At 30.9% G+C, this 72089-nt stretch overlaps 4 protein-coding genes across 8 annotated transcripts in view; 2 read left to right on the plus strand and 2 right to left on the minus strand.

The window, feature by feature from the left end:
- Positions 1-12468: 12468 nt before the first annotated feature.
- LOC107449964 (heat shock 70 kDa protein 14) lies at positions 12469-45338 on the plus strand. The gene is made up of 14 exons (XM_043041974.3): positions 12469-12715; positions 16407-16490; positions 16673-16801; positions 17039-17135; positions 24899-24992; positions 27065-27169; positions 28338-28499; positions 31580-31735; positions 33740-33842; positions 34915-35043; positions 37553-37627; positions 38403-38561; positions 39831-39886; positions 45189-45338. Exons 1-14 carry the CDS (start codon positions 12656-12658, stop codon positions 45280-45282), a joined length of 1503 nt encoding a protein of 500 aa, XP_042897908.2. The 5' UTR covers positions 12469-12655; the 3' UTR covers positions 45283-45338.
- Positions 45339-55716: 10378 nt separating this feature from the next.
- LOC107449959 (innexin shaking-B) lies at positions 55717-57082 on the minus strand. Its single transcript, XM_016065652.4, has one exon. The coding sequence runs from the start codon at positions 56885-56887 to the stop codon at positions 55760-55762; it is 1128 nt and encodes a 375-aa protein (XP_015921138.3). The 5' UTR covers positions 56888-57082; the 3' UTR covers positions 55717-55759.
- A 5497-nt stretch (positions 57083-62579) lies between these two features.
- On the plus strand, positions 62580-64110 carry LOC107455485 (innexin inx2). The gene has a single exon (XM_016073070.5). It carries the CDS (start codon positions 62747-62749, stop codon positions 63860-63862), a length of 1116 nt encoding a protein of 371 aa, XP_015928556.2. The 5' UTR covers positions 62580-62746; the 3' UTR covers positions 63863-64110.
- Positions 64111-66784: 2674 nt separating this feature from the next.
- Positions 66785-72089, minus strand: part of LOC107455484 (uncharacterized) — a 180828-nt gene continuing 175523 nt past the window's right edge. For all 5 annotated transcript variants that reach the window (XM_087166357.1, XM_087166353.1, XM_087166355.1 and 2 more), the window contains exon 19: positions 66785-67450. In XM_087166357.1, the coding sequence (XP_087022483.1) occupies positions 67062-67450 (389 nt within the window). In that variant the 3' untranslated portion in view covers positions 66785-67061. The remainder of the gene's footprint in view (positions 67451-72089) is intronic.

Genomic DNA, 72089 nt, shown 5'->3' on the forward strand with positions numbered 1-72089 from the left:
ACTAATAAAGAAATCGTTATTAAAAAATAAATAAAAATTTTGAATTTTCATAATTTCTTTACAAAAATATTAATTCTCGTTTTTTATTTAATGGTTTTTAATTAACTTTATTTACGTCGCACTTCTCGTTTTTTATTAACTTTATTTACGTCGCGCTTAAGCTGCACAATGGGCTATTGGCGATGGTCTGAGAAACATCCCCGAGAATGATCCGAAGACATGCCATCGCAATTTTGATCCTCGGAAGAGAGGATGGCTCCCCTGATTTTGTAGTTAGACGACCTGCGTGCGAAGTCGAGCACTTTACGGTAGAGCAGTTTAACGTGGACTGATACCACGCACCCTCAGTTCTTAGACAGTCTGATCAAAGTGGTCACCCACCCGCTTGCTGACAGCAGTCAGTGATGCTTGACTTCGATATTCTGCAGGGAACCGCGTCTTTAGGATCAGTTCACTGAGGGATTTTTATTTAATAAAAAGTGCTTATATTTTTCGCTACGATTTTATAAGTCGCTTCGATTTTATATGTAATTGAAATTAAAAGAAAATTTGTTAAACAGTAGCAAATATGTGCCTGTGACCACGAGCTATATCATGGGCTAATCAATTAAACTAGGTTATATTTTCTTTTATCGTCATTAAGCAAAAGATGAATTAAAAAAAGATCAACCAAATATTTCCTAAAAATTTAAAACTGAATTATTATTTTCTTAAATTTTTTTTTAAATTCAATCCCTTATTTGACAGCGTTTTCAGACCTTTAAATATAAATTTAATAATATTTTCTAAGACTGTTGCATTGCTTGATGACCATTTGCCAGTTTTGGACATAAGGTAATCCTTAACATATTTTAGGCAATGTTCTTGAGCCTTTTAAAACTAGCATTCAAACAATCAAAAAAAATTCAACAAGAAAAAAAAATTTTTAAATCGTCATCATTTCATTAATTTTAGCAAAAACATTTTTGCACTATGTATATTAAAAGCTATCACAGTTTTTTCGACACAATTAATTAAAAACAAAATTTTACAAAAATTAACATCTTAATAAACAACATATTGGGGGACTAAATTATTGATAATATAGGAATAAGTTTCTGTGCATCTTTATGTGCTTACGTTTAACACGTTAATTTAAATTTTAAAAAATACATTAGTACCCATGTTTTTCAATTACTTTTAGGACTGAGTTTTATAATTAAGTATACTTTTATTGAATATCAGTTTTTCAATTAATTAACTGTTTCAACTAATCGGCTTCGTTTTTTTGTCTATTTTTGCATTTCAATTTGCCTGTTTTCTTGAAATAGTCGGAGAAACATTCAAAAACTGTTAAATTACAGAAAATTATCGTATTCTGCATACGCCATGTTTGTAAAAGATATGTTAGATAATTTGAATATTTTTTCACTTAGAACGACAAATTTAAACTAAATCAAAAGAACAATATCACTAAAAAAATTATGTTATTCATAAGTATGTTGTAAAACAATTTTTAAAGTAGTTTTTGTATTTAACTATAAATTATTTTCTTCCTAAAAAATATGCATTTAAAAACAGATTGCTATGTCGTTTGATTAAATTCTCTAGCAGCATTTTCAAGCTAAATAAAAAATAAAAATATTACTTCAAGCACATAAAAAAAAGAATTTTTAAAGTAATTTTTGCATATAGAATGTATAACATTTTATTCCACAAAATATAAGTTTGGAAGATTGATCTTAAGAATGAAGAGGCTTATCAGCACATTACAGGACCAAAATATACGATACATTTCAGGAAAGGATGATCATTTTCAACATATCAATCATTTTCTGCGAGCTTAAAGCAACTTTTTCTTCAACAAAAGCTCTTAAAAATAACATACCATCCCTCTCCTTAAAGAAATAAATACCGCTTCTTTACCGTATTAAACTTTTAACACTAGTTCGATTATTCACTGCAAACTTTGTCAAACGCAGTTTTCGAAATTCTAAGGCAAGGTAATTTTTCAAGAGAAAAAGCTATCAAAACAGAAAAAAAGAAAAGAAATTTGGAGCTCAATATGAGGCGTGTACTTAGTGGTATGAAAACACCCGAATAAAATGTATGAAAAGTGCTTTGAAGATGATGACGAAAATGGATCCGCTGAGATTGAATTTCCTGTTCTTTTTAGGTTGAAGATTGTGTATATAATGCATATCCTTCTTTTGGCATTCAATTTGGCTAGATTGCGGATGGCTTAAAGGTTTCTCTTTATAAGTCATATGCCGTAAATGACAAAATGTCGTGAAAGAGTTGAATTTAAAAAGAGCACCATCATAAAAGCACCAGTCTCCATCATTTCATTTTACGTTCTCAAAAATTGAATCTTACTTGTGAATAGAATGCGTCTTTGATCAAAGCTTTAATGGATTACTATAAATGAATACGATACAAGGAGGGATTTTTATTTTTAAAGATATGATTTAGAAGATACGTTCGAAAATTGCTTTGTTTCTTTCTCCCTGGGAGATGATATGAGCGATATTATTAAAATTCTTTGATTTATCTTTCAATGGGTGATACTGACTGTTAATTATCCGAATTCTTACATTTAATTTTCACTTTGTAAGAATCAATTAAGTTTGAACTATGTATTCCAAAATTCCTTTATTTTCCACTGAATTATAATCTGAACCACGGGTTTTAAAAATGTTTAGACTGAAGACTACTCTTATTTCCCCTAATAAGTTCCAATATGAAACTTCGTGTCGTTTGTAGTTTGAGAACACCCCGAAGAAAATGACAAGTGCTGTGAAGATGAAAGTCGGTCCGCTGAAATTGAATTTTTTTTTAATAATTTAAAGAAAATATATATAATTTATTTACAGGAGTTGAATTTTAGAAAAGTTTGACACCTGGTCTGTTCACTAGTAACTAAAAGGTATTACTAGTCGGTACACATTTCCATTGGTCCGTTAATATATTTAGATTCTGTTAAATAAAGTGAATTTAAATGAAAAATCACAATACAGAGATTGCGTAATGTCATATTTTGTAACAGTAAGACAAATCAAAGCACGAAACTGAAAATCAAAAATCCTGAACATACCATCCCTTTAAATTGATAGCTCGACCGTGGAAACCCTGATGTTAGTTTTACGGTAGCCCGAGTCAAATTTTAGTAGTCCTGGCCAACGGGCCACAGTTAATTTCGAGCCTTTTTAGCCTTTTCTTTGGAATTCAATATGGCTAGGTAAAAAACGGTTTTAAAGTTTCAAGACATAAAAGAGAGGGTGGTGTTTTGGCGTCATCTGTCATTAAAGCTTTAATGGATAAATTAATACGGAATAAAATATGAGGTAAGCAAAAGAATGGTTTGGGCGATATATTCTAAAATTACTTTATTTATTTTTTACTAAGTGCGACGGTTTTGGGGATTCATATTTGAAATTCATTGATTTATCGGGTGTCCTAAACAAGACTGAAGATTTGGAGAGAAAAAAACACGGGAAGGGATAGAAATATTAAATTTGCTGCGTTCTGCTAAGGTAACAAGAAATTAGGGGACCCAAAAATTAGGGGGCTACTGAAAATTAGGGGACCCGATAAGTAATGTCGTTACTGCGCATTTCAATATTCGTTTGTCATTCAACTTTGTTTTGTAAGTCAGTGTAAAAAGTTGTAGACTTTACAATTAATAATTTTCTCGACAATGATTGAATAATTTAATAAAAACCAATAAATATTAAAAAAATATTTTTTTTACTTGGAATTATTTTTGGGTATACGAATTTTTTAATAACCTGAAAATTTTTTAGATTACCCAGATATAATTAAATGCTCAAAACGTAAAATTAACTTATGGGGCACGCAGTAACTTTTGGCTACCCTCCCCCCCTAATTTGAGGATCAAGAATCTAAACCCGGCGAGAGAAAAAAAAGTATTATTTAATTCAAAGAAAGAACGCATTTGAGTCTAACTTCGTAATTCAAAATATTATCTGCACTATTTATGGTTTGACTCCTGAACCATTAAAATTGTATGTGAGTGCGTGCACAAACTGCAAGTACATCGATTTCAAAAAATAAGTTAAAAATATAGAGACAGCAAGAAAAAATATTAAAAAAAAATTTGAAAAAAAAAATATTAAAAAAATACAAAAAAAAATTTAAATTCAAACAAAAAAAATTGGAAAATAAAATAAAATCAGGAAACGATATAATCTTATCATCAGCTCATACGATTATATCCGGGGGAAAATAGTTGCCAATAGCCCATTTTGCAGCTCTAGTAGCTCTATTTAAAATCGTTGAGTAGAGCGCATATTATAATTAAAAATTTGTTTGTTAACTAAATTTATATGTTTACCATGTGTAAATCTGACTCGAGCAAATCCGTGGCTAAAAATATTCTAATATTTACTAACGAATTTTTTTCATTAAATGTCAATAATTTCTCTAAATTCAACCTTATTAATATTAAAAGTTTATAATTAAAACTCAATCATACTAATTTTATTTTTATTCTATTTTATTACCGTCATTGAACAGACGACCCACTTTTTGGGTTTACGACTACTAATGCCGTAGCCTTGTAATTTTGAACCCAATCTAGAAGACAAGGGAACTCCTCGATCAAGTGTTAGGAGAAATTTGCCTTCGTTTAGGACTTTTGATGGAACTAACCCGCATTTGCGTTACATGGTGAGGAAAACCATGAGAATTTGCATCAACCTACCATCGCTGGGATTCAAATCCGGTTCATCTCCTTGCAAGGCGAACGCTTTATCCTCTGAGCCATCACGGCTCAACCTTACTAATTATGAACTTTTAATTGTGCAGTATAATATTATTACCTTGCGCTCATCCAGATTCAACAAGTCCCGCAGTGGACTGATCGTTAAGACACGGTTCCCAGCAGATCACCGAAATCACGCATCACTGTCTGCGGTCAGTGTGCGGGTGGGTGACCACTTGGATCAGTCTGAGTAGGTACCGAGGGTGTGCGGTATTGGTTCTCGTTAAACTGTGCTACTGTAAAGTGCTCGACTTCGCGCGCAGGTCGTCGGGCTACCGACGCGGGGGTGCCATCCCCTCCGCAGAGGATCAAAATTGTGATGGCATGTCTTCGGATCATCCTCCGGGATGTTTCCCAGACCGTCGCCAATAGCCTATTGTGCAGCTCTAGTGCGACGTAAATTAACAACAACAACCAGATTCAACAAATCAAATGCCACTTCTGTACTTCAGTAAGAACTCGCAATTATAGTTTGTCTAAAATAAGAACTCCCCCAAACATTCGTCTGGACCTGTGGCGGTGAGTATGGTAACGAGGTATGACTATTTCAAGTAGGGGTGCTGTTTTGGAGTGGTTTCGGCTCGGGTCGGCGAGACAAAGGGAATCACTTTTTTCGGTCTATTATGTTAGTCCTAGAGTAAAGCTACCCTCCTTAAAATGCGCCATTCTTGTTTCCTTAGCACCAGACGGCCTCAGATTTTGTGGCGGGAGGAGTTCTTAGCTTAGACAAACTATAGGTGATTCAATTCATCCTCTATTTATGCTTCTATGTATTTTCCTATTTAGTAATCTTGCAAACTTGCTACGACGACTGTGAATACACAGCCAATTATCATCTAAAAAGACCCAGTGTAGAGCACTACGAAACCTTTGGTGACTCACTCCAACATAACAAACAATTAAAAAACAACATTGGTCACATGATCGACATTATCAAAACAATGAACAACATAGCATCGCTATAAGAATAAGTCTAAAAATTAGTCAGACAGCATTAACTTAGCAATCAAGCTCTAAATCCTAACTACAACAACCAATCTAATTTTGACAGCTTTTTAACAATCATAATTGTTTCCTTATCCCCAACAACCAAACACAATATACACAACACTAACAAAAACATGCACACCCCTCAATCAACTACGGACTGGCTCACAATGGCAGCCAACGTGGTTGATCACCACACACGCTTCACCACTGGACCTGCTCCTAGTCATTAGGGGTAGGCAGTGCGCCAGGCAGCTCTTCAACTGTCCGTGAGGTCATAGATGTTAGATGTTATATAAAAAAAAATTCTTAAAAAATGCGATGTGACTAGCTATTTGATATTGTAATGTGTTTGATGTTATTTGTATTTGTGAAGTAATGCCGCTAGTCTATATATGTATACCAAAGGGTGCTGAGACAGTCAATAATTCATAACTAAGTTAACTTTCACAATAATACCCCTCTAATGAAACAAATTTCATAAATGCTTCAATTAACCTTAAAACTCTTTGACCGTGGCCCAGGTGATAGAAATCGATTTGATAGGGACTAATAAAATTTTTAATTTATTTAGTGAACACCTCCAAATTTCCGAGTATGAGTAGGAAGGCTCAACATCAGTTGAACCTTCCTGGAGAAGGTGGGCCAGTTTTCAGATAGGGAGTGAAGAGGGTGCGTTGGACAAATGGTAGCACAACGGAGGACAGTAAGTTGCCCCAGGGCACATAGGACACCCCTCCAAAGTGCTATCAACGCTTCAACACTCTCTTCAGAACAACCTAACTTTTCTTTTTTTTTTAAATAATTTTTAGTGTCACAACAACAAGCTGGCACACAAAACGTGTCGTGATCACCAAATCTCCAAGTAAGAGTAGGATGAAACATCGTACCAGTTACAATGCCACCCCGGAGATGATAGGACCAATTCTATTTATCCGGTCGTCGGTACTGTGGGAGGACGAAAGCAAAACGCTGTTTTGCTTTTCCGGAGACCACGTTTCTTAGATAAGAGGATTTTCTTTTAGACCAAAATCACCTAGGGTTCAACATTATCATATGCAATTGGGTATACTATAGCCTACGTCGTAGACACAGATCGTGTTATTCCTACCAAATTTAACTAGTAAACAGCATTTTCTGCGAACCTGATTTCTAGCAACAAGTAAAAGCATCAAACGAAGTGTCTTGTTTATAAGTCGCTACTCGCCAGGTTGGAATTGTATTAGTCTAGTTCCTTTGGAAATAATTTATATTGTTGTTTTACCGAAGTTTATGAATTTAGTAAACATATTTAAAACTCAGTTTATTAATTAAACTAAAAGGTAAATGTTATTCCTAGTAAGTGGAAGTAGTTGTGCTTTTTTAATATTATACCCAATTAACTATTGTCATCAATAGTCTCAACCTGCTATATTTAAGTTAATTTGCTAATATTAATAGTAATCAGTAATCTGTTAGTATTCTTGAAATACAATTAACAGTATTTAACTTAACTGTATATAAACATACCAATTGACTGTCTCAAATTTCTTCCAACTGATACTGATAACAGGCTGCACAATCTAAGTAAAACCTACTCTACACAATTCAAATATATCCCCAACAACCAAACACAAAATACACAAGACAAACAAAAACATGCACACCCCTCAATGAACCACGGACTGGCTGACAATGGCAGCCGACGTGGTTGATCACCACACGCTCCTCACCACTGGACCTGCTCCTAGTCACTAGGGGTAGGCAGTGCGACAGGCAGCTCTTCAGCTGTCCGTGAGGTTATAGATGTTAGATGGTTAAAAAAATCTGATGTGACTAGTTATTAAATATTGTAATGTGTTTGATGTTATTTGTATTTATAAAGTAATGCCGCTAATCTATATAGGGCAGAAGCAACGCACTGGTCGCAAAAAGTCGACTGGGTGCCCAAACTTGCTACGAAAACGAAACCATTTTTGAAAAATTGTCTGTAAGTATAATTAGCTAACAGTAAGTTGAATTAGCTATTCGCTTTACATATTGCATTTTCAGTTTCATTCTGTATTTTCTTGATTTTTTTATTTTCTATTTTAGCTTGATTGTTTTATTTTACATTTTTTGCTTGATAAATTCTATTTTCGTTTTATTCTATTTCTTCTATATTCTGATAAATTCTATTTCTTATTTTCGTTAATTTTTTTTTTTTTTAATGGTGCCCCTCACACTATTATATTTATATGTTTTGATTTGGCTATGTTAATACAATATTAGAAAGCACTATTTTTTTGCATAAAATCATGGAAATTGATGACAAGATTATATCTTTTTCTCATTTTATTTCAAATTTTTTTTCGAATTTTAAAAGTTTTCAAATTTGTGAATATTTCTTTAAAACATTTTTTAATAATTTTTTTCTTCTCCTTAAAAATTTCTTTACATATTTTTCTTTGTTTTCTCTATATTTTTAATATATATATATATATATATATATATATATATATATATATATATATATATATATATATATATATATATATATATATATATATATATATATATATATATATATATATATATATATATATATATATATATATATATATATATATATATATATATATATATATATATATATACACCGAAGAGCCATTACATTATGACCACCCTCCATCTATAACAATGGGCTCGCTCAGGTTTTCATGGTTTCTCGCCCAGGAACAATGTTTTCATGGGGCACATTAGGACCCATAATCCTCATAGAACAATCCCTGACGTCTGTAAGCTACTTGAACATAGTTGCAGACCAAGTTCTCCCATTGTTTTTCCTGCGGGGGTTGGTGTTTACCAACAGGATAATGCACCGTGTCATAAGGGTCGAATCGTCATGGATTGGTTGGAGGAACATTCCAGTGACTTTCAAGTCATGTCTTGGCCCCCAAATTCCCCTGACCTTAATCCAATAGAGCATTTGCTGTCCTACTTGTAAAACCAAATTCGTGCTGCCACTCTACCCCCTCGCAATGTGAGTGAATTGCAGGACCAGTTGGTGAGCGCTTGATACCAGATACGTCAGACTACCTATCAGCACCTTGTGGAGTCAATGCCACGGCGGGTGCTAGCAGTTTTGAGGGCTAAAGATGGTCCTACATGTTATTAGCAGGGTGGTCATAATGCAATGGCTCTTCGGTGTTTATAAAACATCTTAGCCCCCTCCAAGCTGGAGATGGGGGGAGACCCCTATCCCGTCTAAGCTGACGGATTTTATTTAAGCATGATAAACAACAAAAAGCACACGCAAAAACATTGCTCCTGCATTTTATAGGATGATTAAAAGTTGTGAAGAGGCCAGTCACTATTGCCTTTTTCTGTATTCTTACGCCTCATCAAAATTATTTATTACTCATAGCTAACCTTTTAATCTTTCCTTATATGGAAGTGAAAGATCTTAAAATAACTTCTCTTTTGAAATATAAATCTAATTATTATTCATTGGCATGTTTTTAGCCTTGAAGTCCCAAAATAGAATTTCTACACTTATCCTTTACCAAAGATATATGAAAACGAATGAAGTTTTAATGCTTTTATTAATACAAAAGAATTTAATTTTTGTATTGCATATATATATATATATATGTATATACTAGGGGGCTAATCCTCCTGTTCTCTGCCGCTCACCAACTCCGATGATGACTTTGCAATAATTGTCATTTCTTGGCAGAAAACAGTTTTTCTACTAAAGTTAAAATTATGCATTTAACATATATGTACTAAAAGGAATTCTGTTTGCTTAAGCTTGTGTCTCCTCTACCCACGTCAAAATATTATTATCTATTAGTATTATCAATTAGTATTATAAATAATTAGATCTATTGGTGTCAAACAAATTTGATGAGTTCACAACCGTAATTTAATATTTTCGCTCTCCAAACTGGCCGTAAATACTATTTTTGTTTGCATCTTATTGTGCATGAAGCTGATCATTAACCTCCAAATCATTTCACAGATCTCTTTAATTGTAATTTATAATGATATATTAAAGTTATCTACGCAAAAATTATAATTGTAAAACGATAAATAAGGTTAGACCACCTTTCTAAATAGCTTAATCTTAAAATGTAGCACAGAATTACATTATAATAATAAAATAAAATAAAAAACAATTTTCTTTGTTTTTAACTTTTGAATTAAAAACGTAATAATAGCTGTACAGAAAAGAAACTTTAAATTGGGTATACTATAGCCTACGTCACAGATCGTGTTATTCCTACTAAATTTAACTAGTAAACAGCATTTTCTGCGAACCTGATTTCTAGCAACAAGTAAAAGCATCAAACGAAGTGTCTTGTTTATAAGTCGCTACTCGCCAGGTTGAAATTGTATTAGTCTAGTTCCTTTGGAAATAATTTATATTGTTGTTTTACCAAAGTTTATGAATTTAGTAAACATATTTAAAACTCAGTTCATTAATTAAACTAAAAGGTAAATGTTATTCCTAGTAAGTGGAAGTAATTGTGCTTTTTTCATATTATACCCAATTAGGGATACAAGGATATTTATAGAGAAACAATACCTTACGACTTTTATTAATTTTATGCTGATGACAACCAAAACAATGTAGAAATGAATGAGGAAAAAATGGATCCTACCACGTGGTTTTCCGACCAATTCTTCTGTGATTAGCTATGTGTTATCATTTCACTCTCTTCTTAATAAACTCGAACAAAGCACTAGAATTCGTAGGTTCATCTGTTATTTCAAAGTGGGTAGAAAATGTATGCTTAAACCAAGAGGATATTTCCTTCTGTTTCCAACTGGTGCTAAAAAAAAGTTATTTTTCTATTTTTCCTTGACTTCAGTTTGGGCGCCTATGAATTTTGGACCACCTACTTTTGACTTCAGATGTAAACAGTTTTATTGTATCATGGTAGACAAAAACCTTTCAATAACCACTTTAAAAAAATGTACCTTTTGCCAAACACAACAGGTTACTTTTTCTTTTATCTAAACTTCGGCATTCTTCTTAATAAATTCAGGGCATCTCTTGAATGTAATGTTATTAAATAAAATTACATTAAATAATTACACCGAACCTAAGATGTTAAACATAAAATAATTTTAATAAAATTTTATTTATAAAACAAACATTTATGAAATATTTAAACTTTATCTTTATGCAATAAATTTTATAGGCTTGAAAATTTAGAATATTAAATTGTAGCAATTAATATTTTAGTTGTTTCACTTTGAATTAAATTTTTTTAATTAAATTTATTCTGTTATTGTAGTTTTTCTGAGAAAAGATTTTCTTTCTCCTTTTTAGAAGAGGATGGGGATTGATCAGGGTCGGATTAACCTATAGGCACACTAGGCCTAGGCACGTGCCTAGGGCCTACGAAATTCAAGGGCCTACGAAAAACTTGGGAGAAAAAAATCTGTTGACAAAAATAATTTAGCTTTAAAAACAACAAGTGTATTTTGCACAAAATTATGAAGATACAAATAAAAATATAATATTTTTTCGGTAATAAATTATTTTGCAGAATCTTATGATCAAATATATTACTTTTTTGGATTCAACGAAATCTTGTATTATGCTGTCGAATTCCCAACTACGCAAAATGTCATTCGGTATTGCAGATAAAGTTCGATAAACAAATTTGTAAACTAAAATCCATATTAATAAAAATGTTAAAAAAAATATGCAGGAAAATTTTAGCATATATTTTGAAAAGAGGGGAGGACCCAAAAACGGCTATGCCTAGGGCCTACGAAAGGTATAATCCAGCTCTGGGATTGATTACTAAGCCACATATTTTATGTGACGATAAATGATATACGTTAACATAAACGTGAAAAATTAACTCGAAAATTGAGTGTTGATAAAAGATAATGCAACTCCACGCCGAAAATTATAATGCCAACAAAAGAGCGATAGTGTTCAAATTGCAGGTACCCTGTATTCCCGGTAAACCCCGTTCTTCTTTAACAACGGGTACACGCGTGTACAGTTGGATCAGCAATCCATTTACATTAGAGTTATGCATTCTGTTCTTGTTTCCACGTCAAAAATATGAAATATTATTAAAATAAATTTTATATCACAAAATGTACCTTTAAAAATGTTTATTGAAAGATATTATTCAAAATGTCAATCTCCTTTCCCAGCTTTACTGAGCTGCCACAAGGTTAAAATGTGAAATGGATGGTTGATCATGTAAAGCTAAGCACAAATGGTGCTAGGGTTAAAATTCATCATAAGGCTTCGGGGTTGCTACTTTCAATTTATTTTTATGCCTAAGCATGAAAATATTATTATATTTGCAGTGTTTACAAAATAACGTGTTCTTTCGATTTAAATTTCAGCGAAACAAACAAAAATTGTATTCTGAAAACTCCACAAGCATACTATGATGCAACCCAAAAAATTACAAACTGTGATATTTCGCTCAACTATAGCCAAATATGGATTAACACATAAAATATGGCAAACCTTACACTTAATTTATGTTTTGATATAATTTTTTTAAATTTGTTTTATGCTCACGGCCAGTTAAAATGTGTAAATTACAGGGAAATCTTACGCGTGGTAAAATTACGCTTAAATTTAAGCAGACGTCCTAGAATATAAAGCCCTGATCACGCATCGACTCGGCACCATACCTTAAGCAGAGTAATACACCGGAAGTCTTCTAAATTTTTTCCAGTTTCAGGAAGCTTCCACTAATTTTTTATCTCTCGGCTACCAATGATATTGCAGTTTGTTGTTGCGGTTATCGGTATGATCTAGTTTCGTCTTGTCAGATTCATAACATTCGTAAATTCATGGCGCTCCACATGAGTACGTGATTTATTATTTGAAATTAACTAATATTTTTGCCTAGATAATTTTCATTTTAGTGCATTCCGAGCAAACAAAATTCTAATGAAATGACGTGTTATTTTGGACTATACTTTGGTAATTCCAACATGTGCTTAGCTATGCATAAAGTAAGGACACTTTTTTATTGTTCAAATTCTATTCTAAATTTTCTCTTGTTTTAATGTTTCTTGAGTTTTAATTATCTGTTATATTGCCTTATCATTGGTCCTTTTTTTGTTACTATATTTAACATTTAATAAATGTGTTTATTTACTATGTTAAATGTTTTGTTGTTTTTAAGACATATCTAAATATTAAAGTATCTGTAGCATTAAATAGTGCATAAAAAAAGAGGTAAATGCTATTATTTCTACTAAATATTTTAAAATTAAATAACTTAATTTGTTTTAAAATTTTGTAACTTTATTGAAATCCAAAATTTGATTTAGTGGAAAAGGGTTTTTCATTTATGCTATGTTAAATGTTATTCTTTTTTTTTATTTATTTTAACCTTCAAAATATCTCATGTTCTATGTTTCACTTCATTTGTGTTGCACTAAATTGTCTTTTGATCTTTTAAAATTAAAACTGAAGGAATGAGAGGACACCGAGAGATGTGAGGCAAGAACATTCTTGGAGATTTAAAATGTTCTCTTGAGCTTGAATTCTAAAAAATACTTAGGAATATTCTTTTTTTTTTTGGTAAAATACAAAAAAAAAATATATATATATATATATATGCAAACTTGTATATGATGTGTTGTCGTTTTATAATTCTATACGAGATCACAAACAATGTTATACTCATCATATGATAGATAATTGGTAGTTTCTATTTCAAGAAGTTTCTCTGAAGTGTAATGTAATAGATTTTTTTTTCACTGAACAAATTATTAAGATTATGGGGAGATTGTGATCTGTGGCAGAATTATCGCCAAGTTTTAGAAACTTCTGGGCAGTTGCCTGCGAAAAATTTAAAAAAAAAAAACATCACAGAAGGGAACCAACTCGAAAGGTATAACTTGTAGCCACCCCCAAGCAAACATCTAAATGTTTTTTTTATTTTTAAATTGCAAGTTTAAAATCTATTTGGCAATTGTAGTTGGCACGACAGATCACGATACTGAAATATCCACTTGATTCTTTCTTTTTTTATAGAGGAAAAAGAAACAAATGAAATTCTTATTAATTAAAAATCTTTTAACATAAAATTTATAGAAATAGAAACATTAAACACAGGAAAATATTACTTTGTTGATAAAAAAGAAAACTTCTAGATTTAAGCTTTTTTAAAATTTTCAAAGAAAATATTTAAACATCCTTATGCACTGCACATAAACTTTCTTTTGTGCAATACACTTTTTCTCATATTCTTTAATTAATAGACTTACTTCTCTTAAGTACCTTTTTAGGAAGATTTCCACATTCGTACCTATTAAAAAAAGAAAGACAAATTTTGTTGTCTCAAGCAAGCTTTTTTTTTATTAATTTTTGCCAAGGAAAAAACCTTTTAGGATTTCGGCAATAATAGTTTGCACATGCAGGTAGGGATATATTAATGTTCTCAGTTACCTTCTGTGGTGTTTTTTTATTTTTATAAGTCTCTTACATGCCACTATTTAAGTTTCGCTATGATTTGGCAGCTTTTTCAATGCAGATACAGATGCATAAATCTATTCAAAACAATCATTCTTTTGTAAAAGGTGATTAACCTCATCGATAGACCAATATGAAAACGGGAAAGACTGTTAGTTGTCTGTAGTAAAATCTTCATACATGGTAGTGACAGGCACAGGGTGGAAGTTCCTCTCTGATAACAGTGGTTATGATAAACACTGTTACAAATTAATTCTGTTTGTCAGATGAATATTTGACAGGTGTATGTTTTTGATTTTTAACTCAATGCAAATTTTTAGAGATATTTGACCATTTTCATTCTTTTTGGTCGTCTTGTATATTGATATTGTCGTTTTATTTAGTTTTCTTATTTAAGTATTAAGTTTTCCTTTGTACTTGTGTATAAATTAATGTTTCTTTTATTTTCAACGATGATAATCCTTCTCTTTAGTACGATTTTTATCAAATTTCCATTATTATATGATCAAAAAATTTGGATATCATGAAAGCCAATTTTTGCGATTACGGTGTAACATATGTGTTTTAATTGTATCGAAATAACTGTGATGTGATTGATGTTTTGGATTGCTTGGAGAAAGTCTTAAGGCCTGTTTGCACGGTCCAAGTTCTTAAATCTGAGAAATTGAACGGAGCTCTCTATCCAAGATATTGGATGATTCGTCGACACTATCCAAGTTCTTGAATGTCACTGATTGGTCGAAAGAAATGTTAGCGTATGCGCATTGTTCATATTCAGAATTATAAAATAATACTTATATAAGTTTAATATTACTAAGTAAATTCAAATAAAATCATAATAACATAAAAAAACTGTAACAGATCAATTTATTTGGACTAAAATATATGAAAACAGCCAACAAAATGCCATAATCTGATGCCTGCTTGTTGACGTCACAAAACCCAAGACACTGATTGGTTAAGGGATAAAAAAACTTGGATGGAAGGTAGAACATGCTCTACTATCGTCCAAGTACTTGGATGATCGTTTACACATTACATTCCAAGCTTGAAGCAAAACAAGTTTCCATCAATGTCAATCAATCTTTGTCCAAGAACTTGGATTGTCTAAACAGGCCTTTAGTTCATGTTCTGTTCTGGTCTAGTGTGTTGCTGTCTAATTTATAATGCTTAATAAATATTTCTTTAATGAAACTTTGGGCTTTTCATTTCATAGAGTAAATAAAGAAACATAGATGGCATCGTGATGGTTAGAGCCCATCAAAGCACAATTTGAAATTTGCTGATTGTAATAGTATTGTATCAAAGAAGAAATCAAATTTTAAATACTGTATGGAAATCCATAGCAATAACTGTTAAAAATTGATCGCAAACCAAGTGTATCAAAAAGTGTTTCTTCAAATGCGTAATTCGAAATTTCCATTTCAAAACCATGTAGCTTTAAAAAAAGTCACGATTTTAAATACCATGAAAACGCCATCACTAAAACCTCAATGGTTTAAGAGTGAATCGTCAATTATCGAGTGCATATAGTATTCTTCAAATGTGCTATTCGAAGTTAGCCGAATGATATAATATGGTATTAAAGCATAGAGATTTTAAAAATCATGTTAAAATTTGTAACATTAACTACCGATAGGACAATTTATAACAGATGTAGATTCACTGTAGAATTGTCGTTAATCAAGTGAGGTTGAGTAGTGATTACTCAAATACATGACTCAGAATTCGTAGTACATCATAATAGCATGTTAAAATATTGAAAGTTTAAAAACTATGTTGAAATCTGTAGCTGTAGTTGGCGATTGGCAGACCACGTGGATTTCTGGTAGAATCTGCTCATTGGATAAGTCAAAATAGAATGAGATTTGTGGTTTGAAATTTGCAGTATGCTATAAAGTTGTATTAAATAATTTGGATTTTTAAAACTAAGTTTAAATAATGTGTAGTGGTAACTCCCAACAACGTTATTATCATAAAATAAAGAATTAATCACTAAATAATTTAAAATTAACTTAGCTCGTGCATTATGTTAAACGTTACCATAACATTTTTTTCACTAATTTAAAAAGAATAATGAGATTGTAAATTAACTTTTCCTCCATCGTTGATGATACCTAGATTATATTTTTTATTTTTTTAAATTGTATGTCTTTATACCTGTATTTTACATTTGACAAACAGAAAATGTTTCTAAAATTCCTGTTACATTTTATTTTATAGGATTCAAAAACAGAGGTATTGGCTAATGCAGCAGGTTATCGAGTAACGCCATCCGTGATAGCTTTTATTAATGAATCTGAAAAAGTAAGTAATTAGTAGAATTTTATATGGTTTAGCTTTAAAGATAATCAGAACACAAAAATCTATCCAACTTCATCTTATATTTCTATCTAAATTAGATATTAGTTCAATTATTTAATTTTAAAATTAATTGTTATATCTAATTTTAGTAACACCAAATAATTTATCTTTTTATGTCACTATAGGTTGTGGGTCTAGATGCCAAGCAAGCTATGAATAAAAATTCTACGAATGTCATTACTAACATAAAAGATTTAATATCCACTGATGCAAATGTAGATCTCTCAGATTATCTACCCAAAGCTCAATCTAAGGTAATACATGATATTTTATTGTAATTGTTTATTTGTGATTATATTTGTAATATACTAGTAATAAAATTCTAATAATTTGTAAAAAATGGTACTTTACAAACATACAGGTTGACTAACTCTTTAATTTTTTTACTTTTGGTAAAACTATTTTTTTATGTATGTATTTATCTTTTTTTTTAAAAAAAAATAATAATAACTTTTAACTGATTAAAATTGTCTTGCATTTTATTTAACCAGGTAAACAACAAAAATAAAGTTGATCAGGAAAAAAATGGAATCATTCCTGAAAATGCACTCTCTGATGTTTTGTCTATTCTGTTTGAAAATATGAAAGGTAATAAAAATGTTTTATTTCATATTCATTAAGATTTTACCTGGGAAAATTTTACTTATTTATGTTAAAAACTGAAGACCAATTTAAGTGTCTAAAATATATAGTTTATTTGATTTATCTACCATCGGGAAATAAGTTACCGCCTAAGACAATTCATACTTGGAAAAACACACACTATCTGCTATTCACTTTGGTTATTGTTGTCATCGGAAGTTAAGGCAGAGGGGTGCAATTGTTTTTGTTTTCCAGTGGCATCCACTGTCCAAGAATTCGACTTCCGCCACACCCATTCCTAAAGCAGACCCTTTCATTCATCCACAGATTGTAAATTTGACCTGAACCAGAGAACGATCAATCCCCTATTCAGTATCACCAGGGTATAATTTTTTCTGGGAACATGGAGGACTTTGTGACCAGACAGATTTTACGTGACTAGTCACCATTTTCCATCACATAGCAAGTTTTTGACTGCCCATTCACTTTGATGGTACAATGATGGTTGTTTTGAATATTATATACTGTTAGGAAAAAAATACTAAGTTTAGGTGTATTTTAAAGCCTCCAAAACTTAAATTTGTGCAAAAGAGTTAAAAAAAAAAAATAACATTACAGTAAAATTGTGTTGTGTTTTCATTTACGTATAGCTTTCTTTTGCAGTTGTAATAAAATATTTTTGAATATTATATGTAATTTTTTTATGTCATGGAAATACATTAAAATCATTTTAACTTTTAGTTTAAGGAACAAAAAATTTAATTGATAAAACAAGTAAGACATTGACAATAGTTTATTCTTAAATGTTATCATATAAAATTGTGAAGTCTAATTAAGAATTTGTTTCATTTGTTACTCTTATACAAGTCATGTAGAATTACAGCTTTTTTCAATTTTGGCCCATCTCATTTGGGCTATTCTCTGCAAACAGGCTAAAATAATATAAGTGAAAAATATTTCAATATCTTTTTTAATAGAGAAATGAGTAAGTTATTTGTTCAATATATAGTTTAAAAGTGTCTTTATTACATTATCACATACATTCAAAGTATTATTTGAAATAAAAATAAAAAAAAATTAGATTTTTTTTTTTTTTAACATGAGATCTAGTTTCCTCACTCGCAACTCAACAAAAACAAGCCTACAAGCACAAAAATATTATTTATCACTGTGATACCTATACATTTCTTGTTCAACTTTTATATTTTGAAATTAACGCTTGTGTTGTTCATTTGAATTAAGTTAATTTTTTGGTCTTTTTCTAAGTTTTTTTATTTTCTATTATTATTTATCACTCAGTGATTCAGAAATTTTCAAATGGATGACATTTGGGTTGTGACCTTGCACTTGTTGAACAAATGTTACATAGACTGTTAAACAAATTTCAGTAAATTGGGAGACACTTTATTATTTTTTAAGCAGTTAAGGACTGACTTGTGCTAAAATTCATTAAAATTATTATTTTAAACATGTTTATACTATACTATGACACCATTCCCTCACTTTAATCAAAAGTTATAATTTTAGTAATTTTTTTTTTAACTTTGTGTGTGGCTACTATGTTTTTATTGTATTATACATTATCATGTATCTTATCATAAGAAATTTCTCAAACAATGTTTTTTTAAAAATTTTTTTAAATACTGTGAATTCGCGATAACTCGAATCTGATAGGACTGACGAAAAACTTCGACATATCGGAAGTTCTACTTACCGTTAGTTTCGGTTTTGGACTTTCAAAATATTGTCGGATTATTTAATTAATGCTTATTAATTACAAACTTTCTAAATGCTTACGATATTTAAGATCATTTTTCTGACAAGCCATTTACGATAAGACTGTTTGAAGCACTTTATGATACCCTGGTCCATTGGCTGCAACTTTGCTGTTGTGTTTTTCGGGAGAAACTGCAAGTTTACTGCTTTCAAATTAAGTAGATCACTATGCGCTGTACATTTATCCATAAAGAGTATCACTTTTCTTTTTTTAGCGGAGAATTTACGATCCAATTTTCTTACATAGTCTTCAAATAAAACTGATGTCATCTGTGAGACATTTTGTCTCTTGGTTCGTTTTTAAAGACCTCCTCAATAAGGATGACCAAGGATTATTTCGATTATAGCTTATTTATTATTAAATTCTTGATTATAGAATTATTTACAGAAAAGTTACAAATAGCTACATGAGCTGTTGAGTATAATGTTTTTGGAGTGCAACTGCTCCCTTTCTTTTTGTTCATACTAAATCTATCATTGTTCAATTACAACTCTACTCTTCGGCGTTCAAAACGAATCTGATCTAAAAAATCCTCTCTCTCCTCAGAAACAGTCATTTGCTCCACCCCCAAGGTAGGGGACGACACCTCCAGTGTCCTTCACCCTCTGACCCTCAGGTCAAGGGGTCAATCCAATGCGTGGGAGAGGAATCAGGATCCTGTCACCTCCCCCCCCCCCCCCCGGTTTCATCTAGTTCAATCTTCTTTCCTGGTCGTACAAGTGAAACCTAAAAACAATGCAAGCCCATCCCTGCACCAAAAAACAATAACACGCACACATTCCCGTGCGCAAAAGAGATTGGCCGCATTATACCTTAATAAACATAAAATTACACTTAGGACACTTGACAAACTAATAAATACAAAATCAAAACATAGCATTAAAGAACCTAATATTTTTACAATCAAAACATTAAAATCACTTTTATCAGGCCAAAAATAAAATATCCATGCCAAAATCCATTTATAAAATTCCTTCAAAATAAAATCCTTAAAGTCATGTCCAAAGTTCCTGCCTAACAAATAATAATAATTAGCATACAAAATTAACCGTCCAAATTGCCCAAATGTCCACTCTTTCAAGTTCATTGACCTAATCCCCTGAAACATATATCTTTCTATACCACTTCCTCTTAAGTGACTAGCTAACCCTTTTGCTCTACTTTTTCTTTCCGACCCCCCTTTCTGAAAACAAATCCTTATTTTCACCTGCACCTTACGGGATTTAATTCTGATATCGGGAATGTTTGAATTCGCAGCTGTGTACAACTCCTTCTTAGGATACTTAAACAATTTTTCTCTCCCCTCAAACCACAGAAGTTTAGATTCCATCGCACCGTCGCTATCTCCTTTTCTTTTCTCACAGGACAAATCCATCCTCTTCAACGCGTTAATTGGACTTATAACCTTCACTCCAACCCCTCGCTGACCACAAACTTCTTTGCCTTTAAAATCCTCCCTCACTTCCTCTAACATTCCTTCAAATTCCGAGCCCTGCACCTGCTCCTCTTTAAGTCTTTGGACTTGAGAAAAGGGTGATTTCTTATCTTGACCCCCTACTTTCTCCCCACGATCGGGAGTCATTAAAATACATGGTGTATCTTCGTCCCCTCCCCCGTTTGACTCTATCTCCAACACCTCGAGACCCCCCGGGGTGATTCGCACTCCTCTCCCGTCCGAATTCTCGCAAGCAAGGTCAGTGTCCTTAGCCTCAATCCCCTTGTTCCCTTCTTGTTCCTTTCCCTCAGAACCGATCAGCTTTTTCTCCCACTCTTTTCCCCACCGTTCATCCCTTACACTTTCAAAAACCTGCTCCTTTAATTTAAACTCCCTATCCCTTATCACCGTCGTCTCGTTTTCACTTTTGACCACTACTTGAATTTTTTCACTAGGGTTTACAATTCTTTCCCCCATTTCTATTCCTTCGCTGACCGCCCCCGGGTTCACTGGGGTACTCCGCGCTTCTTCCCCCCCTTCTCTTGACTCTCGCCTCCGCTGTCCCTCAAACACTGCTCATTTAGTAACCGAAATACTTTTGGGGTAATCAGAGCAGCCGTTTCATTCAAATCCTCTACCACTGCTACAGGGATTTCGACATATGACTTTATCTCTTCTTCTCTCCCCCATCTCCTTATAGGCACAGTTACAAGCTTTGCTCTCACGGCTGGTCCCACAGCTGGTCTTAGAAAGAGCGTCCCCCCTGATTTTAAATATTTCTCAGGAATGAAGGACTGCTTCACTACACTGATTTCCGCCCCACTATCTATAACACCTGAAAAACAAACATTGTCAATTGTGAAATCTGCCCTTGGTAGATCTACCGTCGTCCTTGCATCCTCCAAATTTAATCCAGCCACTCCCAATGCCATTGAGTTTAATCCTCTCCTTTCCAATCTATCCATATTTTCTCGACAGATACTCATCCGATATATTTTCGGACAAGCCCTCCTTAAATGCCCTTCTTCGTTACAATTAAAACATTTTGGGGTCCATCCTCCTACGTTCCCACTATTTCTTGCTGGTATTTCTGGGACTCCCTTCCTAAACTGTTCCGTTAAATTGTTTTTATTTCTACTTATTGTTTCGGCTTGGAAAATCCTTCTACTTGTCTCGTGACCTCTGTATTCCGGAGCCCGCTTTTCACTCATTTTCCCTCCCCTATTTCGGAATCCTACGTCAAGGTTTTGGGGTCTTGCCGCCACTACATTATCTAACTCTTGCCCTAAATCTGACACCCCCAACCATCCATCTGATTCCTTCAAATATATGTGGGATTTCAGCTCCTGAGGTAAACTATCCTTTATCCTATCTGCCACTACCAATTCCTTCAATTGTTCTAATGTCGTGACCCCCCTCGACTCCATATAGATCTCTAAGGACTCCTTAATTTTAACGCCGAATTGAGTATAAGACTCGTTAATCCTTCTGTAGCAGTTATCAAAATTGTTTTTATGCTGAAGGGGAGTTATTCTAAATTCTTTCAGCGTGATTTCTTTAATTTTTTCAAAACTTTCCAAATCCTCTTCCGCTAGATTTGCGCTCAGCCCCCTTACTTTGCCCCTTAAAGCTACCACCATTATTCTCCCTCTATATTCCTCGGGCACCTTATAGAAATTCAGAAAATACTCCGCGTCTCTAAAATAAAAGCCCCATTCCTCCTCCTTTGTCGGAGGTTCCCCTAAAGCCTTAGTTTAAGTGTTTATGAAAAGTGTTGTCTTGGTTTGTACTATTGTCCTTCTCCTGAAGATCATTCTCCTCATTTGCACCCCTCACCTCTAATTCTTTCATTCTTAACTCATGCTCCCGTTTCCGCTCCTCTCTTTCCCGTTCCTCTCGTTCTAATCTTCCTTCTACAACCATACCCAAAACTTCTTTAGTAAGCTGTTCGTCGTAACCTGAATTCTCGGTGATCAATGCCCTTATCTCAATAAGCTTGGCGTTCTCGGGAACCGTTATCCCAAACTCCTCCTTAGCTAGCACTATCAGATCTTCCTTTTTTGCTCTTGCAAGAAAACTCATATTGACCGTATTAATTTAAGTTCTCAACTACTAAAAAAAATATTCCCATTTGAAATAAAATTAAAAAAAAAAACACTTAGCAACACCTTCCCCCCCTACTCATACACCGACATTCTATTATGAAATTTAACACTTCATATGGAAACAAAACATGTTCAACACAATTTGTATCATGCAATATTCAACATTACTTCTCAATACACATAAATACAAGTTACTCTTTTCAACTTTCATTGCAAAATAATACAATTTCGTACTCTTTTGGTACACCTAAAATACACACTTTTACTTTCCCCAAAATTAAAACTCTTAAATTTCATAGATTCTATAGTCATAATAATTAACCATTTTATCATTTAAACAAAAGCAAACCCCTTCCTTGACCTTTTTTTTCCGTCCAAAATTACTTTAACAGAATGCATTATAAATAATAATCACTCCTTACTAATAATAAACCAAGAGCCTTGTTTACTCAGCTCGCTATTGACATATAAAAACACAATCTTTAAATAATCCTACACTTTTTTACAAGTTATTAAATCAATACTCTTCTTCTTTCATATATACTCTTAATAAAGCAATAAAAAAAAATACACTCTTAACAAACCACCCACTAAGTTACTTAAAAAAAAACATCAAACCATTACTTATTATACTTATCAATAATAATCATACTGATTAATCACACAAGCAATACTATAGCTAACTGGCCAATCCCTTAAGCTCAAATAAAATAACACATCAGGTTGACTTTAAACCAAAACTATCAGATCTTCAGATAAACTTATCCCCTTAACTAACTACCCTTTTTGTTAAACTTCTACCCAGAAATGTGAGCGTGTAATTTATCTTTTCATGCATGGGATAAAGCTTACCTCCCTTTATCTTTTCAATTGTCCTCTTTGTCAGAGAGTCGATGTTGAAACCACACTCTATGGTCACCGGTCACGGGGGGTAGCGCTGGCTGCCTATCGCCTCTGGCGATAATATTCCCTTTCCAGTACTGTCTCTTAAACTCCCGTCGATGTTGTCAGTCCACCGTCACCCTTTCCTTCAGGCAATCTTTTTCACTAGGCATTTCCGTAGGCATCCTTCTATCAAGATTGACTCCATGAGGCAACACTCTTTACTGGGCATTTCTCATAGTGGGCATCGGCGATGATTTTTTTCACTAGCATAGCAGTTTTCCTTCCATCCTGGCGAGAATCCTATCAGGCTGCGACAATTTGTGAGACATTTTGTCTCTTGGTTCATTTTTAAAGACCTCCTCAATAAGGATGACCAAGGATTATTTCGATTATAGCTTATTTATTATTAAATTCTTGATTATAGAATTATTTACAGAAAAGTTACAAATAGCTACATGAGCTGTTGAGTATAATGTTTTTGGAGCGCAACTGCTCCCTTTCTTTTTGTTCATACTAAATCTATCGTCGTTCAATTACAACTCTACTCTTCGGCGTTCAAAACGAATCTGATCTAAAAAATCCTCTCTCTCCTCAGAAACAGTCATTTGCTCCACCCCCAAGGTAGGGGACGACACCTCCAGTGTCCTTCACCCTCTGACCCTCAGGTCAAGGGGTCAATCCAATGCGTGGGAGAGGAATCAGGATCCTGACATCATCCAAAACTTTTTGTTAGACTTGTAATCCAAGGGATACGTTTTTACATTCTTGAAACATCGGTATTTTCCGATAACAAGTAAGGGCAATTTTTCTGTCCCAGGCGCATTTCCTCCAACTACGACAGTCAAACGTTCCTTGCTCATTTTACCCCCTGAGCAGACATCATTTTAACTGTATCCTTGAAGTAAATTTGGTAATGTTTAATTTAACCACTGTTCACATACTTCAAGAAGGACAGCTTTAGCTTTTCCATGAAGAGTGCGAATGACATTGTGTGTGTGTGTTGCAAAGGAAGGGAGGATGTCAGCTGGTAAGTTTTTTTTTTCTTGCTTTAAGAGATCCAAAAAAAATCGAGTTAAAGGGAGTAAAATTCGAGTAATCGAGAATAATTAAATGAAATTGAAGATAAACGGGTCGGGACCTCATAAAAAAATCGAGTTATAGTAATATTCGAGTTATAGCGAATTGACTGTATAACTGTATAATAATAGTGGGAATTTCTGTTCCACATCCGTCATTAAAAACTCCTTTGTCTATTCTTTTCTATGAAGTATGTGGCATAAGTAATTGTTAAAATTAAATAATTTTTAAACACAAATAAAAATCCGAAGTTACTTAAATGAGCAGGGTTGGCAAATTTTCACATTGCTTATTTGGTAAAAATGTATTAAAATCAAATAATTTTGTTTGGGATGCTTTTCAACACAATTTTTTTTTTTAATGTTTAAAAAAAAAAAATTTTTTTTATTGATTTATTGTTTTTTTTATTGTTGATTTATTGTATAATACCATATAATTATAATGTTTATTTGAACAGTTTCAAATGTTCACATATTATTACATTTTTTAGATATTGCATGCAGTCATAGTCACGAAGAAGAAGAGTATCCCACCATTGTCACAGTTCCTTCTAATTTCACTTCCAATCACAGATTACTCGTAAAGTAAGCTCTGAAAATATAAACCAACTGTTGTACATAATATGAAAACTGTTATTGATTGGGTAGATCTTAATTCAAAATTTATGTGTGCAATTATTCTGAAAAAAGGCATGCTAAATTGTGTGATGGTACTGGTAGGGGAGCATTTTTTGAAATGAGTGTCTTCAAACGCAATTGCTGGCTTCTTATGCAGGAAGCAGTGTTTTAAAATATAAGAAAGATATGTAAATTATTAAGAGATAAATAGTGAAAAAATCTCCTTTGAACTAAAAAAAAAGGAGTCAAAAGATTTGGAGAAAAAAAGTGGTGCAGATTGTTTTTAAAGTGTGATTTTCGATTTTTTTTTTTTTTTTTTTTAAATAATAACATTAGTGTTATTATACCTGCCAACTCTTCCGGATTTTCCGGAAGATTTTATTTTCATATTTAAAGTGGTAGTAAATATATACTATTTTTTCTTTTTTAATTTTTAAATGATTTTGATCACCACTATTCTTACAAAAATTAAGCACATATATCAATATGCGTTACTGTCATGGTTGTCAACTTAAGTCTTCTCAAATACAACGTATTTGTTTGCTTAAAATTGAAGTTTTAATTCCATTTTAATACCACTGGGAAAAATTATAATGGAAAGGATTAAAAGTTGGCAGGTATGGTGTTATGGTTTTTCTGTAAGTACCCTTTATAAATTAACAACAAAAAAAAACAATCAGAAATTTTCTGTACATTTGTGATTTGTGTTGAAATTGCACTTAATTGGGGAAAATAGTATTAACCCTTTCGTTATGATGTGCCATGTTTTTTGCTCATATTCATGCAAGACCCTGTTTGTTTGAGTAATGTATTTAGCTGATGCTACTAAGCATATTTTTTTTGCCTAGTTTTAAAATCCAACATACTAAATTCAATTTCTAAAGAGTTTTTTTTTTTTCATTTTCCTAATTTGTATTTGTAATGCCTGCAAAATCTCCAAATATATTGTGTAGTACTTAAATAAAAAGATCCAAACATCAGCTTACTAACATGCAATATACAGGTGCGCAGCATGGTGCATTGCTTAGCTCAGCCACTTCAGTGGCATGGTGCATTGCCATGACAAAAGGGTTAAGAGCAAACCTAGGCCCTTTTAAAGTTGATCGCTTAGGAAACTGTGGAAGGGTTTTGTAATAAATTAACTTGTAAGCGTAGCAAAATAAATTTTAAAATGTTGTATTGTTTATTAAGAGCTGCCAATTTTCTATGCGTTTTGTAGAAATTTATTCTAGTGGTTCCTAAGTTTACATTTAACTTAGTTTTGTCATTACTAAGTTAAATGTTACTTTTTATTCATTTGAACATATTTTCCACACCACTACAGATAAATAATTTAAAAAGTTCATATGCAACACCACTTTTAAAATATTGGCAAAATTACCAAAAATCTGAAGCGTTTTTAAATGTCTGCCACTTTGTAAAATATTTTGCAAAAGGTGTAGTTGTTGGCATACTTTTTTATAACTTGACATGCATTACTAAAAAAATATCCATATTTCTTTTTTAAACATAATCGGCTTAAGATCAAATTGTGTAACTAATTAATATTCATTATTTAATTATAACTGAAATTTTAAAGTCATGTTAACAAAATATTTTGATTGATAATGTGTACAATTTGTTATGTGCATATAAGAACAACATGATATAAGAAATGACAGAAGAAAAACTTCTAAACTCCTTCAATAAGTTGACCACAAAAGCTATGTACTAAGAGTATTCACAGGTTTCACTGTATGTCTAAATTTAAGTCAAAAAGTAGCACTTCTTTTAAATTGCAAAATCAGTAGTACTCATTGACTTAGTCAATCAAACTAAATTATTAGAATTGTCTTTTATTATAGCATTATTATTGTACTGGCAAAAGTTCAAATTTCTTTACTTTATCAAAACGATTTACTTGGAAAAAAAGTTTGATAATTTAAGTTATTTAAAAATAAAATTTATTTATTGCACATAAACCCTGCTTAAACTTCCACTGTAGAATAATGTAAATTTTGAATACTGATCTAAAATATTTATTTTATTTTCCCCTACAGAAAAGCTGTTAATCGAGCTGGTTTTAAACTTCTGAGAATTATAAATGAGTCTGCAGCTGCTGCTTTAGCTTATGATATCGGTCAAGATTCTCAAGACGCAACCTGGTAACTTCAATTGTTTTAATTTGAAATAATTCATTTTTTTCCATTTAATTAATGATATAAATGTTTTATCTTGTTTAAAACATACTTTTCTACTCAACTTTAAATAGCATAAAAAATTTTGAAATTGAAGTTATTGTTAAGAAAGTCATCTTTTTATTTTTATTTGATAGTTTAAAGTCACTGCTGGACCAACTATTACGATTTATCCTTAATTATTATGATTTCATAGTCAAGATTAGTCTTTCACTTGAGTAATAAAAAATATGGTTTTTTTTTTGTTTTTTTTTTTAATTTTTCATGATCTGTTTAAAACAAGTTTTTTTTCCTCCTTAACTACCAAGAGGTATGGAATTTTGCTGTTTTGTCATCAACAAAAATGATGATGAAAACTAAAAATAAATTAGACCATCTTTCTCCTTTCCAACGAGCTATTCTGACTCTTCTCGTGATATAGGAAAGCAAAAGAACATAAACTCAAACTTGAAATGCTGGGAGCATAGATTTTTAGAGATTTAAATGCATTATGATAAAATAAAAAAGCATTGGGGGTTTTTTTGTAATTTATCTAAAAATTAGAACATTAGTTCTTAGCAATAAATTTAATTTTATCATTTTATAACGAAGTTTAAAATTTCAGTATTGTATAATTTTCAATTTAGTTCCTTTATCTAAGAATTACTTTTTTATAATATCACTTAGTAATAGTAAATTCATGCATAATTTTATTAATATTATACACCTATATAGAATTAAATCGTATGTACACCTTAAAATTGCACGAAGTTGAATTTTGTAAACTCTAACTGAATATATTTCTGTGATATTGTATTTCTGATTCCTGATAGCTAGTTGAAAAAGTTGGCACCTCTGATGTCATTGTTTAGTGAAATCTCGGTTTAGTTTTAAAGTCTTATCAGAAAAAATGTTAAATCTCGTAACTATCTATTAAAATAGCATACAAATTTCAATGTTTTATGGAACCATTAAAATGTATGTCTTTTTAAAAAAAAAAAAAACTATTTTAAGGCTACTGTTAGTTATAGCATTGCTCGTCATTCATTTTCTCTCAATATTTTACATTTCAATCAAATATATTTTATTTTTCAGACATGTAATTTTAGAAATAAGTAGCCAACTGGTTTCATTTTTTAAACTTTATCTTTTTTAGCAAGTGTTTGATATATCGCCTCGGGGGAACCTCACTTGATGTAACTGTGTTAGACGTAAACAATGGCATGTATAGTGTAATCTCATCTATATCAAGAAAAACACTTGGTGGTAATCTTATAACTAATGCCATTGTTGACTTCTGTGCCAATGAATTTAAAAGGTATGTTGATAATGTAGATTATCTTGAAAGTCATGTTGACACTTATTTTTCAAGCCTTTCACTGTAATCCTTAAACACCTTGAATAAATTTATGCAAAAATGTCCAAGTTTACCCGTAAAATAGCGTCTTAAACCAATCTATAGCCGACCGATCTGTGTAGGAATCGTGGAACTGGTCTTGCATCCAAAAGGTTCTTGGTTTGAATCCCAGGCAAGGCATGGATGTTCTTTCATTCTCTGTACTACTTGCTCTTACTGTGGGAGCAATGTTGGCCCACTTAAAATGGTGCCCCTGAAAGAGTGGCCAACATATCTGCCCTCTAAATACCTGAATTGAAATGTTAACACATGTGGGCATTGGAGAAAAAAAATCTATCGTGCAACACCAGATAGACATTTAATAAACATGGTGCGTAGCGTTTTTAAAAAGTGCTTATTTTCGATTTTCATTTCTTAAATGCCCTTAAAAGTGCTTTTTTTCATTGGGTGTTTTTAAAAAGTGCTTAATTTTCCCATTTTGAAAAGGAGATTTTTTTTCTTTATGTCGATTTTCGCCGCATATTGTTCTATTCAACATTTTCACAATTCATTCAACCACAATCTACTTTGGTGTCCCATTGGTCCATAGCATATGGCAGCACCAATCATTTACATGTTTGATAAAAAATACTTGCTAGTTCGCATGTGCGTCTACTAGTCTTTGTTCGGTAAGATTCTTGCACTCTCATGTGCAACTCTGCTGCATTTTGCCAGATATTTGTAATTTCGGGGTCCATTTTTCACCCCCTGAGATTGCACTGAAAAACTTCTTGATCTTTTTATAATGTCTAATACAGTAGACGCCGCTTAATGTGATCACGGTTAATGTTATCAATCGTTTAATGTTATCAAAATCGCTTAGTCCCGTCCGCTTATATCAAAATACATTGAAAAATCATCGTTTATTGTAATCAAATGTTCGTTTATTGTTATCAGTTTATAGGTAAATTTTATTTTCCTGAAATCAATAAAAACAAGAAGGAAAACTTTTTTGTGTTTTGTGAAGTGTTTCCTGAAACTTACCAAAAGTCCAAACGGGGCTGGTATATTATCTTTTAAACATGTGTTATTATGAGGGGGGGTATTTTGCCATTTTCGGTCAAGCATTGCAAAATTCCGCCGCACTGTACGATTTCAAATTCCCGGAAATCCTAAATAAAGAGAAAAGAAGACCTGCCAGTAACGAGTCAATGTTTGTCATGAGCACCTTTTCAGAAGAACTAAACAATGTGACAGATGATATGTTCCAGCCGCTGTGAGAAGGGGGTAAGGGGTGACCTTCAAAAGAGAACATTGTTTCGGGTATGCCACTTGATCTTGGCAGGTCCCTTACTGAATCGCTATTGGTCAAACAATAAAATGGGGAGGGGGATAGTGAAACTGCAACATCTAAGTGTTTAAAAGACGAAAAAAAATCATTTTTAGCTTAATTTTTTTTTCGTTTATTGTAATCAATCGGTTATTGTTATCAAATCAGGTTCGTCCCGGTGATCACATTAAGCGGCGTCTACTGTATAATCAAGAAAAGAACACTTTTTTCAGAAACTGATTATTTTATCATGATCCTGTAAAGTCTTTGAAAATTATTTGGTTAATGTATATAGTGCTTAAAAATATTTTTGAGTACTTTAAAAGGTGCTTAGTTTTTGTTGAAAAATTTGGCTATGCACGCTGAATAAGGTTGGGAAAATATTTTTCAATTGACTTTCAGTGTAGAACATTTATGTATTCATCCGCAATGTCATTTCATAATTACCATTAAAGTGTTCTCTGTGTGGCATAATTTTAACGTCTTGTGTGTTCGATATTGAGCATAATGGATGTGCATATTATGAGTGTCACTTTGACACGTAATATTGTAATCTTAGCTTTTTAATCATAATGCACTTTGAAACAGTTTATACAGGAATTTACCAGTCAAGTACTGTTTTCCAATAGAATAACATCAGAAACTAATTTGTTGTGGAAAGCCAGGTAGAGAATTAAGAAAATATGGCTGTCAGTATAAAAGAATTTGTCTATTCATCCAGTCATCAAATAATTTCAATAAAAACAAAGGTTTTTATTGTTTCTATTTGTAGAACTATAATAGAACTTGCATATTGATTTTGCAGTTTATTTATTGATTTTACATACATATTGATTTAACACATTTAAATTTCCACTCAATGGCTAAGATGAGACAGTTTTTATTAATTAAACTAAATTAAATGTGTATTACAAATTGGGGATTTAATATTTTAGCAACTTTTAAATGAGATTATTTTTTCTAACTTGTATTTTGTAAATTCCTTTGCCATATGCCTGATTGATTGTGTATAAATAATATGCATTTGTTTTGGGGGGAAATTAAGTTTTTTTTTAAACAAAAATTTTAATTATATTGCTTTTTTTATGTTTGAAGTTTCTTAAAAGATATTAATTTTTACATACAAGTATGATAAAAAATTTATTGTTATATTAAAACCTATACATCATGATGAGTATAATATAAGTGAATAAACTTAACATTTCAGTTATCACAAAAGTAAATTGTCAGTTTAATCTAAATTTTTTTTCCTATGCCATTTATCTTTATCACAATCAAGCTATTTGGTTTTTTTTTTTTTTTTTTTAAATTTTATTCCCCATTGCAATTTTCAGAAATTTATCAACTTGTTTTGTCAACAAAGCTGACATTTTTAGAAATTGAAATACTGACGCCGTCCATCAGACCTTTCACCATATTAGACCATTTTCAAAACATAAAATCAATTGATGCTTATCGATTTTAATTTATGCCTTTTATTGCCTTATTGTTTTAATCATACTTCATTAGTTTTCTGTGTGTAGCAAAACGTACTGAATTATGTGCTTCAAGAAATGTGCTAATTGCATATATCCTATGAGCACTTTTTTCTCATTGTCATGTGATATGCTAATTGATTTAAATTTATTTTGCTTCAAGAGGCGTAAAATACTAAAAAGTATTCAAATTTTAGCTTTGTCAAGTGTATCATTTTTACAGTACAATTATGTATTTCCTTTCATAATACTTTCAGGCAGTATAAAATAGACTTGAAGGAAAGCAAACGCTCAGTTATGAAAGTAAGAATGGCAGCTGAACACTACAAGCAGGTTGTATATAGCTCCATCAATGAAAGATGCCAAGCAGAATCAGTATACGATGGAATTGATCTAAATGTCAATATTAGCAAGTAATGATTTGTTTTTTATTTGCTTTTATTTTATTTTAATTTGTCACTTTAGTAAAAATTGTTTCGATTAATCGATTTATTCGATTAATTTTCGATTTTCGTTATTTAAAAGCCCTTTTAAGGTGCTTTTTTCAAAAAGGTGTAAAAGGTGCTTTTTGCTTATTTCTTTAATTTTCCCTTTTCAAAGGTGATATATTTTTTTTCTTTTCCGCGCCGATTTTCGCCACGGATTATGCAAACGCATGTTTTTTACATTGTTCTATTCAATGTTTTCAGAATTCATTTAACCACAATCTATTTCGGCTTACCGTCGGTCCGTAGCGTATGAAAGCGCCAATCATTTTACATATTTGATGAAATACTTGCGTCTACTGAGCTGAGTTCGGTGAGATTATTGCCTTCTCATGTGCAACTCTGCTGCATTTTTGCAACATATTCTCAATTTCAGACTTCATTTTCCACCCTCAGATATCGAACCAAAAAATCATTTTATAACAGCTAATATAATCAAGAAAAGAGCTCTTTATCAGAGACTTGTTATTTTCTCGTGATCATCTAAAGTCTTTGAAAATTATTTTGCATTTTGTCAATGTATATAGTGCTTAAAAATATTTTTTGAGTGCTTAAAAAGTACTTAAAAGGTGCTTATTTTTTGTTGAAAGATTTCGCTATGCACCCTGTTTTAGTATATTTTACATTCATGCCTATAACAGTTAAGTCAAGTAGTTAAATTTGTTTATTAAATAATGTAGCGAGCAGGATTTGTAGAAACCATAATTTTAAAAATCCAAAAGATTGGATTTAATTTTTTTATTGAAATGTTTTTACATTTATTATTTAATTTTCAGATAATAGATACTAACAATGCTTAATATCTAAAACACAATGTAATTAAAGTTATTAAAATTTTTAACTTGATAAGGTTAAGATTATTTTATTATTATTACGAACTAATCAAATAATAAATTAAATTGTAGCTGTTGTTATTCGGGCTCAATATTCTCATGGATTTATAAAGCTGGTGGCTCAATATGTTAGTTAGAAATCAAATGAAGATAAAATTGTATTGACCTGTACACATTTTTAAAAAAATATCAGATTTTCTAAATTATTCTTGATAATATGAAATATGAAATAAAAAAAAGCAAATTCTTGTATGTGCAACTTTTAAAGTTGAAATTTGTAGGTTTCACCTAATCTTTTAAAAAAAATTTTAGACATACCTACCCTCAGGCTTTTTCCTAAATAACTATGAATTGATAATCTATATAATGTTAACATTATAACGTTAATACCAGGAAAAGAAATGCCTGTAGTTAGCGAAGTTAATTCTGGTGGTGCATTTATGCTTTTTTATGTCTAGGCAAGCAACATTCAAAATTATATTCACATAATTAAAAATCACATAGCGATCAAGATTTACTCTTTAAATTTACTCATTGCAATTGACGTGTCACGTCGACATTTTTTATTAAAACTTTAATAAAGTTCAATGGATATATGAACGTTTATAGTTTTCTATTTTCAACTTTTTGGGTTTCTTACCAAATTCATCCCTGGTTATTAAGTTAGTTATTTAAAGCATCGTAAAATATCTTCATAATTTAAAAACAATTAGTGTTTATGCATTTAATTCATTTATTATTTTCCTGTGACACTGAAATTAGAATGACAATTTTCGAAAATTTGCAAACTTGCTGGGATAAAAAAATAATAATTCTTGCAGCAAAACCATGTGGCAGATCTTTAATTTTTCTTTTCACAGTTGATGGCTTCGAATCAAACATTCTATAACAAATGACGCTTTAGTTTTTCTTCACATAAAATTAGCATCTTAATCAAAACTATTAATTTAGGTTTAATTGTTAATATATGTTTCAAAAGGCATTTATTGGCAATGTTATTGAAAAAAATACTTACATTTTTCAAGTTTTTGAAAGGAGTATGTTACTTGTATATATTATTTTAAAAATTATGATTAATTTATTTCTTTTATTATTTTAGAGCCAGGTTTGATTCGCTTATTCACAGCACTTTACTGCAATGTTTAGAACCTATTCAAGAAGCTTTGATGGCAGCTGAACTAACTGCTAAAGATATAAACACAGTATGTCAAATTATTTCTTTCTGTCATTTAACTTTGAATTTATTGCTGAGTATTTTATTTGAATAGTTTTTTTTTTTTTATCTTTTATCGTTTTAAAAAAATATATATTTTCTGTGTTGAATTTTCAAGGATGTTAAAAGCTAACCATATTGATTAAGTTATATGTTGAGCCAAATTGATGTTCTATGGTTAGTTTTACTAACAAGGTCTTTCATATTTATATTTAATGGGCTTTATTTTTGCATGATAATTTTATTGAAATCTGATTCTTTCTATGTTTTCCAAATCTTAATGTATTCACACATCAAACTATTTAAGCAACTTTAAATTATATCTCTAAATAAATAATAATTTTAAAAAGAAAAATTTTAGAAAAATTTTTGTATTTTATATCATTATTTATATTTATTTAAAAAAAAAAAAGAGAGAAAGAATTGATAAATGCGTGATCAAATTCATGTTTGTGCATCTGGAGAGCTTTATTCTGTAATTCTATAACTTAAAAATGCAAAGGAATTTGCTCATTCAGTTTCAAAAAAGGCAAATTGTTTTAATTTTCTTATGTTGTTACAATTTAATCTAGTTGAAGCTGACTCAAATATCCATATCTTGATTAACAAGGTCTTTCTAAATAATTAAAGTATTCATTCAAAACTTGTAGTTTTCATTCTATATTGTGCATTTGCTTGTTTTTCTACATTTTTAGTTAGAACTATAAAATTCTAAATAGTCCTCGTGTCCTTATTTTTTTCTTTTAAACATAAATCCTTAACAATATCTGGCTTAATTAATTTTTTTTTTAAATTATTAGTATAAAATAATAGTATAATTTTACCATCGATGATAGAATATATATTTTATTTTTAATGTTGCATTGAAAAACAAAATTAGTATGTTAGGCTATTTCATTAACTCAACATAACTGTTCTTTCCAAAAATTGTTTTGTTTTCTGATTTTAAACTCCTCTTAATTGCTGCAGAACATTAATGTAGATTTAAAGATAATTTTATTTTTGAAAGCTTCATAATAGTCTAAAATAGTATTAACCCTATAAATGACTTCTTGTTTTAGGTTATTCTGTGTGGGGGCTCATGTAAACTACCAAAATTACAACAGCTTATTTCCAATCTTTTTCCATCTTCCAAAATATTGTCAAGTATTAGTCCTGATGAAGTAATTGCTGTTGGGGCAGCTAAGCAGGTATTTTATTCTATGTTCTGGATTTATGAATGTATGGTAAAGTGTTACGTGTGGTGGTAAAATTCTACATTGTAACTAGCCTTTTTCAAAAGAATTGCCTTAGTGTATCTTTTTTTGTTATGGCTGCAAACTTCTATAAATTTTTTAACTGCAAAGTAATTAAAATTTTCGATTTGTGCAAAATAGGATTCTCACTCTTTCCAACAGCCTTTATTTTTTGCTTGTGAGTTAACTTATTTAAATTAATTTTTTATAAAACTTAATTTTTAGGCAATGGTTCTCAAAAAACAATAACTTTTTTTAAAAAAAACAAATTTACTGAACATTATCAGATTTTTTTTTATATAATTTGGATGGGGTTTAAACTTTATCATTCCTAAGTAACTTTAAAAACATTAATTTCAAAAATATCTGCTTTGTAAATTAGTGAATAATTTTCATGGTTTATTAGCAGCAAAACATTATTAAATTGTCAACAAAATGGTTAACTTGTGTTTATCCCCCCACCAAACAAATCTCCTAAAATTTAGAATATTGTTAATAAAAATAATTCTAAGCAATAAATGAAATAATTTGAGGCAACATAAAATTGAATTATTTGTTTTAGAAGTTTTTAATTCATAAGTTAAGGTGTTAGTTACTTATTAATAAAATTTCGAGTTTCAATTTGAAACTGAAGAACCTACTGAGATTTTTATTAAAACTTATTCTGTTGAATAAAAAGAACGTACATCATTTTATGTCTATTTAGTTTTACTCAATGAATATTGGGTCAATATTACAAAAATAAAAGTGACAAATTGAAATTCTTTTGATTAGTCATTGTTTATTATAAAATTAATATTGAATTTTTATTTGTTTGAAATGCAAGCTTAAAAGTAATTTTGGTTTTAAAATTGATATGCAGGCTTAAAATCAAATACATATATTTTTTTACAAAATCTTAAGATGCATTTATTATTATTACTGTTAATACTGTTATAAAAGTACCTCTTATGTTATGAATATGCCTTAAAAAATGTTGAATATACTAGATCATAAATTGGTCTATTAATTAACTAAATCGAAAAATTTTTAGTTTTATTATTTACTGATAATTTAATCAGCTTTCAAAAAAAGGATTTAACTCCTGATTTTTTAAAAAATTTAGCACCTGAGGAGAAAAGATTTTCATAACAAAATTAAGATTAATTTTCTCCCTAAATTGCTTAAAAATGATTAGGGAAATTTTAAAAAAAAAAAGATTTGTTTTAAATTTTTAGTTTTAAAAAATTTGATTACAGTGGAGCGCCGATTATCCGAACTGCTCGGGACCAAACGTGGTTCTGATATTAATTATCTAACGAATTGCATGCATCTATATGGGAAGGTCCACTATCTTGAACTTGATCTCCTACTTCTTCCTCTTTGTCTATGGAGCTCCGATTTTCATTAAAAATTTCAGCGACAGTTTCATCGTCATTTAAAATTTGAAATCCTTCCTGGGTCGTTTCGTTGAAGTTGTAAATTAAATATGGTCTTCAGATGTAGTGGATATTATTTATGCTTCTAAATTTAGAAAAATTGTCGATAAGTTAAAAAGTATTCTAAACTTTCGGTCAGTTCGGATAATCGGCACTCTACTGTATTTTGTATGTGTTTGAATAAGATTTTTTGTGTTTCTCTTATCTTTAGATTAAAATAATAAATTTCTGTATGCTTTTTCCAACGTTTTATAAATAAATGTAAATTTCTGGTCATTGTGCATTTTTATATTGTGTTTTAATCTTGTATGCAACTAATAAGAAAATTGTCAGAAGGCTGTTTTAATTACCCATTCCATCATTGTGCTAATCACATAGCTGCCAACTGTTCTGAATTTTTTGGATTTGTTCCTAATTTTTAAATCAAATCTGATATTTTTATAAAAAAAATCTGAATTTTCATAAAATTGCAGTATATTTGCACTTAAACCAATCCCTTATTCTGATCGCCCCAACCGTGCTTCCTGTGTTTATTGTGCTGAAGTAATTTTTAGTAGCTTTTTATTAGAAAATACTATTCCAATAGCTGTTGCTGATCATTTCACCAAGATGAATCTTAACAACTATTATTATTTTTTTAAAAATTTATTGTACTATTTTAACACTTGCATCAGAAATATTTGTTTATGATGTAGATTATTATTTACCTGTGTTTTGTAATTTTGAGAGGAATTATATATTAATAGGTAACGGTTGTTTTTCAATTATTGTACCGGTATTCCTAATTATAAAATATTAATATTATTAATTTCCCACAAAAGATTGTGTTTCTAGTTTTGTTTTACTAATTTACATACGGTATTTAAATATATGTCTATTAATGTTATTATTTAATAGCTAAATTTTGGTCTTACTCTAGTAATTTTTGGGTATTATTTTGTCGCATATAGTGTTCCTAATTTTTGATTCCTTAGGTTGGCAGCTATGTAATCAGTGTATCTATATCCTTTTGGTTTTTATTTTATTTATGTTCAATTTTATTTTAGGCAACTTTTGTGACACAACATGTGAATGAAGAAGATTGTTTTGTAAATATGCTAACTAAAGATTTATTTTTAAAGGTACTTTTAATATTTTTAATTTAGAGCAAGCATAAGTTGAAATAATTTTGTGTGTGTATTCAGTTCTGGGTGTTAGAATCTGCATATAGTAATGTGTTATATTCTCAGAAGTATAGTGTAACAAGCACATTTTTACATAATAGAGCTCAAAGCAGATATTATTAAAAATGTCTTGAACTGTAGTTCAAGAATTTGATCAAGCTAAGCGTCATCTATATAGTTTGTTTTCCTGATCTTTCAAAATTGAGATTTTTTTTTTCCTTCAGACTGTATAATTATTTAAGAAGTTGTGTACAAGTTTAGAAATAAATTTAAATAACTCACATTGTATTTTCTGTTGATTGAGACACAATAGGCTTGAATAGTTCTTCGAATACTTAAAATTTTGATCTGTTTGCTATTACTTATAGATTATCTAAATCTATGGATTATCTGTAACAAATGGATTATCTAAAAACAGTATTAAAATTTGAGCAGATTTTAAAAATAAAATACAAACAATAGATGCTATAATTAAACTAAAAGTCTTCAATTACAGTATCTACTGTCAAATTTGTTGATAACATATGCAGAGATTAAAGCTACTTGGCAAAATTAATGGTTAAATATCCACAAAAATACTAGAAAATGTTTTAAAATTGTCTTATTGAACTTTATTTATATTGAAAGAAATGAGCATTGTTTTTTCTTTAATAACTGACTAGAATGCCACTGTTCACTATATATATATAAACACACATTTCTTTTTATTAAAATTGCATTTTCTTTTTTTTAGTTAATAGGTTTCTCCAATTCTCCTGAAGAGCTTCTCCTATGTAGCAAAGGGACATTAATACCAACAGTTGTCACACAAAGTTTTACAGCCACCCTAAGCTCCAATTATAAAGTGGAAATTTATGAAGGAATTTCTGAAGCCAGTAGTCTAGTAGCTACAGTAAGTGATTGCATTATTTAGCGTATTGTTAACTCGTTTTTAATTTTTTATTATTTAGTGTCTGTGTTCTTAAATAAATAGTATATAGTTTAGATTTTTAAATGAGGGATTTTAATGAATTTATTGTGGATCAATTTTTCTTTCACTTCAAGCTGTTGACTCTCTTTAAACTAGTTAATGCCAGTTTTGTGCTATTCTTTAAAAAAATTGTGTATGCAAAGTAAAAAACTCTATTATAATACGAATTTATACGTGACTCTTATCACTTTGAAATACATTTGGGCTATGGTCCTGAAATTTAGACATTGGGTGCAAGAGCTAAATATTTTTGTAGCTTTGAAAAAATCTGACTTTTTCCTCTTAAGTGCAAGAACTGCTAAAACTATTACCAATTGTATATCTTCAAACCCGTTTTGGTCATATTGCTCACATTAAAGCATCAGCATCCTTAAAAATTGTCCTTAAGTGTGGAGGCAATATTGTCCTAAATTTTTATATTTTGGACTTCCAGCCCTGCAATTAGATGAAACATCAAATTTTACAAAACTAACGTGTCTACTTAAAATATGTACTTGATTACCAGATTACCAATAGCTTAAAATAATTTAATTTTACTCGATAGCTTCTTAAATTCTTCTGAAATATATTTTTTGCTGATGATTCAAATTCGATTTCACTATCTAATAAAGCTGACCTTCAGGGGTAATAGAGGCGATCAAACCGAGTTCACTAGATTCATCATTGGTCACATTAAGTGCTTGAGGTATGAACAGCAGCGAAAGGTCTATCCCACCGGCAACAAATGTTTCTCCAGCCAGCCCGGCCCACCTCCTTAGCTGTGTGGATTTTGAAAAGAAGGATTTTATGCGCGACCTGGTCTTGTTTTTTGATTTCCAGAGGGTGAATGGACTTGTGGAGTTTGTTGTTTCTCATTCATTATGCACTAATAAATCTCTGTTTTAATATTTATGAAAAATACTACATTTGATTTGTTTTTTCATTTTCTAAAGCTAATGAAATCTGTTTATTCCAGAATTCTCATTTTTAAAAACAGTGTATTTGTAAAATTATTTCTGTTGATTTGTTTTATAATTTCTACTGATAGTAACAAATAAAACAGTTTTTTAGCTAGCAAATAGCACTTTTTAAATCCTTGCATTTAACCCTTCACAATTTTCTAGTAATGTGTAGTATGTTTTTCAGTTAAGGAACAATAATGTTAAGCAATTTTTTTACCCTACTAAATTTTACTATTTTTTTTTTTTTCAGTTTAGCATGCCAAATCTACCAGAAGGAGATGTATATTTTACATTCTTTATTAGAAGGTAAATTTTGTTTTCTATAAATTAAATTTTAAACAGGGTGCATAGCATTTTTGTGATTATTTTTGTTTTTAAAAACCCTTAAAGGTGCTTTTTTCATTGGGTGTTTTTAAAATTTGTTCAATTTTTCTCTTTTCCAAAATGAGTTATTTTTCTTTACTGTGTCAATTTTCACCTTGAATTATGCAAAAAATGTGGTTATCACATTGTTCTATTCAACATTTTACAATCCATCTCAGCATACTGTTGTTCCCCAGCATATGATTGCGTTAATCATTTTACATGTTTGATGGAATACTTGTGTGTGCATATAGTGAGCTAGATACATTGGGACGGATTCTTACTCTCTTAATTGTATCGCTGCTGCATTTTGCAAGACATTCTCAATGTCAGCCTTCGTTTTCCGCACACTGAAATTGAACCCAAAAATTATCGAATTTTGGCTGATCACAGGGACCAAATAAGCATTCCCAAATTTTTTACATGACATTCCTTTTTACTGCCCTACTAGTCCCTTTTTTCCCCCTTTAAAATTTATTGTACTTTAATACTTTTTTATACAGATTACTTTTTATTATTATATTATTACTTTTGAAATTTTTCATGCTCTTAATTTGTTTTATGGAAAGACTTATGATATTTAGGGGCAAGATTTTAAAAAGGCATTTAAGTGAGGGGGTTTCAATATTTTAAATGCAGCAAAAAATCTTATGTTATTCTGATTAGTCGTACCAAAAAACTTACATTTATCTGTTAATTATTTGATTTTAAAAACAATTGAAGTAAAAAGTTAAATTATCTCTAATTTGTTAAACATGAATGTAGGGACTATATAATTCTGACAAAATGTTTAATTTTAATACTCATCGTCTTTACATTTCAAAACTATTTTTTTAAAAATTTAATTTCCTTAAAGAAATACTGAATGAAAATTTATTTTAATAAAATTTATTAGGGGCCATTCACTAATTAGCATTTGTAATATGAATTTATTAAAGTTTGATTAATTCTTTACATATCTTTATAAATTCGATATGATAAATAATGTCTATTTAAATTTTTTAAAAACACTCAATAACCTTTTTAAATGCTAGTTAAATTAAATATAATTTTGAATTTAAAAAAATTTACATAATTAAATTAAGTAATTATTAATTTAAAAAATAGAATGAGCCACTCAATGTAGAGCATATTTAAAATTGTTTATAAATTGTTTTTATTGAGTCTAATAAAATCAAGAAAAAGAGTTCTTTGTCAGAAACTAGTTATTTTACCTCGATCGTGTAAAATGTGAGTGCTTAAAAGGTGCTTATTTTTTGTTTAAAGATATGGCTGTGCGCCCTGTTTAAATAATTTGTTTTTTAATCCAAGTTAACTTTAAGACACATTTACCTCCATGGTCTTTTCATATTTTATGAACAGTTAAAATAATCCTTGCATGTTTATATATTTATGTAGTTGAACAGCCGCCCCAATTTTGGGTTTACAACTACTAATGTTCAACTCCGTAGCCTTGTAATTTCGAACCCAATCCAGAAGACAGGAAACTTCTGGTGAGGAAAACCTCCCACGGTTAGCCTGGCGGCAAGGGGACTCTAACCCATGATCCATCTACCACTGAGGATATTTTACGTCAGCTCTGTGGTCGGTGCAAGCAGGGTGTAGAATTTGAATCGACCAGCTATTGCTGGGATTCGAATTATATTTAGTTTGTAAGAAAATTTTCATCTTTGGTCTTTGCTTTAAATTTCAAAAAAGTAAAATAAAATAAAAATTCTGAATAGTGTATTTCTAGTCTTAGCAGTAAAGGCACAAAAAAATTATATGATTTTGTAAAAATCTTTTAAGAGACTGGTCGCAAATCAAGTTACCCCAGTTTGGCAGGTGTGGATATACAGTTTTATGTGATTATGTTAATTAGCTCTATTTAACATAGAAAGAAAAGGCTATTCAATTTTTTATATTTTAAACAATACCCAAGTTTAAAGAAAAATTAAGTTTGTTTTTTCCTACATTTATATCGCATAAAAAAGCATGCATTACTGAAAAGAAGTAGTAAATTCAAAATCTTTAACTTTGAACACAAACAAGACAAGCTATTAGTCCAATAAAAAAAAAATCTCATTTTGAATATTTTTTTGTCAACAAAATAAGTATATTTTGAATGTATAAGCTCAATTATTTAAACCCATGCTTTCACTGAATAGAAGTACTAATTCCAATTTTTAGGTTCAGAACAAAAAAGTTATTGGTTTAAAAAATCACATTTAAAAATAATTCTTAATTTTGAATCTTTTTTTATCAAAGTAAGTAACACTTGAGTTTCACTGAGGTGAAGTAAACAATTCAAGTTCTTGTGTTTTTTATTCGAAGTTTTGAAAATGATTAATTTTAAATTTTATGTTGTATTCATATTATCGTATTTTGATTATTTTTAAAGCGACTAAATAAACAAATATTAAAAATAAAAAATTTATGAAAATCTGTACCACTTGGACATAGAAAGTGATAAAAGGTGTTTGAAATTAAAATAGGATTTTCAACCCCGTCAAATGAGTTTTGTATCAATAAAACCAACAATGTTGTAATTTTTTTTTCTCTCCTTATTTTGGTAAATTCTTTTTACTGTGTGGCATTTCAAAAAAAAAATATAGAACAAGTCAGTTTTTTAAAACGTATGATATTTTACGGTTATTCTTTTAAAAAATGTAGCAACTGTGTGGCCTGCATCCCTTTATCATCTCAGGGATGAGATTCTTTCGCGGATTTCCGCTTTTTTTTTTTTCAGATTTTTCCCGCTAATTTCCGCTGAAATTTTTTTTTTTGCTCAAGTTAAAATATTTTATGAGGAATTTAATTTTCCGCGGAGAGAAATTATTGAAGTCCCTTTTCCTCCCTCTGAAGTTTCTCTAAAAATCATTTCCTTGGGATAAAACTGGATGCAGGGATGAGATTTTTTTTTGTCTCTCGAATTTCAGCCTTTTTATCAAAAACTCCGATTTTCTAAAAGTTTCGTTTTTTTAATAAATATCCCGTTTTTTTTTTTTTAAAATTCAGTCATTGAAGTAAAATAATTATATTTATTTATGATTTTCAAAGATAAACAGAAAGTTCAATCTACGTCCTAGCTGCTAACCCTTCCGCATTTTTACTTATTTTAGCTATTTTCTCCGATTTCACTCACAAAAAATAAGATTTTCCGTAATTTTTATCCGTCGGCTGGATAGCTCGTATTTTCGTAATTCAGACATCGCTGCTTCTTGTATTCTGGCGTGAAAACAAACAAAAAAGAGGGAAAAAATAGAGGTGGATTTGCGGTGAAAATATTTATTTGCTCATTCAATTAATCTTGTAATTTTTTTTTTTTTATTATGTCTAAACAAAAACAATACAAACGAACCTTTTAGAAATCACAAGTCCAGACTCTGCAAATATCTCGATTTTTATTCACGCGATTTTAATATCAATCATCGATTTTCGTATTTTCCTGATTTAAAAGTTGCACATTGCGATTCATATTTACGCTATTTAAATATCGTATATTATGATTCTTATTTACGACATTTAAAAATCCAATATCGTGTTTCGTATTTATGCATTTTTAAAATAGCGATTTTATTATCAAATCTCGTATTTACCTGATTTAAAAGTTGAACGTTGCGATTCTTATTCAGGCGATTTAAATATTGTGCATTGCGATTCTTACTTACGAGATTTAAAAAATCAATATCGCGATTTGTATTTACGAGCTTTTAAAGCCCTATGTAGCAATTCGTATTCACGCGAGCTTAAAATCCAATATCGTGATCAAAAAATTAAAAAATCATGATTTGTATTTTCTCATTTTTTAAATTCGATGTAGAGTTTCATATTTACGTGATTTAAAAGTCTCATATCGGCATTTATATTCTCATGGTTTAGAAGTTTAAAAATCGCACTTTTTTGTCACATTTTTGTTTATATATATATATACATATAATTTTTTTATTTTTTTTATTTCCTCTTTTTTACTTTCTGACTACTCTCATCCCTGATCATCTTTAGATCTTTTGTAATTACATTATAAAAACAAGCTCCTTTGGTAGTTTAATAGTCTGCTTTTATTTTCTTACATTAGATAAAGTTTTCACTTTGGTATTTGTTTGAAAATACTTATGAAATTTAGGTATTAGCTTGTTTTTTTTTTGTTTTTTTTTTTAACTAAACCTGTACAATATACTGGAGAACACTTATTTAAATAAAGCTATAAAATTCTTAGTTGTTTTGTTTTTTATTGAATGAATACAGTATTGTTAAAAGGGATTTAAATTATGTGCCCAATATATAAGAGCACCAATTAGATCTCACTTTATTCAATCTTCTCTTACTCTTATTTTGTTAAAAACACAGCAAAATCTGGGGGTATCCAGAATGCTTCTGTCAGGAAAAAAAAATGCAGTGTTTCAGGAAGAAAAAAAACTTATATATGTTTTATTATTTTGTCGTTTAGTTTTTAGTATACATTTAGTATACATAGCTTTTTAGTATACATTTCTTTAGATTGATACTACTGTTTTCTTTATTTTTTGACCCATTGCAAATTTAGTAGGCATTATAAGGCCTTAAACAGGTTTAAAGTAGTGCAGGTTTGATTTTTAATTTTAACTGATGTTCGAAAGATGCTAAAAAAATTCAACCTTTTTTAAGAAGAAAAAAAAGCTATTTAAAGATATATCATGAAATAACCTAAACAAACAATAATAAATATGAGGCATCTATTTTGCTATCTTATAAACTGCAGAATAAAGGAAATATTTTACCTTCTACTTCATTAGAATTGTAGAACATGTGCATTGCGTGTGTTAAGATGTTTTAAGACTACTCCTTTAATCATGAAATAGTATATCTCTGTAACAAATCATTCATGTGTAATTCCTTAACCGTTACGAATATAAACTAGCCATTCTTGAAACTATACATATCAATGGCGTTTATATCTTGAAAGATATTGATTTCCATAATGTATACTTTTGATTGACGTGATATTTACTACACTTAGTTTAAACTTGTGGCAAATCCACTAAAATCAAACTTTCATCTTAAACCCAATTAGTAGAATATTTCTTCAAGCAAATTTTGATTGATATGATATTTACTACTCTATGCTAAAATTGTGACAAATCCACTAAAATCAAATTTTCATCCTAAACCCAATTGGTAGGATATATCTTCAAGCAAATTTCAGAAACATGTTTTTTAGTTTCAGTGGTATATTTATTGTTTTCATTTCCTATGTATTTTTAATTTAAGATTTCTTTTCTTACAGTGATGGCTCCCTTACTGTTACCTGTGAAGATTGTTCGTCTAAAGAATTAGGATCAGCAACAATTGTACCTTCACGTTCACAGGAGTACACGTAGCATTTATATAAATTTTTTAAGAGTATTTATTTTTTAAATAAATTGATAAAATTGAATTCAGTTGACTTTTTATTCATTTTTTTAAAATCTGGTAAGTGATTTTCATAAAAAAGTTTTAAATTTATAACTGTTCACCACGGTCCTTAATTTTAGCACAGCATTATATCTTGATCCATGAATGATGAACACGGTAAAACTTCCTTTTGAAATAAGTAGACTGAAAAAGTTCAATTCTTTTATTAACATTATCTAAAGTTCCTGTGGAAAGTCAAGTTAATTGTACTAACTGAGTTGGTATCAATTCTTGGATGAAATATTTCTTTGTGGAGCATGTTAAATAAATATTAATCCATCATACGGGGCTGATTTGGCTCCGGAAAAAATCCGGATTTTTCACTAACAGCGATCCGCAAGTTTCTGGAGATCGAAGGTCCAGACTTTTCAAAAAATCATTGATCGCAGAAGTTTCCGGAAATCAAATTTTCTAAGGTGGAACTTAAAAACACAGTTTATTTAATTTGCTGGTAAGGGATTGATATTCATGATTAATATTCATTTTTTATCAATAAATAGTTATTATAATCATAAACTCAAGAAAGAAAGACATTTGTAAATTTTAATTACTTCTCCAGGTCTTCATAGGTATGTGTAAAATTTTAAGTATATTTTAAACTAAGAAATGAGAAAAGGGGGGGGGACCTTGTTTAAATTTTTTTCCATTTTAACTCGAGAAATTTTCTAGAATTTTGACTTTGGCTCACAATCACCCCTGATCATATGAACACAATGACATTTGTATATCCTCTACCTTGCTGGTGCGTTAATCTTAAGCTTTATAGAGGAATAGAATATTTTAACATGTTGAATGCCACACTAATTTTACATGACTTGCCCGTCTGGCCAAAAAGATTTTTGTGTGATCTATGTTGTATTAATTTCTTCAAGCCATTTTAGTAACGATAATAATGTAAAAAAATGGAAGCATTCAAAATTTACTCGAATTATGCGTTTCTAATAATCTTGACTTCACCGGTGGCGCTGCGAACAGACTCAGTGCCAGTCTCCGGCGACCCCCATGGCATTCAACATGTTAAAAGTACATGTACATTCTGAACCCAAAAATGTACCTAGTAAATATGATCTTCAGTGTTTGTTTTTTAATTTGTTTATGCAGTTATATATTTACTGGTTATTTTGCCATCCTTTCCCTACTGGCACTTTAAATACTTTTATTTTTGGTAAGGTTTAAGTCTCAAACATCTGACCCCTGTTGTCTTAAAAGTCTGAACTGTGAATGTTTAAAATAGTAAATATCAAATAAAAAAAATTGTTGGTTTTTAGAAAAAAAGAAATGAAAATAATTACAAAGTGGATAGCACACATTTATTTTAAACTTCACTGAAACCAATTTATTTTTTTCTTTTTACATTAATAGACCATTTGAAATGGTTCTGTACAAAAATATATATAGATTTTTTTTTTTTTTTTTTGAAAGAAAGAAAAAGGAATGACGCATGTTTTCATTTGACATATTTTAGTCAATCAGCAATAGCATGAACTATATTTTTCAATAGTGTAACATTCATTGCGAGATACCCATGAAAAAAATTTAAGAACGCTTTGTATACGAGCGAGACGTCTATTTTTGCTCAGTGTAATATAATCTTTTAAATAATGAATCGATTGTTAATATTAACTTAGATTTGGTTTTATCAAATTTTTCAAAATTTAAACAGCGCAGCCCTAGTAGTAGAGATAAGATTTACTAAATATATCAATGCAATAGCTAAAATACAATAAGTTTTAATAAACTATTACTAGTTTTAAAAATACGAAGATTTGTTATCTGTATATATTTATAACTATGCATTGAACATTCAAAATTTGATTAAATTATTTTGCAATATCAAATTTATATTGTCATTAGCTGCCAACTCTACTGGATTTACCAGTAGACTACTGGAGTTAACCAGTTTCTACTTGTATAATAAAAATTCTCTTGGTCTTAACAAGAAAAATAAAAAAAAGAAATTTTCTACTTTTAAAAAATTAACTTCATAATTGATTTTTCAAAGATAATACAAACACAAAAAATTTCCTCTTTTTAAAAGGTTTACTCACTAGTATTAAGATTGATCAACAGTCATTGGATAGATAAATATGCAAAAAAGAAAATGTTATATGCCATTATTTTTCAAGGAAAGTATGACTAACAAATACGAAAGTCGCAATCCTTGTACAAATGAGATTGAAGAGATTTCTTTTTTCCCCCCCCCTAAGCTACATTAAGAGCGAGTTTTCTATAAACGTGGCTTCTTGTTCTAACTTTAATTAACTGACTGCGCTGTATTTAGTGACTAATTACAAAAGATTTGGAAAGATATTCCACAAGATGTAATGAAACTATTGAATTATTATAAAAATGGTATATTTAAAAAAATAATAAAGAATTCAAAAAAGATAAGTTTTTTTTGTGTTCCCTTGTATATTTGGGAGATCAATGACATAACTTCTTACTTGAATAACATCATGTGCATACGCGCCTCATGCTTTTTTGAGGGGCGAGGCAATCCCCCCCCCCCCCCGTAGGCCCAATCATGCTCTCTGTCTGGGAGAATTTTAGATGTCCCAGAACATTCCATACTCCCAATTTCTCTCTCTCTCTTTTTTTTAATTGCATTTTTAGAGAAAGAAAAGTAATTTTATTTATGCCTGACTATTATAAAGTTATTCATCGCCGCTATTCTGTTTGCATTCATTTATCTAATCTCCTACTAAATTCTATTTATTATAAATCATTGTTGCAAATTTCTTATTTTTAAAGTGGTTTTCACAAAATTATATGTCCTGCAGTGGACTGATCGTAAGGACACGGTTCCCAGTAGATCACTGATGTCAAGCATAACTGGCTCCGGTCAGTAAGCGGTTGGGTGACCACTTTGATCAGTCTAAGTAGGGGCCGAGGATATGTGATATCGATCCTCGTAAAAAAATGTCAAATCTCATTTTAAAAAAATCTTTTCTCGTTCTACCGTTAAATGCTCGTCGTCGGGCAACCGAAGCGGGGGTGCCATCCCCTCTGCAGAGGATCAAAATTGTGATGGCATGTCTTCGGATCATCCTCAGGGATGTTTCCCAGACCGTTGCCAATAGCCCATTGTGCGACGTAAATAAAATACCTACAAAACTATCTCCAATAATTACTAAGTTTCTGAATTGCGCTAGAGGAGGTAGGTGGTTTGTACCCCAAAGTCTCAGAAGGGCCTTAGCTTTTAAAAACGAATAGCAAAGAGCCCTTGCTTAAGAGTACATAGGACAAGTATGTCAGATAGGATAGAGCCCTGTTTAGAAAGAATGTCGAAGCTTTTACCTCAATGCATTTGCCACCAAAAAGACATCTTTCGACCAGAGTTGTTGTAGTTCATTTACGTCGCACTAGAGCTGCACAAAGAACTATCGGCGACTGTCTGGGAAACATCCCTGAGGATGATCCGAAGAAATGACATCACAATTACTTCGGTAGCCCGACGATCTGCACGCGAAGTCGAGCACTTTACGGTAGAACAGTTTAACGAGGACCAATACCGCACACCCTCTGTCTCTACACAGACTGATCCAAATAGTCACCCACCAGCACACTGACCACAGCCAGTGATGCTTAACTTCGGTGATCTGCTCGGAACCGTGTCTTAACGATCAGTCCACTGCGGGACGAGTTCTTTCGACCAGAGAGGCCCGCCCCTTATTCGTCGTTTTGTACCAGAGATAGAAATAGGTAGGCAGTAACCTACTTTATAAACAAAACTACTGTCTTTTTGTATGTTTGTGATTATGATTATTGTTGCCGAGCTGTTGAATAAATTATTTATTTTAAATGAAGAATTAGAAAATTTAAACTATGGTGGAAGGAAAAAAAGACCACGTCCCTTCTGAAATGTAAGTTATTATCCATCAAATTTACTCTGTAAATATTATACCTTATATTTTTCAACTTTGATTTCGTTATTAATGACTCGTCGTGGTATTTTAAAATATTAGTGTCGCTTTTGGTAAAAAAAAAATTATATTGCTATTATTCCTACATTGTTTTGGTCTATAGACAGTGTACTCTTTCCTGAAATGTAAAACCAACTAACAAATGTAAACCAAATTTCAAGTTTTTTTTTTTTACCCTTGTTAGTTGATTTTCTTGTATTTAGTTTCCATTTTGTAATGAAAGAATAGATAATAATTATAGACCTAGCATATTATCAAGTAGAAAAATATTCCTAATTGTATAAAAATCGCGCAAAAGTTTAAATATGTGTTTCATTAGAATAATATTGCAATGGAACAAGCAGTACCTGTAGGTCCATGTATTGGTATATCACAGTGTATTGAAGTTTTAATACTTATTTTAACGAGGTAATTAAATAGGGTATCGAGATATATTTTAAGTATCTTTAAACTAATTATTTTCATCACTAAAAAGTGAACACCCTGAGTAAATTTGGATCTAATGATCGGATTTTCACGTGCTGAGATTCAATCTGAACTGCCTAATCTTAGATATGCTAATTAATTAGTACAGACCACGAAAGCAGAATTTGCAGAGTATAGTCAAAAATTTGAATTTTGCCTGCACTCAATTTGACAGAGATAATTAAGCTTAATCTAACATCCATTGAGCACAATGTGTTATTATTAAATTTAATAAAAGTTAGTTATAAACAAAACCTTTCTAATGTTTGATTTTTTTTAAAAAAAAACCTTTTTTTACAATTATATTCTTTGTTTGTCCAAAACGAAGGTGGGGGAGGGAAACAAGCGTATACTAAATTCAATAAATAAAAAAAAAAATCACACAAAGGATGATCAGACAGATGATAATGTCAAAATTAAATATTTTTCATTTTAAACAAATTAACAAAATTATAATTTATGGTATTCTCAATACATAAAATACTCAATACTCAGACAAATAAAATAATAACCAGAAAAATAAACATTGAATGTTTCATGCTTCGATATCTGTTTTTTTTTTTTTTTTTTTTTTTTTTTGAAAAAAAACTTAGTTTTATAAACTCTTATTATTTTTATTTGTTCTCGTTTTTTTTTCTTTCTGCTAGCAGTTTTTTTCTTATTCTTTAAAATCTGATATGTAAAATAATCAGCAGATAGTGTGTTAATCTGTAGCGCCTGCTGCCGTGCAGGAGGATTTCTGCTATCGGAATACAGACTGTATTAATTTGTGTAATGGGACACATAGACGTACTTTCTTTGAATAAACATAAAATTGTTTCTACAGATGCGAATTATAGTCCTTCAAAATACGGGGGTGGGGCAACCGCAATCTGGAGAATAGGGTCTGTAAATTCCATGTATAAAAAATAATTTTAAGTAATTATGAAATTATCTTATAAAATAGTCTAAAAAATGTGAATTTTAAGGTATGCAAATATTTACATTATTTTAAAGAAAGCAATTCTAAATGACTAACTAGAAAAATTGAACGAAATCTTCCGAATAGCGTTCGATAAACTAATTTTTTAAATATACGACCTTTTGAAAATGAATAACTCATTGACTATTCTGCGGATTTCGTTCAAATTTTGTATTTTGTCGATTTAAATTTGCATTATTTAAAATATTATTAAACTTTATGTATCTTTCAATTCAGGCTTTTCAACCCCAGTTACTAAATTGAATTTTAAAAAATAATTATAAAGAAAAAATGTGAAAATATCTTTGAATGAACAAATTTTATAATTGTAATCAAAATTTTTGCAATTCGCTTAAATTGTTCTTGATATATAGTGAAATACTCAAAATGTGAAAGTAGCGTTAAGCAGTTCCTAACTGTTCTCCAGATCAAACTATTAGGAACCTAATTCCAAATTGCTGCTACCCATCACATTTTGAGTTGAACAATTATAATTTGGAAAATGTAATATGGTTCTCAAAGTATGTTAATGAATTACTTGTTTTTGCTTCAGACATAGTTTATTGTATATTTGAGTTTATGTTGAATACGTATTATAATAAATTGTTTTAAACTGATTTGAAGAACATGTAACCCCATTAATTAGTCTCTTATTATGAGTATGACATCCAATTATACGATCGCAATCCGCAGGCCCGTAGCCAGGGGGGGGGACCGTCGGGACAAATCTCCCCCCCCCCCCGGAAATTCTGTTATTCAAACTTTTTAGTCTTTCTTTGAGCCTCTCAGTAAAAAGAAAAACAAAAACTGTAGAATCAAACCTTTTCCCAGTACACCACCTTCGCTTCGCTAGTGTATCATCTTCACTTGACCTTGTCGCTATCTTTCCTTCGGTTAGACTCCTCCCCCGAAATCAATTGTTTTTCAGCATATTAATTTATGCAATTTCTGAATCTACGCAGATTTCATTGGCATCGAAAACCTCATGGGAGAAATGGAAGTATGGGCTTCAAAGTGGAACCTGCGTGAACCCCTTTGTACACCAGATTTGGCACTTTCAGCAATGGAAGAATGTGACAGTATCTTTTTCCCAAACATTTATTGCTTGTTACAGTACAGAACCCGTTATCCGGAAATCGGAAAACCAAAACACCGGAACGAAATTCGATAAATTTTCCCGCCATTTTTATAAAAAAAATGTTTTTTTCCTCATAAGATTTTAGGATTTTTCCTTTTTTTTTAAAGATGTTTACTTTACCATCATTTTTGAAATAATCATTAGTGTATTACATCATCGCTTTTTCTTTTTAAGATCATTTCCAAATTTTTTTTTTTTTTTTTTTAGTTGGGTTTTACAATAAAAAAAACAGCTTTTTGTAGCGATTCAGAAAACCGGAAAAATCAGTTATCCGGAATAGCGATGGTCCCGATTATTCCGGATAATCGGTTCCCTACTGTATTAATATTGGTTACGTTGCCAATCAGCACAGCAACTGCAGAGAGATTTTTTTCTACTCTTAAACGCGTAAAAACAGTAACAAGAAATGCTACTAAAGAAGAAAGGCTAACAGGGATAACTTTATTAAGCATATTTCGGGATATTCCGGTTTGTCCTAAAAAAGTAATCGAAAAATTTTTTTCAATTCTCCGTCGCATATCTTTATAAACTTTGTTTACAAATTTATTATAATTATTATGTAATATTAATTGAAAAATAATTATTATGTAATATTTTTTAATTACTAGTTTAACTTTTGCAAACAACAGAATAAACAATATTTGTTACAATGTTTTTCCCCTACTTTGCATATCTGAAACTGCCCTTGCTTCTCACCAAATCCCCCCCCCCCCGAAAAAATATCCTGGCTACGGCCTTGGCAATCCGTGTAAAGCATAATGACAGGATATAACTAGTGTAAAAATGGCTAAAAATTTTATAGCGTAGGATAATTCGATGTTGAAACTAATATAGAAATCAGCTGACTGAATTTTTATTTTCATGACATGTTAAAATAGAAAAAACAAATGAAATATGATATACAAGAAATGAATCAGATTATGAAGAGAAGGAAACATGAAGAAGTTATCTTAAAAAAACGCTTTTTATTTGAAAACTACCTTATCTCTAAATTTGAGAGAATAATTTAATTTCCTATGTTTAAAACGAGGGGTCGAAAAATCCTAGTAGCCAGGCTGCCATAATGTCTGAAATATATGTAATAGCTGTCGCCTAATATTATGGTAATTTTTTTTTTCTAGTCAAGTCTACATATTTTAGTAGGGAAAAAAATGGCGTTATTGTTTGCACTAGTTCTGTGTTGCAATATGTTTTTTCTACTCAATTTTATACGTTCTATTGAAATATTATGTGTTTACGATTCTTTTAATATTTTTTACGGAATAGCATAATTTTAAAAAAATACAGAAGATGAATTGTAAAAAATATCACGCATAGGTCAAAAAACGATTAAAGATTTGAGAAACTCAAGACCTCGATGACCATAAGAATTTCTTGACCATAAACTATAAGAAAAAAATAAAATGCTGGGACACTGGAAAATATTCTTATCTCTATTATAAGCACCAAAAATGTGGGTTATCACTTTTTACTTCTAAAGTGATCTTTCAATATAATAATTATTATTAGGGATGCACCGAGTACCGGGAAATTACCCAACCAGTAGTTTTTCATTAACCGGTAATTTTCCGAACTCATCAAATGAATTTTATTACCCGGTATCCGGACTCGGGTTTTAGTCTCAAGACCCGGTATCCGAACCGGGTCAATTTTGCCAAGTATCCAGTGCCGGTTAACATTTATTTATGAATAGCATCTATATATATATTTCTCTTACACGGCGATAAAAAAAGGCCTCATTACAACTCCCCGAATGGCAACACTAGAAAATTGACCAATCATTGCCGCTAAAAATGTCACATGCCAAATCTAGCTTAGATGGCTCAACATATAGAGCGCTTTTAAAAACGGAAACTGAAATAACCAGAGAGAGCATAAACTAGGCACACGAGATTAGTCGAATTTATTTGTTTTACTAGAATTTATTTGTTTATGCAGGTTTTTCCACTGCAATTCACTTATTTCAATTTTTAATAGACTTAATTATAGCCAAAATTTTAACCTTTTTAAAGAGATATCAGTTTTAGAAATTTTATCTTAATATTTTATACTGTAGCACATTTCTAATAGGTTTAACGAATTACACGTCATTTATTTGAATTCAAATTTATTTTAATGACGTAGTATTTACTAAAAAGATGTAATGTTTCTTTTAAAAAAAAAGTTGTTATATGGATTTGAATAATTGTTCTGAATTCTTAGAATTGTGTAAATTTGTAATGCACCTAAGTTAGTAGCGAGCGAAGCGAGCTTAGTTTCCGAAGCAAACCATATAAGATTGCGTAGCAATTTTCGGGGGTTGGCGAGCGTTAGCGAGAAGGGGGCGCAGCCCACTAGTATATTTTAATCTCGAGCAGAATTTTTATTCAGGGAAATTTTTATAAGATGGATACCTTTTGGTAAAAAGAAAAAAATATTAAAAAGAGATGTTCACTTTAGTAAAGAACAAAGTCGATTCAAAAGTCTGAAGCTGCAAACTATTTCACCTATATTTTTATGATGCTTAAATAAATACAAAATTATCATTATGAAATTAGATTGATATTTATTTCCTTTTATTCGATAAAAGCATCATGATTTAAATTGAAAAATAATTATAGAAATTTTACGATATATACTTATTACTTTTATACTAAATTTGCTTTCAGCAAATTAGTAAATGCAGTTATAAGATTGAGAAGTATGGATTTGTACTTTATCAGTCTAATAGACAATTACAAACCACACATGAAATATTTTCTTACTAATGATACGCTAATTGTTCTAATGTTAGTTTAAAGATCAATAAAAATTAATTTTCTAGTAGATTAAAGTATATGTTGAAACAAAGACAATTTTTATTAACAAAAATTGATAAATAAATTTTTAAAAACTTTTTATTTTTACATAATTCGACAAAAAACTCATTTGAAAACATTGAATTATTATATTTTCAGTATAAGTTTATTCACGTTTATATTAAAAAGAAGCACGCACTGAATAAAAGGCAATCGGTAACTTTAGACTAAATTTTTAGTAATTAGCGTGTTTCTTACTTTTTAGAATGATAAATTCAATTTTTAACTAGTCTAAAGTTTTCTTACCGTCGGGCTAACCAAGAGAGGTTTTCGTATGTTTTCTTCGTGTTACTCAAATACTGGTTAGTTTCACGGGAAAAGTTTTTCATGGAAGCAGTTTTTCCCTTCTTTTGTTACTTGATCTAGAAATTACTTTATATAGAAATAGAATTTTAACACGGAAACAAAATTCTAACAGCAAAATTGCTATATGAATCTTCAGTTCTCCATTGGTATAAGAAAATATTTCTCACCAAAAGTTTAAAATAGTGTACTAAAGTAGATCTCTTTGCGTGTAAATTACGTTTATAGTTCGAATGATTAAAAATTAAACAATGATGGCAAACACATTTTTCATTCTATATACCGATATTTTCATTAAAATATTTTAAAAACATTCTTCTTTTAACAAATACTACATTAATAAATGGAATTGAAAATTTATATGTAAATCAAATAAAAAATTAACTATACGTAACTATTAGTAAAAGATTTCTCCACTTCATTGCAAAGTTTTACGTTAAACATTCCATATCCGAACTGTCATATAAAATTCATTTTGAAAACTTTTTTAAAGTCTAGTTTTAAAAAAATCTAATAATAAAAGCATCTGTTTTTTATTTTTTTTATTTATTTAACTGGGGCGACTTAAATTACCTCAGATAATAAATCTAAATTTTACCTAGTATCCGGAACCACCGGGTAACAAAGGTACCCCAAATGGGACCGGGTAAGAGATACTTTTTCACCGGGTACCCGGCAAAATTTTTGGATCCGGTACATCTCTAGAAATTATAGGTTAAATATTATTAAAACTATTACAAATGGAAATTTTTTATTAATCTGAAACAGTTATAAAAATTATAAATCAGAAATTATTATAGATTTTTCTTCTTCCTTTGGTACTTCAAGTATTAAGGAACCATTCTCGTTCTCCTTAAAGTAAGGCATAATTTTTGATCGCATCGCAACTACAAGTTTTTCATGAAGACAGCAATAATCAAAGTCTGAAAAATTAGTTCCGTTTACGAGGAAGAACCAATCACTGTAAGAAAATTCTTTGCAAATCATTTGTAAAGTTGATCTCTTTGATAAAGTGTCCACTGATTTGAGAATGTTGATTCTTACAGTTCTTGGAATAGACACCAAACGATAAATCAAGGCCAATGCTGTAAGAATACTCAAACATACATACCATAATCTTGTGATAAAAAATAGAATCATGAATAGATGGTTAAGGGGTAGAATACACACAGCTTCAAAGTGGATCCGGTCGCCAGAAGCACTATATTTAAAAAATTTACACATCCCCGACGTAGGAAAGTAAATTTCGCGGTATTCCGACCATGTTAGCGAACCTACCGGTAGAAAAACTTCTGTTGTGGTGTTGCCATTTGCTTGAAAGAAATTCACGAGTAATATTAATTGTCCCACTGAAATCCCAAAGTTGCAGATTTCCAAAATTACGTAAAGAAAAGTGAACAGTTTATGTTTTCCACGGCTAAGTAACAGGTAACTAACAAATCGATCGAGATATGAGTTCTTTTGTTCCTTTTCATAACTTTCGCAGCGTTCTAACAAAATGGCGCTGCAACTGGATACGTATGTTTTCCACACAAAATATGGCAGATAGAAAACAAATGCCTGGAGTAGGAACATCAGATTTACCCATTTGTAGAAGGATTGGTATTTTAAGAAGTTATCAGACGGCTGAGACATTGAACTGTATCCACGTTCTCTGCCAAACAGTGTCGTTGGAATTACATACACTGATTCGGAGTAACATTTAACTTCCAAATAACTTTGGGGAATCACATCTGGAGGAGCCAAGCATGAGAAAGAATCGCCAAAAGCAAGTCTGCTGCTCACAATCAGGCTGAAGAAAAGCAGAACGCTCGGTGTCCATAATGCACTAACCCGAAATACGAAACTGCATCTGACAGGAGAATTTTGATAACGAATACAATAATTAATAATTCTTTTCATCATTTTTATTCCAAAATAACGTTCAATAGACAATTTTAATTTCCTTTAATACCAGCCAAGATAAAAATCGAATTTTCAAAAAGAAAAAATTATTTTAAATCACTTCATGATTACGTGGCAAGTTTTCCTTTCAAAACTGGTCATTCTGCCATAAGATTCTTTTTCTTCAGCGAATTATTTTGATCCCCCCTCCCTTCCAACCTGCTGATGCAGCTACAAAAGGAAATCATGAAAGATAAAATAAATAAAAACAGCGAACAATGTAATCGTGCTGAAGGAAACAAAGAGAAATAAAATTTTCTTCTTCATCCATTTATGGCTTTTGCTAGAAAATAAAGATGAGTGCTAAAAGAAATAAATTTTTTAAAATACAAAGCGGTGAATCATTTTAAAAAGTGTTGATATTTATTAAAACATCACGACGTGGCTTTCCGTTTCAAGACAGATATGTTTTATTTTATAATCCTGACTCTAGTTTAATATTTGAGCACGAAAAAAAAATATGCAAATACTAAAGAATGAGTTTAAATGTCTATTTGTATGTCTTTATTTTATCAGCCTTTGTGCTAAAATCCTGAAATTTAAACAGCGAGTGCAAGGGGCTCGCTCCTTGAAAATAACTGTTATTATTTTGCCTGTTTTTTTTTTCAATATTAATTTTTTATTAGAGAAAATATTAGAAGAATTCTTTTTTTCATAATATATTTCTCAGATGAATTAATTTAATTCTAAATCAGGGGTTTCCAACTTGCATGAGGCCGGGGGCCACAATTAAAAACACAAATCAAATGGCGGGCCTCAACTTGGTCAAAATTTTATGTAGGACTCCTTTATGTTTGAAGGAACATTAAATATTATTGTCAGATTTTTACCACGTTCTACAAAACAAAAGTATTGAATTACAAATTAAAATAAGAAGTAGATTTTTAAAAATATTTAATTGCATATTGAAAAATTCGGGTTACAATAACTTAATGTGCACCTATGTATTAAACAATTAATGTGCAACAGATATCTAATTGTTAAGATATAAAACTTCAAAAAGGTTGGTATTAAAACTTACATAGTAGCACACAAAATGTTCAATGACAAAATTGAGGTTTGTCTGCTGCAATCACCAGAGAATAGATTTTTACATTTTAAATTTAAAAATTACAAATGTGTGTGTAAATATTTTCGTCCAAAATGAGAGGTTTCAAAAATTTAAATCGGAGAATTTCTTCGAGAAAATTTCTGATACACACATGCTAAATTATATTCACAAAACACAAAAAAAGTGAAATAAAAAAGAGCAACATACACGATTATTTTTGTATTTAAATAAATATTTTCTTGGATGCAAAACCTGAGAATTTTTTTTTTTTTTTTTTGCACTGTTGGTATGATAAATTTCACAGAAACGGAGAAATTAGGTGATTTACGAGAAAAGTATTTGAAACCCATATAGATTTTTTACGAAAATTGTACGCAAAAAAATAATAACTATTGTATTTTAGTTCGCGGGCCACAAAAAAAGGCTTTGCGGGCCGGATGCGGCCTCCGGGCCGCAAGTTGGAAAGCACTGTTCTAAATGGTTAAATTTTTGTTAATTTCTTTCTAAAACAGCAAAAAGAAAGAAAAAAAAAAGCTTAACGAACCACGCGAAAAAATTTCTCAAAAGAAAAAGCCTGAATTTGAAAATTATCTTAAAAATGCTCCATAGAGTCAGAAATTGATTACTTTTTCTTTTATTTAAGGAACATAAATTTTTGGATGAATAAAAATTATTGGAATTATAAACGAAAACGTTGTTCAAATCTAACTAATATACTGAGGATTTAAATTTATTGAAGGCGGGACAGAAAAATCAAAACCTATTTGATTGATGGAGGAAATTGAGTGGATTTGAAAGTTGTTTATATGAAACATCTCCGAGTTTCTTCAGGCATTTAAATTGATTTTTTTTTTTAATTCCGCTTACCCCACTTGTAGAATCGATACGGTTTTTCTTAATTCCACATAATACGTTGATTTATAGCAACCTTTAATGTTTTCAATATGATGAGCGTTAAAGAAGTTTTTTTTTCTAAATCTAGAAATCATTTATAGGTTAAAAATCCCAAAATATTAGCATTATTGTATCGAGATAAATAAATGAATCAATAAAAAACACATACTTTGATTATGAACAGGACGATGCTCCCCTTCAACATGAAAAAAAGAACTTCTCAAATAAAAAAAATTCTTTTAATTTCAATAAAAATAAAAATGATGGCCTCTACAAACTGCTAATACTGCCGACCGGCCTGTGTAGGGGGCAGGGAATCTGTCCTTGCATCAGAAAGGTTCTGAGTTCGAATCCCGGCAAAGCATGGATATTCTCACCTTCTCTGTACTCACTGTGGGAGCGACGTTGACCCACCTAATATGATGCCACTGAAAGAGAGGCCAACAAAATCGCCCTGCATATGCCTGAATTGACCGATGTTAACACAGGTGAGCATTGAAAAATAAAATAAAAAATACTAATAAAAGGAGAAAAGTATGTTCCAAAATGTTTCAAAATTATTTATTTATTTTTAAATTTAAACACAAATGAAATAAACACCTCACCTCATAAAGCTCAAATAAGAAAAGAAAACAAACATTGAAAACCACTAAACTGCTAAACGACTGTAGCTTACTTCATAAAAATGGTGCCTATGTATCGCAAAATGGCTATATTCTACAAAATTAGGTGGCTTACTACGCCACTCAGTGAAAAATTTTGACGTTACCTATTTCGAAAACAGTGTAGGATAAGAAAAAATGTGCGTAAGAAAGTTGCAGACTATCTTCAACCTTGTAAACATTACTACTACTACAAAAAAAAAAAAAAAAAAAAAAAAAAAAAAAAAAAAAAACTAATTAGTAAGTCTTTTTCAAAATCTGGTTCGAAATCCTACTTTTCCTATACTGCGAAGCACGAGAAAAATGTTTTTCATAAGTGCTTATTTTTAATGCTCAAAACAGGAAAAAAAAGGCATTCTTTTCTCTACTTTAATATCCGAGAGAAATGTTATAGATTAAATTGATATTCTACAATGTTCTAATTTCCCGTTTTCGAGTTCGAACGATAACTCCGCAGTTTTCTACCAGGTGGCTCTGTAAAGTATCTTAAATTTGTGACACGTAGTCACTTTATTATACATAGATACCATTTTTATAAATAGTGCTGCAGCCGTTCGACAATTAAGAGTTTAATTTCAAACTTTATGTATCTCTGCCCCATTACTCCTATCGTTTTCAAGGAAGGGGTATTTTTGGTAAAAAAAAAAAAAAAAATTGGGGGGCTAAACTTTTTCTCTTTTTGCACAGATATTTTTACAATGTAAATAGCGTGTTTTAAAATTATTTTAAATCGCTTAAACTTAGAATTTAATAAAACTATATTAATTTCATTTTTCTACGAAGGCTGTTCTTTTTACTTTCTTTCGATCCCAAATCTTTCGAGTATTTATTACAATCGCTGGCAAATTTTCGGTACGGTTATGTCAGACAAAATTACAATTTAAAGAAAATTTAATTAAATGTTATTACAGCTTTATTATTTAAAATCTTTTATCTTTGAACCCTGGGAAGAAACTGAAACAAATATAACTATTTTTCAACTTTAAAATTTCTATAGCAAGGGGACATTCTGCGTTATTAAGGAGCAAACTTTCCACTGATTATGAAAGTAGAATTTGGTAAATTTTCTATGTTTCCAGAAATATTTTGTCAAATATCTCATCGTTGAAGGCAGTTGAGAAGAAATTTGATAATTTTTTTTTGAATTCCCAACTCGTCGGCAGTTTCTAAGTGAGGAACTTGTATCAGAAGAAATTTCCCAAAACACAGTGTAGAGCATGGTGTATTTTCCTGTAAGTGATAACTTATATTACAATCTATCGTTCGATTAAATAAAACTTAAAACTCTTGAAAAATATTACAGTCGGACCCCGATTTAAAGAATTCATAGGGACGGAAAATATTCTTTTTTAAATCGGGGATAATTCGTAATATCGAAGGAAAAATATAAAAAAAATTGACTAACCTTATTTTATTTTATAACCGTCGTTGAACCGACCTAATTTTTGGGTTTACGACTACTAATATTGAACCAACCTTGTAATTTTGAACCCAATTCAAAAGACAAGGGAACTCCTGGGTCAAGTATTGGGAGAAATTTTGCCTTCGTGGAGGACTTTTTGATGGAATTAACCAGCATTTGCTTTACATGAAGAGGAAAACCACGAGAACCTCCCACGGTTAGCCTGACGGCAAAGGAAACTCTAACCCATGATCCGTCTACCCCATAGGATATTTCATGTCAGCACTATGGTTGGTGCAAGGATGCGGGTTTCCCGGATGCGGATTCGTATCGACCAGCCATCGTGAGATTCGAACCCGGTTTATATCATTGGAAAACGTTCTATCCCCTGAGCCATTGCAGCTCTGACTAATCTTACGAAATATCCGAACCTCTCTAATAAGCTAATGCACAAAATAAATAGAAATCTTACACTTTTCAAGAATTTATAATACAATGATTACGCGCAGATTAATTTGAAATTTTAAAGCATTTCGTTAGTAAGGTTTGCTTATTTCCATGATTTCATACTTTGAGAAGTTCTTTTTCGACTTCATGGAGAGAAGAAAATACTCCTTCATTTACATCTTACTGCATTAGGTAAGTTTTCACTAATTCCAAACCATGCAAAGCATAAAAAAAATAAGTTTTCACTGAAGATTCATTATCATTGACTTCTCAGTTGCTATTCAGTGTTTCCTATTAATCTACTTCATATAATTCGTTAAATCGCGAAATTCGAAAAATAGGGGTCCATTAAAACGGGTTCGACTGTACATCGTCAATTAAGTTAATAAGCAATGGACATTGTTACGGAACCGTCGCTAGACTTTGGAAAGTGGAAAAAGAATTACTACCAATTTCTTCATGTGGAAAAAGAAATTCTACCAATTTCTTTAGGAAATAGAATGACATAGCCTCACAAATTATCGCCAATTTAATTAAAATAATTTTAAATTTTATTTCTTCAAATTTTATACTGTCTTTTGTTTTTTATATTTTATTTATACAGCATTAACGGCCCTTACCAGTAAGGAATTATGCGTATAAGGGGACCTATTTTAATAATTATCCAAAAATTTTTAAATGAAATTTTTTTTCTTCTAAATCTAAAATTTTGATTAATAAGAAATTTCTTTGTGCCCCTTACAGACATGAAGACAACTGTCTACTTTCCATTTCATATGAAAAAATAGAAAAATGATTTTCATATTTCCAATGCTAAAAATAAATAAAAGCAAAAACTGAAATTTGTAATTTTTTTTAAAAATATTATCGGCTTGGGGAGGAAGCCAAATGCTCCATTATTCCCACTTTTACAAAACCTCTGTTTTTTAAAAAATCTTTTTATTTAAATTACTTATGCTGAACACGATAATTTAGTTTTTTTTTTTTATTTATTATTTATTTATTTTCTAATCGTATTTCGATTAAGAACAAAGACGCTACTTCCCTCCCTTCTCAACGTCTTGCATGACCGTTATTTCTAAATCATTAGGAAGTATTCAATTGAAATGAAAATGCGATGAAATTTTTTTTTTTTTAATATTTCAGTTTGAGAGAAATGTGACAGTAAAATAAAAAGATGCGAGAAACATTAATACACCTGCTTCCGTCTTCGTGTGATAAACAACACGGAAGCTACCTCACCTATTTCCTTTTTTATAATTTCTGGACTAGACTAATTGCATTCCTTGCAAACATACATCCAAAAGAATTTTTGTTAAACAACAAACCTTTGGAAAATATTTATTTTTCCGACGAAGACAAACATGTCTCCAAAATTTCTTAGTAAGCTGATTCCTAAGCGACAACTACCAGACAATTTCATATTTTACCTGCACTACAGATGGACTGTGCTGCTGTTGGTAACTCTCTGTTTAATTGTAACCTGTCGACTGTTTCTTGGTAACACTTTTGCTTGTGAAGTTACCAACATTTCTGCTTCTCAACGCCTTATAGAAACTGGTTGCTATGCTGGTAATGTCTATTCCCTCCCTGGAGAATATTTTAATGATGTAAACGTTCCTACAGCGGATCCAAGTACTCGGGGTTTTCGAAGGTACCAAACATACTACTCTTGGGTGAATTTGTTCTTCCTGGTGCATGCTTTTAATTTCTACCTCCCTCACTTGTTGTGGAAATCATATGAATCTGGCTACTTATGTCGTTTGACCTCAGGCATCGAATGTTATAAAGGAGAGAAACGGAGCATGGAACTTTGCTATCTTGCCAAGTACATACTGGTTACGCAAGGTAAGCACAAACTGTACACGTGCTTTTACATTTTGTGCGAGATCTTTAATTATTGCATGGCATTGTCGCATACTCTGTGGTTGGTGTACTTTTTTGATGTTACCGGTGTGCCCGATTTCCTACATTTTCAAATTAAAACCTGGTCTGACTTCCAGTTGTTCTATTTCCCCAAATACGGCATCTGTACCTATCATGAACTTTATAGACATTTCACACCTGCTCAAGAATACAGTGGTACGTGCCTGTTGCCTTTAAACCAACTATATATGCTGATGTTTCTCTTCGTCCATGCTTGGTATATTTTCTTAACCATCTCAGCTGGAATCGTATTGGTGTTTCGAATCGTTCTTTTAATACCTTCTGTGAGAATGAATGTTACACGTTTTTATGCGCCCCTACCGGAGAGACCGATTCTGAAATCTCTGTGCAGCAGACTGTCGTACTCTGATTGGTTCTTCTTGACTAGATTCCAAAGGGTTATGAACGACATAGATTTTGCCCAAATGTTGGAAAAAATCACAGTGGTGTCTCAATTCAAGACTTACGAAGTTGACAGCGATGAAAATAAAATCTGTATGTGTGATGAATATCCAAGAGATCTTGATAACTCTGATACTACTTCACCCGTTTAAATATTCTACTGAGTTTTAGAAGGTTATTAGTGTATTTGAGTTTAACTATTCATGTTCAGTTCCGATTTTATTGATAAAAAAATGGCAACGAGCATTAAGAAACGCTGCGAGCCGAAGTAGGAAAATCATTAAACATTTTAAGAATTGAACATTCTATGAAATTGAAGGCAATACTTCTGTATTAGACCATCAAGTGCTATAGTATGTATGAAAATTTAAATAAATATAGAGTTTGAATTCTGGGAAAATGTGTTTTAGTATCATGAAAACTTCCTGATAAACTATTGTTTAATACTTTATTGCTATTATAATTTACTTAATTATAATTTAATACTTTATTAATATTAATTCTACTGCATTTTTATTGCATTAATTGTCCGAACCTACAGACTAATTATTTCTGTAGAATTTAATATACGACTTCTTTAAGACTTAAGTTCTCAGGACCTATTCGTTCAAATTTCGCCTTATAAAATTACTTTCTTTAAAATGACTTAAAAATTTATAATAAATTTTCTTCCGACTATTATTAAACAAAATAGTAAAACGTAATAAATTATTTTTTTACAAAAACTTTTTATGCAATTATCTTTGGATAAACGAATCTTATAATTGTGTAAAAAAAAAAAAGATAGACTGGTTGGTAGGGCACTGGGCCCATGTCGAAGAGATCGTGGGTTCGATCCCCACTTGCCGAAGACTCCCCTTGTAGTAAATGGTGATTGATGCACGTTAAATCTGTTGGGTCACGAATTCCTCCATGATCCCATAACAAATCAATATCTCTGGGAGTACTGATCTTGTCTTCTGGATTGGGATCAAAATTACAAGGATACAGAGTTGAACATTGATAGTCGTAAATCCAGAATTGGGTCGACTGTTCAACAACGGTTATGAAATAAAATAAAAAACCATTCATAGGGATCATATTTCTCAGAGTGTAGTTACCCCCAATATTTAAAGGGCCAGAAATCTAAGGCCATCGAAGAGAAGGTATGTTTTTTTGTGTTTGATTTCGTAACTTAATATATCGTCTGCACTAATTAATTAGCATATTTGAGGCAGGTTGTCGGGCTACCGATGCAGGGGAGCATAGGTCTAAGAGCAAAATTGTGATATCAGGTTTTCGGATCATCCTCAGGGATGTTTCCCAGACCGACGCCAATGGCCATTGTGCAGCTCGACATAAATAAACTACTATTACTACGTGAAGATCCGAACAAATAAGTCAGGATGATTCTTTGTACACAGTATTCGCGATCGCAACACTCGAATACGCAATTTGGGAGGTGGGGGGATCGGTTTCTCTCCTCAGTTCTGTAGGAATGAACTACGATATTTTCAGCTTTTGAAATATTTTCCTTATTTAATTCTCACAAATATTTTTTTTAAATTTCAACAACGCTTTTTTTTAGAACTATGTTCAATGTAGTTTTCAATTCCATATAGTTTCCTAACTTAGAAGTTTTTAATCTATTTGAATATCAAGACAGAAACTAACATACTTCCTTCTCCTATGACTCGCCACACGCTAATGGTGAAAGAATGTGAAGTGTTGTCATAGGTAGAGACTTCTGCTCTATGCCACCTATAGTCCATTTCGATAGCCAATAAAAAAAAAGCATATTCTCACAATCATGCCGTAGGCCATGACATTATGGACCTTCAAGCTCCAGTACCCCTTGCTTACAACAGGGTTTCCACTCAATTTCAGAAAAAAAATTCCCTGACTTTTCCAGGTATATCAGGTAAATTTCACTGAAACTTAATACCATATTTTATCTATACTACGGAATTTTTCATTAAAAAATTTTGATTCTTTTATTTGTAATGCCAAGTATTAGATTTTCTATGTAAATTAAATATCATTATATGAGGAAGGAAGCATTTCAGTTTGTCTAAAATGAAATTTTTTTACAATAAATAATTGTAATAGATGTTAAAATTATTCAACTTGAATCTCAATAATTGAGTACTGTTACTGACAATTTTAAGACTGGTTTTTTTCCATCTACAATAATGAAGGAATTTTCCAGGTTTTTGCAAAAAAATTGCAACTTTCCCTGAGCAGTGGGAACCCTGTTACAACAGGCTGTTGTGGCAGTTTACATTGTACAAAATAAAAAATGCTGTACAATGAAGGACTTTTGTCCTAATAATCAGATTTTTACACATTAACATATAATCTTCCAAGGTTCAAAATTGACGTAGCTTCCCAGGTAGCAAAGTGACATTATCTAACATTAGAAAGAAGCAATATTATACTGCCGTGCTAGAATTCTGAATACTATCTAATATTAGAGCTAATATAAATTTGACATGCAGTCGTCATTTTCGATGCTTAATTTTTAAAATTGGCGATCGAAATGGGCTACAGGTGGCGTAGAGCAGAACTCTCTACCTATGGCAACACTTCGCATGCTTTCACCATTAGCGTGTGGCGAGTCATAGAAGGAAATTCGTTAGTTTTTGTTTTGATTTTCAGCTATATTGAAATCTTTTTAGTTAGGAGACTATATGGAACTGAAAACTACATTAAACATGGTTCCAAAAGAAAGTGTCATGGAAACTTTAAAAAATATCTTTAACAATTAAATGTAAAAATATTAAAAAAAGGAAAAATATTGTAGTACATTCCTATTCGTGATCATAACGGTCAAATACGCCATCTGGGGAGAAAACCGGTTCCATGCCTTTGACCCTTTCCTCGCCTACTCTTTTCAGTTATATAGGAATGTACTACTCCACCTTGATTTACTTGCAAAAAAAAAGTTTTTTAGATTGAAAAAGCTATTCTAAAATAACCTTAGATTCTTTTAAATGCCTGAATGAAAGACGTTTTTTTTTTATACTTTTTTTGTATTTATTTAAAATATCTGAAAACTGATTGAGCTGATTTTGTAATCAAACAGAAAACAAAAATGATAGGTAAAAAAAGCTTTATAAAATGTATAAAAGAAGAATACATATAACAAACAAGTGTACACATTAATTTAGGGGTTTGAATTGACAATTTAGTTAGGATGTGAAATTATTTTATCAATCATCCGATAAACAGTTTTAATGAGCCAACTATTTGAGTTCTTTTCAGGGGTGCCAAGTTGCTTTGATACCATACGAGTCGCTGAGAACTTCACCATACGAGTCGCTGAGAACTTGAAATCCATTTGAAGACGAAGAACATCACAGATTTACGTATTCAATTTGAGTTATCAAGACTTGATAATGAACTTAAGTTAGAGGGAGATATATTTTTATCAGGCATCTGATAAGCAGTTCTATAATGATAATAATTATTTGAATCTTTTACACTAATGCCTGCTTTTTTCATACCATCAAAGGGTTTTTCCATTTGCCTGACATCATGGAAGCTTCTTTTGCTTGAGGAGAAGCAATGAGATGGAATTTCTCCCGAAGAATGAAGCTGGGGTGAGTTTTCAGGGTTCCAAATTGGAGTGGAAAAGTTTATTTGTCTTGCATTTTGACCTAGGCGAGATAAAGACGCTTCACTCGTAGAACTGTCGACAAAATTCAAAGTCTTCTCAGTTGGTGACTTGAGCTGACTTAGAGTTGTAAAAGAATGGGCTCCTGGAAAAAGAGTAATCTCATGTAAAAGTAATTTTTTTTATAAAGGTGTTTAATTACGTGACCAGCTACAAGATGGTTGGACAGTATTGAGAAGGACTTAAAATTGTTGGGAATAAAGAGGTGGAAAAATCTAGCTCAAAGTCATCCTGCCTGGAGGCAGCTAATTGAGAAAGCCTTGGCCTGCACTAAGCTGTAGTGCTGACGAAGAAGAAGTCGAATTAAGTATATCATATTAAAGTAGTACAGTTTATTTATTTGGAAAGAGATTCAATTACAGGGGTTTGTTCAGAAAGTAATGTTATTGAATTTATTGTAAGGCATTCCAGCATGCTCACACTAGTTGGAATCGGTAAAGAAGATAAACTTATAATAGCTGAATCGCTAAATTATTTCCAACTGTTTGGAGAGTAAGGACAAACATTTTTGTAAAGTCTATTTCTTCTCTTGTGCAAACCGTAATGGATTACAGGAGGGATTGTTATCAAGCTTTCTGGGAATTTTGCAACACAAACATTTTTTATATTATGATAACGCTGGCCAACGGGGAAGATTCTTTGTAGACATGGATGTCACTCTAAAAATAATTTAAGACTGAATTTATTTTTCGAACAATTCACAGTCTGGCGTTGTTCACCAGAATTTTCAGAAATTTATAGCTCACTGACGATCCATAATAATGACACATATGATCATCAGTGATTTAATTGTTTTTACTAAAAAAAAAATTTAATATTTTTCCGTCATTTATCTTTTTACAACCAACTAATAGTGTATTGTTATTCACATCTCTACTTATTTTTCACGTCTTAGCCTCATAAATTTCTTTTTAAAAAAATAATCTTAAAACGCTGTTGGAAAAAATGCGAATTCAACCAGATTTAGTTGATAGAATCAGATGTTAAAGTTTAATCTATAAAATTTTTTCATTGCAGTGTGACATCATTATTTGATCACTTCACAATAATTTTAAAAAGTAATTTATTTTTAACAGAAAAACATTTGTTACATTTTTAAGAATTTTTTGTTGTCTAAATGTGAAAGAGATATTAAATGATGGAATTTATTTTACATAGACTGAAGAGTGGCATCCATGTGTGCTGGAACACCAAATCTTTTCCCAGCACAAAGGGAGGATTTCTTGAAGGTTGTGTAGGGATCAGGGAAGAAAAGCTCATGCTAGAAGGGCACTGAGGAAAACCTAACTAGTGTGACTGAATTTTTGAATTTAGACCATTATTTAAGGCAGAAGGATTAAACATTCCAAGAAGTACCAGTCCCAGATTGCAGACAACTGGAAATTTTATTATGACACTGCACCTTGGCAATCTGACTTCTCTGTGTCTCGCTTCCAGTCCAATTCAAAGGTACTAGCTACTCATTCGGAAAAAATTTACAAAATATTTTACACATGGGGAATTTTAGGGATTTTTACAGTCATCAAAATAAAAAAACTATGATATTTTCTTGTCATGATTAACATTAAATAAACTTAAAATGTTACACATTAGGTTTACTCCACCCCATAGGTACCACCACAGCTTTTTGTAGTCACCTGCTTTCTCCCACAGAAATGAAGGCATTGCTGAAGCATAGGGCTCAGCAAAAGGCAGGCTGTTTCTAAGGTAGGCTACATGCTGAAAAGGCAAACAGGTGGTGAATTCCTATACTTTTGCCTTGAGCCGCGATGGCTCAGGGGATAGAGCATTCACCTTCCAATGAGGTGAACCAAGTTCGAATCCCAACAATGGCTGCTCAATACGAATCCGCATCCAGCTTGCACCGACCACAGTGCTGACGTGAAATATCCTCAGTGGTAGACGGATCATGGATTAGGGTCCCTTTGCCGTCAGGCTAAGCGTTGGAGGTTTTTGTGGTCTTCCTCTCCATGTAATGCAAATGTAAACTAATTGTAAAATTTATTGGGGGCTCATCAGTGAAGAAAACAAAGATCCAACTCCACCTGCATCTAAGATAGATATGCTTCCAGTACCAATTTATTTAGGCTCTTTTGTTGTCTAAAGATTCAGGGAAGCATCTTGTATTTTTAGAGATATAACACAGAATCTTAAGAGTTAAGTTTGTTCATAAGTGTTGTTGGTTCACAGTTCATTGTAATAAATTACATGCATACAAGGCTAAGTTGAACAAGGAACATTTGGAAGTCAAATATATTTAGGAAAATAGCCAGATCTCCAGACCTAAATCTTAAAGATCATGTCTGAGAAACAAAGCAATTATAAACCCTTCCAAAGCTAAAATCTGCTTTAATGGAGTGGGATTTACTATGCAAAACTTGTCTATTATAAACAGCATGAAAGTGCATTGTGGTCAAGGATGGTGATGCATATTAAACACTCCACTATGCCATGCTACATCATTTTTGTACTGTTATGCACATTAAATCATTTAAGTGGACGTCTTTTTGCATGCTTTGCCATATTTCAGGAACTGTCTCATTACACAATTACATAATCCGTATAATAATAATTTTATTTAACAATGGTCAAATTAGTTTCAAATTGTAAGGTACACAAATTTTTATATCATTTTAAAATTCGATCAAATAGTTTGTAAGTTATAAAAATTAAAAAAAGGGTTTAATAAATTGTAATTTATAAAGAACTATTAACAAATAATGTTAAAATTTTAGTTTTTTCATAAAATATGTTTTTTCAGACTGCTATTAAGTAAAAAATTAATTATTAAAAAGTATTTTTTGTATAGAAATAATTATTTTCTGATAATATTGTGTAAAACTTTTTTTTTAATTCCCTTTAACTTCTTCTCTTTCCCTTAAATTGAAATTAACATTAAGGGGCCTAAACTTTCAGCTACCATTGTGACCCAATTTTCTAAATTGCATACATTGATCACACAGGGTTCCCACTCAATTTCAGAAAAAGAAAAATTCCCTGACTTTTCCAGGTAAATTTAGATGAAAATTGAGACCATATTTTCAGCAGAAAACTTTGATTCTATTATTTGTAATGTGAAATATTAGATTTTCTGTGCCAAAAGTATTATTAAATGAGGAAGGGAACATTTCAGTTTGACTAAAATGTGAAATTTTTACAACAAATAATTGAAATAGATGTTAGAATTATTTAACTCAAATCTGAATAACTGACTGCTGTTACTGACAGTTTTAAGACTGGTTATTTTCAAGGTTTAATATAGGAATATTACAGATTTTTGTAAAAAACAAAATTGCAACCTTCCTTGACAATTCCAGGTTTTCCTGACCTGTGGAAATCCTGCTCACATTTTGAAGGTGAAGAATTAAAATCTGACAAAAGAATGGATTTATTATTAGAATTAAAGAAATGAAAGGCTTATTCTAGGGGTGCTCAACCTGCGGCCCGCGGGCCAAATGCGGCCCGCCAACGCTCGATGTGCGGCCCGCGGCCGCAATCTGAACAAAATGAAGAAAAAAAATTTAATATTTGTTTTTAAAAAATAATAAAAAAAATTCGGTAATTTAAATTTACAGTTTTAAGTTTTTGACGCACCCAATCTCAATCAATGTAGTTTTTTGATGGTTAACGTTACGGATTTCAGCATAGTTTTAAAAATCCCAATATTTTTAATACATCATTATTACGATTTACGAATTTTAATTACCACTTTTGACGCTTTTCGTATGTGCCGATTCCAATGACTTTTCGGTAGTTATTGCTACCCATTTTCAAGTAGTTTCTGAAATAGCGATTTTTGAAAGTTATGAAATGCTTTATTTGTGCAAACTTCATGGAAAATCTAAATGACTTTAGATCCTTTCTTCAACAATTATTGCTGCACATTTCCGCCCGGTTTTTAAAACTTCGATATATTAGCATGATATTATTACGAATCGCGAGTAAAGAATCGCTCATTTAGATAACCATTTTTTGACATGGCTTATTTGTAACGATTTTATCGCGAATCAAATTATTTTACAATCGTTATTTTAGAAATTATTGCTACACATTTCTACAAGGTTTTGAAAGTACCGATATTTTTTATACGCTATTGCGACATTTTAATTTCAAATCTCGCATTTAAATTACATAAAATTTTGATGGACTTTATTTACTCCAATTTCATCTAAAATATTAAAGTATTTTGGTTATTGTTTTAGTAGTTATTACGTTTTCCCCGTGATTTAAAAAGATTATGATATTTTTAATACTTTGACAGCAAGCGAGTTTTGAATTGCGCATTAAAATAATTATTTTTTACGTGCTTTGTTTGTGCCGATTTTATCATTTGCGTTGTACCGATTCTAACACTAATTTTTTAAGAGGTTTTTCGAAAGTGTTTTTTCTTCTTTCCCGTTATTGCTGCATTGTTATTTGTGATTTAGAATATACCTGATATTTTCACACAATATTACAATTCGTGAAATTCGATTCAGCTTTAATTTTTTTTCGTAACTTGAAAAGTAATTACGTATCTTAGCCAAATCAAAACCTTCCCAGGAAAAAAAATGAGACGTGTTTAAACGCGGTCCGTTTTGCAAAAAAATAAATAAATAAATAATTCAAAAAACGGCATAATTCTTAAGTCCCATGAACACGTGCAAGTTTAACAACACACATCGAACCTATTCTTTTTGTTGTTACATGTAATTTAAAAGTCATACATCGTAATTTGTATTTAC

The sequence above is a fragment of the Parasteatoda tepidariorum genome, chromosome 6, assembly GCF_982258835.1.
Source record: "Parasteatoda tepidariorum strain Cologne lab strain chromosome 6, Ptep-v5.0, whole genome shotgun sequence".
In the NCBI taxonomy this organism is placed as follows: domain Eukaryota; kingdom Metazoa; phylum Arthropoda; class Arachnida; order Araneae; family Theridiidae; genus Parasteatoda; species Parasteatoda tepidariorum.

What these genes read in the sequence shown, in the direction of transcription:
- LOC107449959 (XM_016065652.4), bottom strand. Translation starts at nt 56,887, where the DNA reads ATGATGAAAAGAATTATTAATTATTGTATTCGTTATCAAAATTCTCCT.
- LOC107455485 (XM_016073070.5), top strand. Translation starts at nt 62,747, where the DNA reads ATGTCTCCAAAATTTCTTAGTAAGCTGATTCCTAAGCGACAACTACCA.
- LOC107449964 (XM_043041974.3), top strand. Translation starts at nt 12,656, where the DNA reads ATGACGTGTTATTTTGGACTATACTTTGGTAATTCCAACATGTGCTTA. An exon ending in TTATTAATGAATCTGAAAAA is followed by an intron (nt 16,491 to 16,672) that starts GTAAGTAATTAG and finishes ATGTCACTATAG; the next exon opens with GTTGTGGGTCTAGATGCCAA. An exon ending in CCAGTAGTCTAGTAGCTACA is followed by an intron (nt 38,562 to 39,830) that starts GTAAGTGATTGC and finishes TTTTTTTTTCAG; the next exon opens with TTTAGCATGCCAAATCTACC.